Raw genomic sequence first — 60,948 nt, forward strand, 5'->3', positions numbered from 1 at the left:
TCTTAAATGCATTTTATCTCTATATTGCCATATGTTCTGTGATGCAGGTTCAGCCCCCAATGTCCTTATTTCATTTGATAGTCATGAGGTTGAAAACCCACAACTTCTATCCAAGACTGTAAAGACAAACATAGAAATAAAACCAACCAAAACTCTCTTACCCCTAAATGAAGTATGAATGAGCGTGAGGGAGATAGTGCCTTAGTGCACCACATAAGGAAGGTTCTCAACCCACAACTCTGTCTCCTACAAAGATGAGTAGTATTTAAACCGAGACAACTACTAGCCCCCATACATCTTCTCAAAAAGATGTAATGGCTGAAAAGGCATAAAAACAGTTACTAGATTCATCCTCTCAACAGGGTCCGTCTATTGAAATTCGCCTGTCGGTCAGGGTATCCGATGTAGTGTCACCACCTCAAACATAAACAATTCTTGATGCACAAGGAAAGGTTACACACACCAAGGAAGAGTTGACGGAAACAAGAGTTTCGACCATTTTATGGTCAGATTCGATTGTTCAAGGTTCTTTAATGGACCAATTGCCTTTATAGGTGTTAGGAGAAGATACTGATCCAATAGCCATATGTCAGTGGTTAGTGTCTACCTCCCCGGGACTAATAAACCTGGATGCATCTGCGGATAGTGGATCTGACATAGGTGCAGATCGGCAACTTGTTGACAATGATTCAGATATTACCTGATGAGTCACAAGGAAATGTCTTCACAAACATTAGAAGGGAACTTTGATCTTTATGCTAAATTCTTTGGATCATTGTTTACCTTCCTAGAGTTCAAATCTGGAACCCTAAAAGGGAAACTAGCAACTTGTAGATTATGACTCAGATTCATCTGACGAGTCTAACAAGGATGGGGATTTGCGAACTCCCATTGCACCACCTGTGACCTCCTTAAGGATGGCTAAGGTGATTTTCCTTGCAGGTACAACTGGATTTTAGAGCTATGAGAGGAGTGATACACTTGTGAGAATGAGTATAAACACGAGTGGAGAGAAGAGTGAAACACTTGTGAGGCACACGAGACAGAATCACACACTCACAGTGAGGAAGAAAGATAAAAATCATATCCCATTCCCTATCCCTAAACATGGTTCTTGATACTTCGGGTCTCGAATCTGTTTATGATTGGAACCTAACTCTTAGGGACCTAACATTTACAGATTGGATTAGAATACTTCGGGACCTTTGGGAGCTAACAATTGGTAACAATTGGTGATCTCACAGGTGGGAGGTATAAGGAGTTGGGAAGATTGGTGAACATGATGATCAACAGTGAAGTCGTATTTGCAGCATTTAAAGGGACATGGTTGATCAGACTCTGCCTAGTTATTTCTTTTCTAACCAAGTAAAATATGAGCACTCCTTCAGACAACAACATACATTACTTCTCTAAGGGGGAGATAAAAGCTTATATAATAGATTGGAGGATTCCTCAACTAAGGGGGAGAAATAGCAGGGAGGAGGAAAAAGGTAAAGCACATGTACACTACACCACACCATTGTTGTTTGTAACTACGGATCCTATTGTACGGGAGAGGTGGTAAACACAAGGTGATTTCCTAGTGATCAGAAGAAATGGTTTGGTTCATCACTATTCTTCATAAGGGGAGAAGTTGTTTTCCAAAAGGGGAGTACCATTACTTTTTATCTGCGGATCCTATTGTACGGGAGAGGTGGTAGACGAAGGTGATCTCCTTTAAGAAGTTGATTCTCATAGGGGAGAAGCAAGAGAGATATGTGCTTCTCAACAGGAAATGTGGTTGTACAAAAGAAGCTGCTGATGATTACTTCAAGATTGAGAAGTATTATCTGGCAGAGATACGAAGAACCAAGGAAATGAAGATGAAACTACTTGAAGATCAGTTCAGTGCTAGAGAAACAAGCATCTTTCATTTCAGTTACTCAAGAAATCTGGAAATGCAGTATTTGATCCAGAAAACCAGTAGCATTATTTACAAGTCCTGGTACATTACTTTTTCTAGTTGTTAGTTGAGTTATCCTCTCTATTTAATTTTTTTGTTAAGTTTAACAATCAAATGGGGGGAGATTGTTGGTGAGACTGCGTAGCTGTATGAACAGTTACGTGTTAACTCAACACGATAACAACACTAGAACATGACAGGTTAATAATACTACGTCTACACAAGAAATCAGGAAGAATGAAGACAAGGCAAATACAAAGAATCAGAAGATTAGAAGAAATCCTGAAGTCGGTTTACAGGTCACTGAAAGAAGTTCATTAATATGATCATGCCTCAGTGAAGAACAAAGGTTAAAGACTTTCAGGGTTTCAGAAATGTTGAAGATTCGGTATACAAGTGCTACCGGAAGATTTCAGTGTATTGGCATTGATTGAAGATAGACAGTGTATGAAGCTTAGGAATCTGAAGATTTGAAGACATGATATAGACATAGGTTAATGAAGACGTTGTCTAGAGTACCAGAAAGGATTCCAGTGAAAGTACAATTGTTTATTGACAGTTAGTGTCTAAAGCAATAACGTTGAGGCAAGCCTAACAATTTAATCAAGGCCATAATACGAAGACCTGAATCGGGGTTAGTCGTCTGTGAACCAGACCAGTTGCACTAGGCGTCAACAGCTCGTGAAAGAAATCTGGGTATTATTTTTAGAAGAATTGTTAAGTTGAGGAACGTACTTGGATTGAACGTTTATATGTTAAAGTACGAGAAGAGGTACGCGGAGTATACAGCTAAACAACTCAGGGGACTGGCGAAACTCAAAGTTTAATTGTTAAATTAAATAAATTATTTAATGGACTTTAATATAATTTATTTAATAAACTTAAAATAATTTATCTTATAAACTTTTAATAAGTTTATTTTATAAATCTAAATTAGTTTATTTATATAAGTTATATTTAAGTTTATTTTATAAATTAATTTAATTACAATTTAAACTTAAAAAGAAAAGAATCAAAAAAAGAGAAAAGAGAAAAAGAAAAGAAAACAATAAGAAAACAAAACAAAAAGAAAAAGGAAAACAAAAACAAAACAAAAACAAAAAAAAACAAAAAGAAAAGAAAAGAATAAAGGAATAAACAAAAATAAACGTGTACAAAACTCTTGTTGATTGAGTACATGTACTTGTTTTAAGTACTTGGTCGCCACACACCTGTGAGCCCTGGTTGTCACAGGATGTGTTCATTTTTGTTTTAGTAAGAATATCCTCCCCCTGTCGCCACAGAGATAAGCAAATAACCTTGTCGCCACAGAAGCTCCTCTCATCCTCAGCCACACAATTTTATTGTATAAAGTCTACACAATTGCAGTAGAAGATAGAGAGCCATTCATGTTAAATTATTTTCTGTTCATCTTCTCTCCCAAGAGAGTAGTGAAAATGACAGCATTGATTTACAGAGAAGCTCAAACTATTTGTATATCCGTTTAACTTCTCACCGGAGTAACGTTATAATGCCCGATTTAACTCTTGTATATTCTTAGGGGCATTATAATCGTTACCCGGTAATTAAATCCTAGTACAAACAAAAGCTAGATTATTGTATAGGATTTTATTTGTAAATCTTTGTAGAAACTAGAAATTTTATTGTTCTTGGATTGTAGCCGGTTAATTTATTTACCGGAGTGTAGCAACACCCTCGAGAATTTATATACGAATATATATTTCCCCGAATATCTTGTGTTCCTCATTTTTATCGTTTCAAACATTAATCCTCTCGAGAACACGAAATCACTAACTGAGCACTAAATATTTTATTCGCTAAAGATTCGAAAGAATTTTTAATTTAGTGATTATCGTATTCAACCCCCCTCTCTACGATAATTCGGGACCTAACAAGACCAAACCGTTTCACCAAAACTCTCTTACTCTAATTATATATAGGATATAATTTGTTAATTATCAATATTGTAAAAATTGGAGATCAGTTCGACTCGGTTTTATTTCAAAAAAATAAGTACTCGCAACTTAAAGAGTAATCGAAATGAGTACCCGGATTACTAATCATATATCATTATTTTATTAATTTTATCTCTCATATATTAAATTCATTAAATTATAATTTTTGTGTAAGTATTAAAACTTATCTATATTTTTTTTATCGGATTATATATAGTTATTCGTAGTACTAATAAAAAATGAAATTATATAAATATACTAATAAATTAATATCATACTATAAATAATAAAGTTTAAGTCTAATTTGCTTGTTTGATAATTTTTGATAAAATAATTAAAAATAAGTTTTAATAAGATTTCATGTATCATTTTAATAAATGTCAATATTTTACGAATAACAAAGATATATAATTTCATGTTCAATTTTATTTGGGAGAGTTTTAAATTTATTTTGAGAAAGTCAAATTTGAATTTGACTTAAGTACTTTGAGTCAAAATTGAGTTTTGATCGATTTTTAATAAAATCGGTTTTAAACCCGTTTACTCGAAAATTAAATCGAACGAGAAGTTAAAAACGAGTACTCATTTCAGATACTCGGTTGTCTCAACAATTTTTAGAATAATGATAATTATGCGCAAGTACAATGAATGTGATTGTTTCCTTTTCTTAATTTTTTTTCTCAACTCTCCATTTGTTAATACTTCGTTTTAAGTTTTGGTTTGGGTTACAAAGCAATCTTGCCAAATAATTATATTATTATAAAGAATGTCATTGCTGCTTGCTGGAGTAATTTTTATGATTTTAGAATAACTTGATCAATATTTTTTCTTTAGCTGAATTCCACCATAACATACGATCAATCCTTAACACCGACTTCTCTCATTACCACAAATACTAGCTTATGATCGGTGCGATATGTTTTATGGTAAATTGAGTAAAACATTGAGATTTTACTGAAAATAAATAATATAATATATAATATATTATTCCCGATATATTTTATGGTAAATTGAGATTTTACTGAAAATAAATAATGTAATATATAATATATTATTTAGAGGACTCGAACCTTAAACATGTGAAAATTGTTAGATAATAAAGAATATAAAAATTTAAATATAATACGCTATTGTCGAGATTCGAATCCTGAAACTATGAGAGCAGTTTAAATATTAATACAATATTATTTTATTATTACATCCAATGGTTCCCATCTATATATTTTTTAATCTAACGGTTGTTATTTACCGTATCAAACAACTGTACCGAACAACCACCAAATAGAGGGTGTTCTGCTTATAATAGTATATTATAAATATAAATAAATTTTAAAAGTTTAAAGTACTACCATTGGGACGTTAAAACGGGTCGGGTTCAGATTCGATATTATGAAATTTAAATTCAAATTTAAATATTTTCGAACTATTTAAATCTAATTTCAGCAAGTTTTAAATCGGATTTATTATATTTTGGGTATACAAAATTACGATTAATATGATTAGAATTAATATCATTAATATAGTACATGCAAACAACATTAATTATATTTATATAATAAATAAATTATAGATAAATTAATAACTAGTTAAACACATTATATAGCACGGGTTGAGATGAAGAGCGAAATCCAAGATATATTAATAACAAAATATTTAATATTTTATTACAAATGATTTCTTTTTGTAAATATATAGACTTACGTCTTAAATAATAGATCTACAGTCTTAAATAATAAAAAGATGAGATTGGAAAAAAGAGTTATAATTCACTAAATAAGTGTTAACAATTTTGATATTAATCTATTACTATTTAAATATTAAAAAATAAAAAATATATAATAATATGTCTTACATTTATAATATTTTATATTTATAATATATTATATAAACATTGTATATTATTTATGTATCATATTTTTATCGAGTTTCGAATTTAGACTAGGATTTAAATTTCAAATCGGGTATCACTCGAATTAAATTAGTCTGTCATCCCCACTATAATGTAAGAATACTTATAAGATGTTGCGAATAACAATGGCAAGTTTGTAAAAATCGGGAAGCTTGGTTTCTTTCTAAAACATTACCCGAGACTAAGAAAGTACTCAGAACAATTACTGGAATGACAAATTTAATACCGTAGATCAATTTTCAATTTTTCAACAAGGAGGAAAAAGTTCAAGTACATATTATATGTTTGGTAAATTTTAACAAAACAATCAAAAATAAATTTTAATAATTAAACTCGTCACATAAAATTTTGCATTTGTTTAAAATTGAGGAAATTAAACCCGATTTTGACTCCGAGTGGTCGAATACTCGGAGTTAAATTTAAATTTTGACCGATTTTTTAATACAATTATTTTTACATCTAGTTATTCACAACTTGAATTGAATAAGAAGTTAAAAATAATTATTCAAATCCAGTATTGGGTCGAGTTAGTGATCTTTAGAACACTGGTAAACGTATCGAGGGAATGAGTAACACGAGTCCTATCAAAATTTAAAACACCTACTACAATTGGAGTCCAAAGTTCAAAGTCGCCAAACTCTCGTTCAAGAATGTATGTGCATCCCCTATTTTTAAAGCAATTATTCATCTTAATTTAATACAAGGTAATGGACCTAGTCACATAACATGTATCATGCACATATTCAATTGTACTATAAACGTATATCGTCCAACATAAATCATGTATCTAACTTGAAAATTGCATGGATAATGGTGACTGAAGTAACAAGAATGACGATAGCCATGAGGAAAATAGGGAAGAAGACAACATTGAGGGTGACATGGATCTTTAAGGAGATCAAATTATTTAGGAATTGTTTCGTTGGCATGCATTTGGAAATAAGGAATCGGTTAGGCGGGTATGGATTAAGAAATCATTCCTCATATAATGTGTTTTGTTAGATGCTGGAATAAAATCTCTTTAATTTAAATATTTTTTATTAAATGATTGAATCAAACTTTAATATATTGCATATGTCGAATTTAAATTAGTTATACAACTTACAAACAAAAAAATTAAATATAAGTGATTTAAAAATTAAAATTTTAAAGTTTCAATGTTAATTTATAACTTTAAAACAAATAAAATAAAATATTACTAATTTATATTAAATAAAAATAAGTACAACTTATTTAAGATTAAACAACATAATATTTAAAATATATGTTTTAAGATTGTATTTGACTTTTTAAATTAAAATAAAATAATAAAATAATAAAATCTCATTTGATAGCTCATATATATGTTTTAAGTTGTATTTAACTTTTTAAATAAAAATAAAATAATAAAACTTAATTTGATAGCTCATACCTCTCTCTCAAACTCATCTCTCCATTAAGGTATCAAATATCATTCCAAATAGATATAAGGAATGTGTATCAGATTTCAAAAATAATAAACCAAACACCAGATATGAATTTAGAATGAAAGAAATTCATACCCGGATATGAGAATGAGGCCTACCAAATGACCCTTAAATGTTTGGCACTCCACCGAGGGAAACAAAATGTTTCGAACGTATAGACTATTGTATTTTAGATAAATAAACTATTAATATGATGCAATCGTTCTTTATTTTTAAAACTTTCATTAATTAATAAATGATAAATTAATTATATACTATAAAATTAATATTTTCAATATAAATTTTTGATCCTCATATAATAGTGGCAGAGTAGATGTAATCTCGTTAATTTAATCATCTCGATAGATTAATAAAGGGGTTTTTTCATAAATTTTAAAGTCTTACAATTTTTTTTGCAAAAATAGTATCACTTTTAAAAATATTTGTAAAAATACATTCTACAACTTTGGAATAATATTGCAACCACATTTGTAACTTGAATTTTAAAAAATATTTGTGAAAATACGTTCTACAAATTTATAATCATATTTACAATATCAGTCGCAACCTAAAATACAAAATAGAATGCAACTTGAAATACAACATAAAATAGTTGCACAATTTAAACTAAAATGTAACCTATTATGTAAAATCTTATTTTTGCAAATATTTTTAAAACAAAATAGTATTTATACAATTTTTTTGAGGTGTTAATAAAATCACAAATAATTATATAAAAAATTATATTTTTGATAAATTCCCAACTAAAATAATCAACCAAATCATATTGTTATTAATTTATAGAGGTTTTATGATGCTATTTGTTTCACCATTTAAGTTATTTATAAGTTTATAAAAATTGCACGTAAAGTGAGCTTAAAGATATTACTACCATGTGAAAGACGAAGAAATTAAACTTTTTTATGTTAGTTTACGTCCAGATTATGTAGACCGAGTTTTTACCTACTCTTTAATGGCCGACAAATATATTTTTTTGGACATTTGGCAAGTAATTTTTTTTTTTTTTTTTTTTTTTTTTTTTTTTTGCCAAGATTTGGCAAGTAAATTAATTGCAAATTTATACCATGTGTTGTGAGATTAAATTGGTACAATATTCTTTTGGAGAAAATCGTTAAAATAACGGGAAAAATGCAGAGATATAGACCCGATAATAGGTGTTAGATAATGAATCACACACGGGGTGAATGTGTGTTTATGTTTTTATGCTTTATTTGAAGTATTTTTGATGGTGAACAAAGTAAATTAAAATCTAGTAGTTATTTGTGTTAGTACTGAATTTAGACAGATTAAACAGTGAACACAAATCTTTCAAAAACTCACTTAATTTTATATTAAATTTAAAAATGTTTTGCTACAAAATTATAGTCTCTTTGTTGATAAAGAGTTTAGCTTCTTCATTGACAGAATACAAGATTTTTCTGATCTCAATTGTTACTTCTAACAAAGCATCCAGTGTTTATTTTATAGAACAATAAACACTGGTTTTTACACAGCATGCAACAATATGTACTAAACCCTATTTTTAGATAATCAAATCTTTCTATTTATGGCTTAATGTATCTTTGCTAATCTTGCACGTCTGTGACTTTTACTTTGCCGGTTAATCTTGGCTTTTGATCTTGTACTCTTCAAGCTGCTTTTGTAGACTTGCCAATCCAACTTGATTAGATTGTTTGTTGATTGATAATCTTGAATATTGAACTGGTCTGCATTTTGTACTTTGAGTTTTACCTCGAGATCTCCAGTTTGTCATATAGAGAACTTGACATCTCGATAAGTATATTGGCTTATCGAGATCTCTAATCACTCTATAGTTGTTTTGACTTATCGAAATCTCTGAGTTCTCTATAAGAGAATTTGGCTTGTTGAGATCTCTCATCTTCATGTCTTCACTTTGACTTATCGATAACTCTGAGTTCTCTAGTGATATTTTTGACTTATCGATATCTCAGAGTTCTCTAGTGATATTTTGACTTGTCAATATCTCAGAGTTCTCTAGTGATATTTTGACTTGTCGATAACTCGGAGTTCTCTAGTGATATTTTGACTTGTCGATATCTCAGAGTTCTCTAGTGAAGAAATGACTTGTCGATATCTCCATTCTTCATGTCTTCAAATTGGCTTGTCGATATCTCTGAGTTCTCTAGTAGCTTTTCCTGACTTCTCGATAAGTCATTCTGGAGTTCTCGAATGACTTTTCTATAACACACAATCTGTGACTTGTAGAGATGTTGACTTAGGATATTTTTTCCAAAACAGATTTATTCAACTCCAAGTTTCTTCATAATTCTTCTGAAACATGATCTTCTTGATCTTCTTCCAGATGGAATTCTTAGGCTTGATACTATTTACAGAAAAAGACTTCAGTCTGCTCTTGATCATTTTTGTTGGATTCTTGCTTCGGGATGGGACCTGGTTTAAGGGGGTTTGTGTCTGTGGTCTCGAAAGGGTAGGGGTTCTTTTTGGGTGTGTTATTGTTTCTGGGTTGTTAGTTGTTAGCAGGGGAGGGGAATGATGTTTGGTTTTTCTCTCTTTCTGCTGCAACTCTTTTGTGCAAGATATGGTTTCAGGTGGAGCTGTGCTTTTGCTGGGGTTTTTTTCTCGGTTCGAGCTGGATTGCGTTGCGACTCCAGCAAGTTCGAGGAAGTGAGGTTAAAGTGGTCGTCTCCTGGGTTTTCCTTTAGCTGCGAGTTCTGTTCTCCGAGACTGGAATTTATTTTTGATTTATTTCTCAAGTGCAGCAGGGTATGGGGAGAAGATTACTTTTGTCTAGTCCTTTTTGTTTCTGATTTGAGCAGATTTTTCCTTGGGTTTTGGAAGTCAGGGTGGCTGGTTCTTGTTGAGACTTATCAGGGACTTCTTTTTGCTGCGTTTGTTGGGTTCGAGTACAAGTTGCAGGTGTCGTGGTGGTTGTTTGAGAAAGTATAGTATGGTCATCTTTGATGGAAACCTCCTTTTCATTAAGGGAGTTTTCTGTTGCTTTTTGGATGGGGCTTTGTGTGATTGGGCTTGGTCTTTTTTGGTTTGGGCCTTTGCTTGGTTTTTTATTTGTATAATTTTTTGTTTTGTTTGGACATTAGGTTGGTTTATTTCTTATTTTCCTTAGTTGGTTTTCTCTTGAAGTCTTGTTTCAAGAGTTAACTTCTAAGGTTTTCCTTTGTATATTCTCTCCTTTTTTATAAATTTTACGAGGTTTTGACCTCATTTACCCAAAAAAAATATAGATTATCATACAACTTACTTAGGGTTGTCAATTTTACTTAGTCTTGTTATTGTAGAGACATGTCTTGCATAACAATCTCCCCCAATTTGTGAGAAGATTGCTTATCATAAATTCATGCCTGTTAACAAGACTAACCCCAAGTTATAATGAAAAACAAGACTAATACACAAAATTTGACACAATTACAACATTTATACATTAGGTGATTTGCAGAGTTTAAATAGTTACATGCATTAGACAAAGACTGTTTTTATTTATGCTTCTTCTCTAATGAGGTCCTTTAGATATACAAGAATTTCAAGTTCCTCTATGGCTGGTGTCCCTGTTAGAGCTTCCACAAGTTTGAATCTGTCTTGCTTTGGTTAACCATTTAACAAATCAATCCTAAATCTTGTGAATTTGCCAGCTTTGATATTCAGAAATTTTCCATCCTTAGAAATTCTGCTCATTCCTTTGGCCTTAAGTTCTTCTGATCTTTTTAATGTACATTTCAATTTCCTCATTGTTAGTCTGTAAGCACGCGCTAATAATTCACGCAAGTATACGCGATCGCAAGTAATATAAAATTATTTCTAGTTCGTTCCCACAGAGACTGTTTTAGTTTAACTTTTTGATTTATCCACTTATGCAACAGTGATATGGCTATTATTCAATGCTAAGACGAATAACAAATTTGGTTTTGATTATACTACGATTAACTATTGAAAATTATACTAGAGAACATTAACTAAGAGATTAAAGAGAATTGAATAATATATGACACAAACATGAAATTCTAACTTCATTAAGTACTTCATTCAATAGCCTTTTCGTTCTTAACCTTAGCATGTAATGGTGATGACGCTAATCAGATAACACGAAACTGATAAACACCAACTTTCGTTGTATGAATACCATACTACCAGACATCCATAAAAGAGATAGAAGCTGAATAGACACCAATTATATTGAGACCCTATATGTCTATAGAATTTGACAACATAATGGTTTAATGCACAAGTTATCTATTGTGATTACATAGGGTAAGTAAGATGGTTAAAATTACCTACGAATCATGCATAACAATAACACATGAACCTATGCTAGCATGACAAGTTCTAAACCCTTAAATTCACTTTTGCTTCATTAAGAATTAACACGCTATCTTATAAGTTCGCGACGCTCATAAGACAAATAAGCACAACCAAAACTAGGTTATCATACAATCACCACACACTAAGGCATCGAAACAAATCAACTAAAGAAATCCATAAATAAATCCGCTAGAACCCCACGATAACGATTAGCCCATAATCGGACACATCATCAACGTGGGTTCCGATGAAAGCATGGTATAATATACGTAGTCTTTATAAACAAGTATAGGTTCACGAATAAGAAAACTAGCATCCAAAGTTACAACTTAGAATAAAGAATCACAAGTATAAACTAGATCTTCTTCGCCTTCGTTGAATTGTACTAAAACGGTCTTCTTACGCCTTCTCCTTGTTCTCTGGTACGTCTCCTTATGAAAACAACGTTTATTTAGGTATATATAGCAACCCATGCATAGTAGAAGTCCTCCAATCAGAAGCCCAATAGAATCAGGATTCAAATTTCCCGACCCAGCGCGGGCGCGCGCTTGATCAGCGCGGGCGCGCTGTGTCTCTGTACTTCGGGCGCGCGCGCTATGACAGCGCGGGCGCGCTGGCCTTTTGGAGAAAACTCCATTTTCTTCTTTTTTTGCTGCAATGAGTTGGTCTTCACGAGCCTTTATTCCTTGGACACCATCCTATCACCATATTAGCATAAAATCAATGCTAATTCACCTGAATTCCGGATTAATGCCTGAAATGCAAAAATACTAGAGAACACATTGAAACACCAATAACTTGAGTACAAAAACACCAATTCAAAGCTTAATGGAGCGTTATAAAGTGTCATAAATGCCACTCAACATACCCCCAAACTTGAATCGATGCTTGCCCTCAAGCATAAACAAACTCAAAGAACAAGAAATAAAAATGAATGAATGCAACGATCCCCATAGAATAACTAAACCAATCAACAAGAAACATCTCAACAAATGCAGTTATTCGCATAAAGATCAATCAAACCTTATAAATCAACTTACAAACCAGAGACGTGTGTGTGTGCAAATGCTTACAGATATATTATCGCAACTAGATCAATAATCAGGACTCACTACTCATCAAAGCAATCACAAGGTTATAAATAAAATAAAAGCTAGCTCAAAATAACTTATAACACTTCAATTATTATATTGGAGTTTTATATGGATTCATGCTTTTATTCACAACATATAAACAACACAAATATGCTTATTTCACCGTGCAATGAGTGAGGTCCATAAAAGACTTATATAATAGTACCCATGTAGCGAACGTTAGGTTAGCAGATCCCAGACTATAAAAGCCTTAGGTCACTAGGCACAAAGTCCCCTAAGAACATAATAACTCGAGTACTAAAGAGCCCACTCGTGATAAATTATACATAACACTTATATTTTTTTTCTTTTTCTTTTTCTTTTTCTCTTTTTTTCTAATTTCTAAACGAGTGTGTTTCGCTCCATCTCGCTCAACCCTAGACTACTCATATAAAATGAGCTGGCTACTAGCCATTTGACACCTAGCCACAACAACTAGCAATGAAATCCAATTTTCTCCAATTTTTTAAAAATCCATGCTATTTTATCATTAAGAGAATATCCTAAATTTTAAATATAAACAAGCGATTAAACTTTGACAAACAAGCATATCATGATCATGATCTAGCACTCAAGCAACCTATAAGACTTAGTGAAATACAATTGTCTCTAGCATGCAAATCAATTCTACAAGACTTAATATCACTAAATACAACATCACTACACTAGCATCAATATCACAAATCAATCGGAAAAATCATATAAGGGATCATGTTAATATGCAAATGCATGAACTATATGAACAAACTGTCATAAAACTACAAAAATAAAAAAAACTACATGGCAAAATATGCAACTATATGCACTAAACTATCATGAACATGTAAATATATGCGACTCACACAAAACATATTCCTTCAACTACTACCCCCAAACTTAAAATTTCCACTATCCTCATTGAAGGTAATAGTAAGGAATCAGGCATACCTACTCGGAATCAGGATCCTCACCCCCAACGGGTGGTGTGTCAGACGTGTCTAGAGGTGGATACACGAAGTCCTCACCAAATACTGGAAACTAGATGTCAACACATGTGGCTCTGAATGCAGTCCCTAGTGCCTGGGTGAGATCACGTGCACTTGACTTCATTTCACTTATGCAGAATTACAAGACATCTTATTATTACAATTAATCAACCTATTCTGCATATCTAATTAAAGTCAACATGACTTATATGCTACTACAGAATCTATACAAAGATGTTTGCATAAATGTGCTACATGACTTATTGTTACATAAGCTACTCACCCGATGGATATCAATTAGTCATCTGTCGGGACTATACTGAATCATCCATATGGACTATAATTGATCATCCGTCGGGTGCTACATTTTTCACTAAGTTAAATCTACTAAGTTGTTTTGTTAATGTAATCATCAAGTTCACAACATATTCCCAACAATCTCCCCTAATTACAATGAAGTTATTGTATATGCATCCAGACAACCGAAACCTTATGAGCAGAAGTATCCTACTCATAATGTGGGACTAGCGGTAATAATATTCGCTTTGAAAGATTGGGAAACATGATATGTATGGAGAAAGGTATTGTAACACCCCCAAATCCGGGGTCGGGGATCCGGGTTATCGCGAGTTCCATTTCCCTTAATAACATCCAATCTTAATAATTACTCAACTACTCTGCACTGTGACCCCACAATAAACACACACATCACACGTTATAGTCTCAGAGATGAACATCCAAAAAAAAAATAATCACAAGTCCTTATATTCCATAATTATCTGCCAATACACCTTAAAAGGTTTTCTGACTAAATTTACATTTCTTTGCCATTATTACAATTCATAAATATACATAAATCTGGTACATCAGAAGTTGAAAGCCTAGCCTATTGGTAGTTCCTACCTCAGCTACGGCGACATCAGTGCTTCTAGAAAACTACGGAACGTCTCATAACCTCTTGCGAATCGGGAGCTTGGTCTGGTTCATCTTATCTATCAGATGTTGTGTGATGAAAGAAGAAAGCAAGGGTGAGCAGCAAGCCCACCAAAATAATTTGTATAATGATTAACAATATATGAGCCTTCTCATAGTACTCATGAAAGTCTTGGTCAAAAGAAATGAACCAAGTTGATATCTTAATGCGATGAAGTCGCAAAATATTCAGTATATATATACATATATACTTTTCAAAATATTGGAAGTCCTCTTCCATGCATAATATACACAAAGTCCCAGTGTATAACTGTATAAAAAAAATATCGTTGCAAGGTGATCTCATATATCTAACCTTGTCTCAACGTTTTTCTGAAATTCTTTGTCATTCATAAGACAATTATTAATTAGATATAAGTTTCAAAGATGAAGTTACAAGATACCCCAATATACTTATATCTTTCCCAAATACTACTTGAACTACCACCGTTCAAGTTATAATTAGTTTCAAAAGTTCATCACATAGATGAGACTACAAGACAAGATTTGAATAGATTCAATCTTTGAAATATCATTATAAATAATGAAGTTACGAGATACTTCATTAAGTCCTGATATATATATCCATATATATATATATATATATATATATCATACATTTCCTGAAAATCTCTGTCATGTAAAGTATGAACAGAGTTATAATATCCAATGAATTTTGGAAAGGAAAAGAATTTTTGGCATAAACCCGATATCTTGCTGATCAGGCAAAGATACCAATAAGTAACCTTTTTTACTAGTAGATGGATGAATCCCCCACCGGTCATCACCCTGGCCCTTGTGCTGGACCGCCACCCGGCCTCTTACGCGTTGATGGACTGCCACCCAGCCACTTACACTTTGATAGACCGTATCCTGGCCTGTCGCTTATGCCGACTCAATTAGATGGGCTTACTTCCCGAACGTTGGGTAAGTAATCAATTCATTTGTTTTAACAAAACAGCAACCACGTTGCGAATGTAAAATGCACCACAGAGCTGGATCCCCCAGGTTTTGAGCGAGTATTTAAATCCCCTTTGAAAGGAAGATCTTAAATATAAAAATGAGTCTTGGGGTCCACTCTAACTTTAAAAATCATTTTGAAGACTCGAAAACATTTTTAAGAATGTTTGGAGTACTGCTGATTTATGAAAATAAATCAGTCCCGATATATTAGAAAATATCTGAATATTATTATTTAAATAATATTCCCGTAAGGATAATCTTTATAAAAATAATTGAAGTAGAAGTTTTAAAACTCATACTTGAAATGAATATTAAATAACCAAAGATATACTTATACGAAAGTACTATCTTTATTTGAATAATCGAAAATAAGTTTGATTATCGAAACATTATTCTTTAATAAAATAAAGAATATTATTAAATAATAAGCGGAGTCATAATACCTCGAATGAATATTATAAATAATATTCATTAAATATAATAAACGGAGTCATACATCCTCAAATGAATATTCAAATAATAATCATTAAATAGAATAAACAGAGTCATAAGTCCTCGAATGAATATTCAAATAATATTCATTAAATAAAATAAAGTTATCGAATAAACCTTATTCGATCAATAGTTTTGAAAACTATAACCATATATATATAAATATATATATTTATATATATCCATATCCATATATAGAAAATCTACTCGGGATCCTCGACTCCCGGTTTTAGAAAATATTTTCACCTTTGAGTCCCTATACTAAGGGTATATGCAAGTTACCGCTATCCTCTAGCATAGGTATTATGCAACTATAAGCATTTGAACCAACAGATATATAAATCAAGAATATGAAACAGGCATGCATATATACCATATCACATGCTACAATATAACGCAAGAATTTGCTAATAACCAATATGCATTTATCGCAAGATCATGCATATACACATATACATCACAACAACAGTTATACGGGTAGAAAACTTGCCTGAGCGACTTGGGGTGATAAAAGGCTCGGGACGAGTCTGATAACCTATAAACAACAAGTAAGTTGGAATTAAACCAAAGTCACTTGTAAATCTATACTTTAACTAACTTAGACTCTAACGCTTGTTTTGCGCTTACTGATTTGCATAAGTCACCCGGGTACCCTCGGCTCCACTATTTTTAATAATTTAATCCTTTACGAGTTTTAAGGCGATTCCTTCGCGAGTGTCTTACCAACTGCCTAACACACTTACCATAAATGTTTCATGCATTAATTAACCCTTTTTGGTCTTTAACCTATGTTTCAAAGTAAGGCGAGGGGAAAAGTTTCGTTCACGAAATGCCGTTACTTGAAACGGTCGTTTTTCCTAAACCGTGCATCGGAATCGAACGAACTATATATCAAAACGAAGCTCGTAACATGAGCTATCTAAACATGGCAGTGGTCATAATCTAGCAGGGGGTTCTCGGGTCCTAATGCTATGCACAAAAACAGTCCAAAGAAAATCGGACGTTATGACGGCTATGTTTACGCGATTTCCAATATTTTAAACCATTCAAAACCCTCCCAATTCAACCTCAAATCCAACATACAACCAACATCCATCCTTATCACATCATAACAACCTCAACCAATTCAATTTTAACATTCATACTTATGCCTAAGCTTAACTTTAACCATACTTAAGTTCTTTTAATCAAAACCACAACATTTACCATTCCATTTCACTACCATTTCAATTCCCAAACTCTAATCACAACAACAAGCTACAATATCATTCTACTAATCAAAATCATCTTATACTACATAGGAATCTAGGGTTTGGAGATGGTATACCTTCCTTGAAGTGGTGGGAGGAGCTAGGAAGCCTTAAGAAGCTTTGAGAAGTCTTAGGAATGCTTGGATCTTCAAGGAAAACAAGAAAAACTTCAAGTTAAAAACTTGAAAACACTATTCATAGTCTTCTTCTTTGATTAAATGGAGAAGATGGAGAAGGAATTGATGGCTTAAACTCATGATATAGCCCTAACTAAGCATGAAGATGATTAGGGAATTAACTCACCAATTTAGGAAGCTTGGATCTTTGATTTTGAATTTCTTGCTCTTTTGAATAGTAAAAAGCCGAGAGCTTCTTCAAGAACAAGCCTTGGTTCTTTTTGATTTTGATGAAAATGATTTTACTTGGCTTGGTTGCTTTGTTTTTGTGTTTGATTTAGTCAATTACCTTGTTGCCCTTGAATTTGTGTGGTTCTCATTCAACCACACCTCCTTCCTTCCCATGTCATGCTTGTGTCATCCTCATGATGTCATCCTCCCCTCCTTGTCCTCTTTCTATTGGTTGGATAACATCATCCCCACTAATCCCCTTGATTAACTTCCTAATCGATTGCCTAATGACCGCTGATCTGTTATACGGTTCGCTTAACTTTCGTTTTCGTTTATCGTTTGAGGGATCATGCCCGGGATCTTATTACTTAGGTTCCCTTAACCTTTCTCAATATATTGTATTCCTTTTATGATCCTCTCTTATAATCCTTTAATTTAAATCCTTTTTATCCTGTTACCTTATACTCAATTCTTTCCGTATCTATTGGATTTCCGGGAAAAATCAAAGTGTTCGGAATTGGATTCTGACGATCTTTACATACACTTATATACCACATATAGTACTAATAATATTCCATAAGATCAATAACAGAACCCCTACATAGCGTGGCATGCAAATTTTTCTCATTCAGCAAAAACACTATTCATAAGGGTTTCAAAAATTTCCAAAAATTGGGGTTATTACAGTCTCCCCTCCTTAAAAGGATTCCGTCCCGGAATCAAATAGAAAATGAATAGGGATACTCTCTTAGCATTGCACTTTCTAACTCTCGAGTAAATCTTCCCACATTGTGGTTCTACCATCAAACTCTGACTAGTTTGATAACCCTTTTCCTAAGCAATTGTTCCTTTTTCAATCTATAACCCTTCCTGGTTGCTCCATATAGGTTACGTCGGGTTGCATGTCTATGCGCTCATATGCCCTTATTTATCGGGCATCCGAATTACACTTTCTTAACATTGATACGTGGAACACGTTATGACTTGCTACATGTTCGGGGTTAGGGCTAGCTCATATGCTAACTTCCCAAACGTCTTAATATATCCAAGGGTCCAACAAATTGTAGACTTAGCTTTCCTTTCTTTCCGAACCTCATCAATCCTTTCCAAGGGATACCTATAACATTACTAGGTCCCCTATTTCATACTCTTTGTCCTTTCGTGTCATGTTCATCTTGGGCTACTACCAGCCGTCCTCTGATTAGATCTATCATATCCTTGGTCCTTTGGACCACTGCTGGTCCGAGCATCTTGCGCTCTACAACTTCATCCTAACATAAGGGAGATCGACGTTGTCTTCCCTCAAGGATCTCATAAGACGACATCTCGATACCTGACATACGATCTATTGTCGTAAGAAAACTCAATCCGTGTTAAGTGATCATTCTAATTTCTTTCAAGTCTATTGCACAGACTCTCATTATAGCTTTTAGCATTAGAGCTTCTACTTCTCAATACCCATTCTTTATCGAGTTCGTAATCGCTACTACCTTCCGTTCCTAATATTATACTGGTTATACTTTTGCTCGTTAGCGTTCTATGACCTTTTAATAACCATGCCAACCTTAGTATCACGAATGTGTTTCCATTCCGAATACTACCACAACTTTATTACTCCTTTTTCAGCTGTTTCTATTTTCGAAAGCTTAATCCTTCATATAGAAGTAAAAGAATTTATTGAGAGATCACTATGATCATGAACACTTGTTATATCGCATAGTTAGTACAGAAGGTGGCCAGCCTTTAGTACTTGACAAGCAATTAAACAATAGATGGTATCCTACTAGGCTTCTATCACACAGATAGATAGTCATTCGGCAATACCTCCCCTTTCTGGAAGGGTTGTTCTTCTCAGCTTACATGAAATGAAAAGAAGGGAAAAGAACGAATTGAAGAGAATTGTATATATGAAAAAAAATATACTGCCACAAAATATCTGGCTTGGAACCTACCTCTGAACTATAGAGGTTTGTCATAGGAGAACAAAACATATACATATTTATATCAGCATCAAGTATTATAGCATCGTATTTCCCATGCCTAAATATTTCTATTCCGTCCATCATTCTATGGACCCATGCTCTTCCTCGAGCTTATACACAATCACCTTTGAAACTCCCTCGATTTCGAAAATCGAACCTGGGATCTCATTTTAGACATCACCGTCACTAGAGTTCTATGCTTGCACCGCAACCTTCCTCATATAGTAATACGACTCTCTTTTCATAAGAGGGAATAAATATTCAATAGGTAGATACTCTACTTAATTAGTCTATCAATGATAACTTATACACTACCACGATCCGATTAGTGGTACTCAATCTCAACATCCATTCTAATACAACTCTCACGGTTATAATCAGCTCATTACTCGCAGAATCATTGCTGCATTACTATGGTCCACCACTGACCTACTGTAGTCATTCATTTTCCATGAAGTCTTAATAGCTAACCATACGGAGTCCATACATCTCGTATCTAATTCTTCTAAGGAGGTAACATGATCACCGTTCATGATTCATGAAGAACACTCCTGAACTTGACGTACTTTCATGACATGAAGTAGATAAAATTGCAGAAGAGTTTCAATCAAAGCAACAATAGCAGGTTAATACCATTCTTAATCATATGCCTTAAATAGAAGACTTAACTCAAAGGTTCGTCTAGTCCTTTTGGAAACATGGTCCTGGCTTATCCCAAGATAGGACCTCCTAAGATAGATAGCCCGTTTATGGCGATTACACGAATTAAACTTTTACCAACTACTATTACGGTTGGGTATTGCACAGTCATCAGAAGGAATGTCAATCTTCCAAACCATAATACAACCTTCACAGTTTTAACCATCATCACTGTATTCCTCTGGCACAAGCGCCTATAATTATCCTCTTACCTTTAAAGTGTCGGCCACCTCTTTGGCCTTTCCTGATATTAAAATTTCCTTATAGTCAATGTCATTTTAACCACCTCCAAATAAATTTTCTACCTTATTTCAATCACTGCTTTTGTGAAGATGTAATCCTTAAAATCTGATGAGTAAAAAAAAATATCACCATTTTTCCATAAGTTATTGCCTCAGTCTTTAGAGGTTAATCACTGTCACGACTAACTCTCAATCATACTTAGAACATCTTTTATCTTAAGTCCTAATTGCCCTGAATAATTTCGACCTTTACTGGTTCGATCCATACTTTCTCGTGGTTTAACACGTGCCCCACTTGGCATCATTATAATTATGTCATATTTCCTTTATCAACATTTTTATTCTTGAGAATTTCGAATATTTCCTTTCTCCTTGTAAAACCTCTAAGGTTATCCTTCAATCGTTCCTCCTGTATTCCCTATATACAGGGCATATCAAAATACCATTTACTAATACTAGAACCATTGTCTATATACTTCTGAAAAATTTCTCCACTGATCCTTAAAGGTTATTATTACCTTAATCCTTTCCAATTCATACTAGTCAAAACTCATACTATCCCTATTAAGGGTGAAATGCCAACCTTTATGCATTCCCCTAGGATTCGTTTTAAGTTACCGATGTTCTATCCTTAATTCCACCTTTAAAAAGGTACAAGCATCCTTCCATGGATAAATAAAGTCATATATCCCTGATAAGGGTATCTTATTCAATCATTTCCACCTCGATAGTCTATACCGAATTTCACAATAGCATCCTTATTCAAGTTAAGGTCAATCCGCATGGCCTCCAAAAGATAAAAATGGTTATCCGCTTTTCTTTCCTGATTTGGTAATGATCACATGGATGATCTGGAAGATATTGGTCGTGTTCAACGTGAACTTCTTCTTAATAAATCCTTATTTACTTTTGTTGTTTATCTCAACAGTCATCTCAATGTTGGGATATCTTTCATACCTGGCATCTCCCTTCCTGGGTATCAAGCCACCGGTCTTACACTTCACATTCTTGAAGGTCACTTCCTTCATCCAATTTTCTTAATTTCTTACTTTCTTGTCTCCTCAGTCTATCCGCGTCTCATTATTTATCCTTCGAACTATCTCAAGGTTTCTTCGAATCCTCCCAACTTACAGGGGATAATATATATGTATCTCTTATGCCCTCAACCATCAATTTTAACTCATGGTGAATCACCCTCATCCTGACGATTACATACTTTTCTATTTCTATTACTACGAGTCTTTAGGGTTTCCTCATACCCAACTTCCTTATCATTCCTCAAACTCTATTGCCTTTATATTCCTTTCTCTTATCATTATTTCATGAACTAACACAACATAAGCATTGATTTCAAATATCCCGTCATTCTGGATTCGTGTCCTCAGAACGAATCTTGATAACTTTTACAACTTAGATTCATAATTCATCATACTCATCTGCCTCTTGTTCTAGCTCCAAAGCTTTGACACTACCTCCTATACCTTGGGAAGTACTTTCCCTGAAAATAATTGTCTGAACTTAAATCAGTTTATTATAATCTCTTGCTTCGTGCCTTCCTTGGTCTTTCACCAGCGGGTGGCCTCTCTCTTAGGAGGGTAAGTGACAAAAACAGTCTTTTGTGGTTCGTCCATCATTTAGAATCTCAAATGATTCCTATATTTCCTTTAGCCAGGCTCTTGCCTCGACTGGGCCAGCTTGTTCCTTGGAACTCTGAGAGCTTAGCGACTTAGAGGTCCTGAAAGAATTTCACACCACATTGTTTCCTCAAGGTGGTGGTTGGGAATAAAATATAAGTTCTGTTTAGACAGGTTCATGAATTTCCGTATAGGAGTACCGTCTCGGGTCTCCTTATCTCGCTCGACTTTTGCTTTCTTAGTCTAAATATTTCTTCCTACTCCCCATAATTGGAGTCATCTTTTAATTTAAAATCTTCATTTTCCACTTTATTATATTCCGGTTTCTTTATATCTTAATTGCAACCTCCCTGATTATCACGTTCCAGGTTTGCGCTTAATCTTTTTCCTTGTGGGGGCATATTACTTGGAAAATTTTAAGAATCTCCGGATATTTGTCTTACTTACTTTGCTTAAGTCTTCCCCTCGTTTAGTCCTTGCACGATTGCAAATTATGAATTCTTAAGTTCGATAAACTTCATGACACTCTCTTAAGTGTTAATAGAGCAATTAACAATGTGATTTATCACAAACAAACTGACCTGAACTGAAATTAACGAATATATACATAACCATTTGTTCGAGGGTACAACAACTGAACATATTAAAGAGGATTACATCATTTGAACTTATCGCTCCTATTCCAAAAGTACTACCGTAGATAGTCATCTCATCATTAAAACTAATCATTCATAACTTAAGCTAATCCTCCAAAAGCGGTGCTACATGAAACCCTTGTTTGATTGCTCTGGCTCTACACACTACCATGGATTAAGAGATGCGAGCATGCACGACATCCCTAACCTGCTCCATCACAGAGGTGATGAGGTCTAAGATAGTCGCAAGTAGAGCCGGATCAACCTGACCCTCAAGATGGCCTCTAGCTGTAACACGGGTGGTAGCCTCAATCCTTTCCATGCTATACGCTAATCCTGCCGGAAGTATCCCGCCCTCAATCCTTGGTGCAGTAAGTCGATCCAACAGATCACTCCTAACATTACGGGCCTCAGACAGGCCACCCAAAGTCATATAATAATCGGCGATAAGAGAAGCCTGAGTGGTAGCATCTAGCAGTCCATGGGGTGCAGGTGGTGCAGACCCAGGAGATCCAAATGGATAACCAAGCACGGTATCAGGTGACAATGGTTCAGGGGATAAAGGTGGCATTTCCTCAGTATGTGCTGGGCTCTGTACAGGGGAGGGAACAGGAATTGGGGGAACCTCATGGGTGTCTACAGGAGCCTCTGGAAGAGGGTCTGATACTGGTATAATTGGTGTTGTGAAAGGCCCCACTCCTTCTGCCCTCATTAACCTTTGTGCCCTTGTTAACTCTTCATCCTCTAGTGCCACCCTCGCGGCCATTCTTGCTCTGGTAGTCGCCCTGACTACGGTCATCAGTTCCTCAGCGGTCCTCTCTTCATTCTCATCAGGATCCTCCATGAGATCCTCTTCAGCCACAATCCTTTCCGGAATAACATCCTCAACCGCAACATTCTCTAACTGAACCTCATCCGGTCCCTCATTAGGGTACTCCATCGGATTCACAATTTGATCTCCAACTTGTAATAAAACATCCTCATGTTGATGCTCCTGAACCTCAAGGTTCGGTGCTCCGCTGCCCTATACGAGAACGAACTATGTTACTATCACGATACTTATAAGGGTTCCCGTAAGGGTTTTATCTGTCAGTGCTACGTTAGGTAGCCCGACTATTATCTTAGTGAACTTATTATCTTAACGTCACATCATCTCTGAGGTTTATAACGCTTAGCTCTGATACCATTTCTGTAACACCCCCAGATCCGGGGTCGGGGATCCGGGTCGTCATGAGTTCCATTTCCCTTAATAACATCCAATCTTAATAATTACTCAACTACTCTGCACTGTGACCCCACAATAAACACACACACCACACGTTATAGTCTCAGAGATGAACATCCAAAAAAATAATCACAAGTCCTTATATTCCACAATTATCTGCCAATACACCTTAAAAGGTTTTCTGGCTAAATTTACATTTTTTTTCCATTATTACAATTCATAAATATACATAAATCTGGTACATCAGAAGTTGAAAGCCTAGCCTATTGGTAGTTCCTACCTCAGCTACGGCGGCATCAGTGCTTCTAGAAAACTGCGGAACGTCTCCTAACCTCTTGCGAATCGGGAGCTTGGTCCGGTTCATCTTATCTATCTGATGTTGTGTGATGAAAGAAGAAAGCAAGGGTGAGCAGCAAGCCCACCAAAATAATATGTATAATGATTAACAATATATGAGCCTTCTCATAGTACTCATGAAAGTCTTGGTCAAAAGAAATGAACCAAGTTGATATCTTAATGCGATGAAGTCACAAAATATTCAGTATATATATATATACATATATACTTTTCAAAATATTGGAAGTCCTCTTCCATGCATAATATACACAAAGTCCCAGTGTATAACTGTATAAAAAAATATCGTTGCAAGGTGATCTCATATATCTAACCTTGTCTCAACGTTTTTCTGAAATTCTTTGTCATTCATAAGACAATTATTAATTAGATATAAGTTTCAAAGATGAAGTTACAAGATACCCCAATATACTTATATCTTTCCCAAATACTACTTGAACTACCACCGTTCAAGTTATAATTAGTTTCAAAAGTTCATCACATAGATGAGACTACAAGACAAGATTTGAATAGATTCAATCTTTGAAATATCATTGTAAATAATGAAGTTACGAGATACTTCATTAAGTCCTGATATATATATCCATATATATATATATCTCATATATTTTCTGAAAATCTCTGTCATGTAAAGTATGAACAGAGTTATAATATCCAATGAATTTTGGAAAGGAAAAGAATTTTGGCATAAACCAGATATCTTGCTGATCAGGCAAAGATACCAATAAGTAACCTTTTCTACTGTAGATGGATGAATTCCTCACCGGTCATCATCCTGGCCGCATTAGGACCTCGCGCTAGACCGTTACCCGGCCACTCACGCGTTGATGGACTGCCACCCAGCCACTTACACTTTGATAGACCGTACCCCGGCCTGTCGCTTATGCCGACTCAATTAGATGGGCTTACTTCCCGAACGTTGGGTAAGTAATCAATTCATTTGTTTTCTCAAAACAGCAACCACGTTGCGAATGTAAAATGCACCACAGAGCTGGATCCCCCAGGTTTTGATCGAGTATTTAAATCCCCTTTGAAAGGAAGATCTTAAATATAAAAATGAGTCTTGGGGTCCACTCTAACTTTAAAAATCATTTTGAAGACTCGAAAACATTTTTAAGAATGTTTGGAGTACTGCTGATTTATGAAAATAAATCAGTCCCGATATATTAGAAAATATCTGAATATTATTATTTAAATAATATTCCCGTAAAGAATAATCTTTATAAAAATAATTGAAGTAGAAGTTTTAAAACTCATACTTGAAATGAATATTAAATAACCAAAGATATACTTATACGAAAGTACTATCTTTATTTGAATAATCGAAAATAAGTTTGATTATCGAAACATTATTCTTTAATAAAATAAAGAATATTATTAAATAATAAGCGGAGTCATAATACCTCGAATGAATATTATAAATAATATTCATTAAATAAAATAAACGGAGTCATACATCCTCAAATGAATATTCAAATAATATTCATTAAATAATATAAACTGAGTCATAAGCCCTCGAATGAATATTCAAATAATATTCAATAAATAAATAAAAGTTATCGAATAAACCTTATTCGATCAATAGTTTGGAAAACTATAACCATATATATATAAATATATATATATATATATATCCATATCCATATATACAAAATCTACTCGGGATCCTCGACTCCCGGTTTTAGAAAATATTTTCACCTTTGGGTCCCTATACTAAGGGTATATGCAAGTTACCGCTATCCTCTAGCATAGGTATTATGCAACTATAAGCATTGAAATCAACAGATAGATAACCAGATTACGAAACAATCATGCATATATACCATATCAGCATGCTCCAATATATCGCAAAATTTGCTAATAACAATCATGCACTTATCACAAGATAATGTATATACATATATTTACATCACAACAACAGTATAACGGGTAGAAAACTTGCCTGAGTGACTTGGGATGATAAAAGACTCGGGACGAGTCTGGTAACCTATAAACAACAAGTAAGTTGGAATTAAACCAAAGTCACTTGTAAATCTATACTTTAACTAACTTAGACTCTAACGCTTGTTTTGCGCTTACTGATTTGCTTAAGTCACCCGGGTACCCTCGGCTCCACCATTTTTAATAATTTAACCTTTATGAGTTTTAAGGCGATTCCTTCGCGAGTGTCTTACCAACTGCCTAACACACTTACCATAAATGTTTCATGCATTAATTAACCCTTTTTGGTCTTTAACCTATGTTTCAAAGTAAGGCGAGGGGAAAAGTTTCGTTCGCGAAACGCCGTTACTTGAAACGGTCGTTTCTCCTAAACCGTGCATCGGAACCGAACGAACTATATATCAAAACGAAGCTCGTAACATGAGCTATCTAAAAATGGCAATGGTCATAATCTAGCAGGGGGTTCTCGGGTCCTAATGCTATGCACAAAAACAGTCCAAAGAAAATCGGACGTTACGACGGCTATGTTTACGCGATTTCCAATATTTTAAACCATTCAAAACCCTCCCAATTCAACCTCAAATCCAACATACAACCAACATCCATACTTATCACATCATAACAACCTCAACCAATTCAATTTTAACATTCATACTTATGCCTAAGCTTAACTTTAACCATACTTAAGTTCTTTTAATCAAAACCACAACATTTACCATTCCATTTCACTACCATTTCAATTCCCAAACTCTAATCACAACAACAAGCTACAATATCATTCTACTAATCAAAATCATCTTATACTACATAGGAATATAGGGTTTGGAGATGGTATACCTTCCTTGAAGTGGTGGGAGGAGCTAGGAAGCCTTAAGAAGCTTTGAGAAGTCTTAGGAATGCTTGGATCTTCAAGGAAAACAAGAAAAACTTCAAGTTAAAAACTTGAAAACACTATTCATAGTCTTCTTCTTTGATTAAATGGAGAAGATGGAGAAGAAATTGATGGCTTAAACTCATGATATAGCCCTAACTAAGCATGAAGATGATTAGGGAATTAACTCACCAATTTAGGAAGCTTGGATCTTTGATTTTGAATTTCTTGCTCTTTTGAATAGTAAAAAGCCGAGAGCTTCTTCAAGAACAAGCCTTGGTTCTTTTTGATTTTGATGAAAATGATTTTACTTGGCTTGGTTGCTTTGTTTTTGTGTTTGATTTAGTCAATTACCTTGTTGCCCTTGAATTTGTGTGGTTCTCATTCAACCACACCTCCTTCCTTCCCATGTCATGCTTGTGTCATCCTCATGATGTCATCCTCCCCTCCTTGTCCTATTTCTATTGGTTGGATGACATCATCCCCACTAATCCCCTTGATTAACTTCCTAATCGTTTGCCTAATGACCGCTGATCTGTTATACGGTTCGCTTAACTTTCGTTTTCGATTATCGTTTGAGGGATCATACCCGGGATCTTATTACTTAGGTTCCCTTAACCTTTCTCAATATATTGTATTCCTTTTATGATCCTCTCTTATAATCCTTTAATTTAAATCCTTTTTATCCTGTTACCTTATATTCATTATTTCCGCATCTATTGGATTTCCGGGAAAATCAAAGTGTTCGGAATTGGATTCTGACGATCTTTACATACACTTATATACCACATAGAGTACTAATAATATTCCATAAGATCAATAACAGAACCCCTACATAGCGTGGCATGAAAATTTTTCTCATTCAGCAAAAACACTATTCATAATGGTTTCAAAAATTTCCAAAAATTGGGGTTATTACATTAATGATCTTAGATATGCTATCTTCCAAACTGGTGAAGATACTGCAAAACTCAAAGATGCTAAAAGGAGGATGATTGATGGACTCAGATAAGCTGAGAGATGTTTGTTAACGAACTATCTCAGAACAACTCCTGACATCAAAGAGATCAGAAAGTGAAGCCAAGTCAAGATCTAAAACTGCTCAAATTCTGATGTGTATACAGACTGAAGTTGTTATCAGAAGTTAAAGTTGGTAAAGCTTTAAGGACTGTAAGTTATAGTTATCTAGTCAAATTCTCATGCATTTGTACTTAATATTTTTGACATCATCAAATATCTGTTAAACTTGTATATTATGCTAATTTACAAGTTGGGGGAGATTGTTAGATATATATGTCATGTCTAATATGATTTGTATTTAGTTTTCAGATCTTACTTGAACAAAACAAATCAGTACTTAACTGAAATCAGCACTTATACTGAAGTCAGAACTTAATTTATCAGTACTTAAGGTTCAGGAGATATTTATCAGAAGATAATATCAGGACTTAAAGGAAACTTTCAGATAAGGAAGGCGGCTGATTGAAAGGAAAGAAGATCAAGACAAACGTAAGAAGAAATATGCATGAAGAAGGAATTTTGTGAAGAATGGAATACCTGGAAGAAAAGATATATGATTGATATATTTTAGGAAGTAGAATTATATTCCATATGAATTAGCGATTATCTTATAACTGTGTAGTATATAAACACAGATATAGGGTTTACACTATATGTGTTATCATTATCGAGAATATTATTCATTGTAACCCTAGCAGCTCTCGTGATATTTGTTCATCACTGAGAGAGGACAGTTCTACATTGTAACAGAGTTTAATAAAGTTTGTTTTCTGTTACTTGTGTTCTTTGAATTCGATTTAATTGTGCTATACAATGTATTCAACCCCTTTTTACAGTGTGTGTAACCTAACAATCATATTAATAAAAATATTTTAAATTGATATGTAAATCGAGTAATTTTGAAAATCACTAAAACTAATATTCAAATATATTGAAACAGAATTGAGACAATTATTTAAATATTTTGAAATAAAATTAATATAAATACTTTAATATTTTGGAACAGAACTTTGAGAGGTATTTAAATAATTTTTAAAAGATATTTAAAATGCAATTTTTTTAAATAGCATTTGTTTAAATATTTTACAATATTATGAAGCAATGTTCTGCAGTTGGATGAGTAAAAACAAATATTACGCGGTGAACGAACATAATTGAGGATAAAAGGAATGTACTTAGTTTTAATATGAATAATATTGAATAAAAATAAAAAAGAATCTATATTTGGAATATATCAATCTCAACCACTCACAAGATCCTGAAACAAATAGTTATACTCCCGGTTCTTAATCTAATCATAAATTGTAACTTATTATTATCATTATATTTACTTCATATTCTTATTAAATCATATACAACTAATAAATTTAGTGTTCTTGAAAATATCTTTCATAACTACAATGATCTGTTTAATTTTTTTAATACAAACTAGAGCACACAAGAACAAATCGTAGATTTATTATCCATATATAATTTAACAAAGAATTGAATAATTACCGACTTTGATGACATGCATGTCACTGATACCTAGTGCAATGGTCTGTTTCAAAGATGACTAATTCCGCTTTCAGGTCTTCGTACTTATAATCTTGTCAAATCATTGTCAAGTCTTCTATTAGATACAATCAATTTCACATAGAATCCTTGAGGTCTTCACACTAATCTTAAAAATTATTTCGAATGACTTCAACCTTATTCCTCCGTTGCCTGAACATATTAATGAATTTCATACGGACCTCTGTTAACATCTTCTTCACTGTAGCTACCAAGATCATCACGTATATGCCCAATAAACAATTTGTACTGATTCTAGTGGAACATAGATTATTTTCAAGTCCTTTGTTTTATGTTGAGTTATACAAATCAGCATTGTCGAGTTATATATACAGCTTCAATCTTGCTCAATAATGTTTAAATAGAATATAACTCTAACCGTATTTAACAACTCTACTTCCAGTAATTTTCTTAAAATTTAAATTACAAAGAAATTATTATTTAAAATAAATTAAAGAAAAAAATTCATTAATGACGCTTAGATCATGTATCATTCAAATTTTATATGAGTAGAACATCAAATTATTTGTGATAAATTATTATTAGCCCATAACCCGCTCGATTTTTCTAAATAATTATTATTTTAATATTTTATTATTAATTTGATTTAGCGGGTCATATATTTTTTAAAAAAAATCAACGGTTAGTAATTGATTAATCAAGTTGCAAGCACCCGGGCTACTAACAATTTTTTTTAAATTTTCGTCTTAGTAAATATGTTATGCGGTCATGCGTTTCAATTAGATATTTTAATTTAAAATTATGTAGATTGTTGGTGAAACTCAAGCTTAAACTAATATGTTAGCATTATAATTATACCTAATGGTTAATATTAATTTAATTTATAAAATCTAACAATTAGGAATTGAGTGACCAAATTACAGCTGATCATACAATTATTACTAACAAAAGTTTTATTGTTTCATATTTAACATAAAAAGATAGAATTATATCCAAAAATCATTTAACTCTTTCTTATTTTTAATTTTATAAAAATAAATTTGTATGAATTATTTTTGTTTTATAATTAATATGATAACATATTAAAAATCTATAAAAATACATAATTCTGATTTTTGTTAGAAAAACAATAATATTAATATATAAAATAATAATAAACTAGGTAACCCATGCATCGCACGGGTTATAAACTAGTTTGTGTATATTACCATAAAGTTGTTAAAGTTGTTGGGTTTCAACCCAATACGTAGTAGGCTTGGTAATAGAAAACATAATTAAATTAGATAATAATTGTATGGATAGAAAATTATTATCATAATTGGACAGAGTAATAATTGTATGGGTAGACAATTATTATTATAATGAGATTAGGTAATTAGTTCTAGTGGTTAAGTTTGTGATGACTATATATACATAGTCATGTTTAGCAGTGTGCACGGGTCGATTCAGATCGGTTTTATAAGAAACCGTTACCGAACCATACGTGTCGGTTCAGTTCGGTTTCCACCTATTAACCGTAATCGAACCGTCCATAACGGTTTTTTCGGTTAGGTTAATCGTTTATCGATTTTATTTTAACTAAAAACTATTTTACAAATTTAATAATTAAAATTTTGAAAATACCACAAATTAAAAAAATAAAATAAAAAATTATACAATTTCTATTATCACAAAATTACATGGAGTTTATATATAGAAGTAAATAGAGAGGGCATCGGGAGTTGCTAGACTAAAAAACTTAAACACGCGGTAAAGGTATTGAACATCCTCCCCTAACACGCGGTAAAGGTATTGAACATCCTCCCCTAGGATTTAGCTAACTATATTAGGTCTTATATATTAAATTATATATTATATATGATTATATTATTTATTATTTAATTATATAAATTATATAAGTAGTTCGATTTTTTGGTTCGATTACAGGATAAAACTGTAACCGTTATCAAACCGTTCCATCGATTCGATTTAGTTCGGTTACGGTTTTTTTGGTTTTTGTCGGTTTCAATTTTTTAGGTGCGGTTCTTTTGTCCGGTTTTTGTTTGTTTACACCTAGTCATGTTTTTTTGATATATGATTGAGTATTGTTTGGCTTAAGTATCGTGTTAGTGAATATCGTTTGGTAAGATTGATTGTATTATTAATAATTATTTAGATTGATAATATAAGTTGAAACGTGGGTTTTTTACGTCATATATTTTGTGTGTGTTTTACAATATTTGGTTTTATATTTGTGTGTATTTATCCTAACAAAATTTGTCAGGTAGCTTTGTACATGGTGCTTATTTTACCCAAAAATTGTTAGTTTGGCTTGGAGTTGTATTATCGTTGAGTCAAAGACTAGAAATTGAAAGAATTTTTCTTCCTCCAATAAAACATGTGAGAAAATATAAAATACCATCTAAAATAAATAATGACCATATCACATATTATGACAAAAATGTTCCTCCAATGAAACATGTGAGAAAACATAAGATACCATCTAAAATAAATAATGACCATTATGACAAATATGTATATATGATATGTAAAAAAATTTATATGATTCAGTTGTCTTAAAAAATGAAATTGATAGAGTATATCTATGGATAAGTTATTTGAAAATTAGCTTCCTCAACCTTGAGATTACACATGTCAAACAGTGTTCTAAAAATCCCTGATTTTTTTGAAAATTCTTGATTAATTTCTGATTAATTTTTAAAAAATATTTGACCGATTTAATTTTTTACATCTGATTTATATTTATAAATTATTTTTAAATTATATATTTCATAACAAATAAGGTAAATATATTAATATTATTTAATTAATTAAATATATCTGATTTTTTACCGATTAATTCCTCCAATTAATTTCCAATTTACTGATTAATCCCTAATCAGTACATAAATCGAATAGTACCAATTAGAGAATTTTACAACTATGATGTCAAATTGTAATCACGGGTTTACCAAACCTCTGGATAAATACCAACAGTTTATAACACTTGATAGGAGGCGAAAAGAGAGAGTACTGGCGCGTGTGACAACATTGATGACAAACACCTCAAGCCTGTAACTAGCACAAAAAGAGAATTCAGGTAACCTACGGACCTGCCATTTTCCCACATTGAGATTTGAATATTGTATATAATAATATATAACTTTCTTATTTTGTAAAAATTTAAGACTAATTTAACTTAGAATATAGGTACATACAATCTCCTAATATTCAAGAATCGACATCGTTCGGTGGAGTTACCTTTTAATGATTAATCGAATTGATTAATCGGAAAATTAATAGGAAGGAATTTAATGAATTAAATAATAATAATATATAATTCTACTTAAATTTTATTAAATTCTCATAAGAATTACAAAAATAATACCACGTATAATTAGTTCATATTTATTATTTAAGTGGTTTATGCATATTCTTTTTGTAGTTAGTTCATGCATAATAATAAACCTCACTACTTATTGGTTAGAAAGTTAGTAACTACTATATATAAATTAGGAATAAAGTTCTATGTAGACCACTATTTTACCGGAGACCTCGGAGACCACCTATATTTTGTAATCAAAATACTATAAAATATATTATTTTGTGAAGTATGTTCTACAAATATCACTAATTCATTAAAATTTTCGAAGATCCTTTAAGTTTAATAAGTAAAATGTGTACGTTCTGCAAACTGAACAAATACTCTGCAAACTAAATGTTTCGTAGAATAAAATATTTTGTAATGCTATACATGCAGTACATATATGATATTCAAGATTTTGAATGAAATAATGATCTTTGTAGAGCATAATTCTCAAAATAATACGTTTTGTAATGTTTTTATGCAAGATTTTATTTGCATAACATAAGTGGTCCCCAACAAAAAGGTGGTCTCCATCGAACGTTACTCTATAAATTAGATATAAATTCGTGATATGCTAAAATTAATTACATGGCGAATCAATTACAAGAGATTGTGAAATGAATGAATCGATCGAGTAAATTTTCGGAAGAAATAATAATTTAATTGAATAAACTTATTCAATTATTGGACATTATGATTTAGGGGTATATGATAGTCAATATAAATAAATGTATTATTATTAAATTTTAACTTTTCTTTAAAAAAATATTTATTTCATTAATTTTCACCCTTTTACCGAACTGACCGATTTTTGACCGAATCGACCGACTTTTGACCGATTTAAAAATAACGCTCTTTGACCCGATATTTTATTAATCCAGAAGGGATCTGGCCGAACTCCGATTAATCGGCCGATTAATCTGTTAACCAGCCGATTTTTAGAACACTGCGTATATATGGTTATATTGATTTACTGGTGTACATATTGTTTAATACTATTTTAAGATTTTATTCTCAATTAAATATATACTGATTAATAATATAATTATAAAAATTAAATTGATATTCAGCTTAGGGTTAATTAATAAATAAATCACTTATTCCTAAATGTTGGTCAAAGGTTCGAATCAATTATGAATATTCATTTATTTAACTAAAAAATAGTACTCAATATATTTATATAATTCATTATTAGCGTTAGATATAGTAAATTTAATTATATATATTATCCAACATTTTGATTATAAACATTAAATTTAATTATTTGATGTATATAAATCTTGTTTTATTGTTATAAAATTATTTAGGATATGAATATGTCATCAATTTTTTTTTCGAGTTTCAGGTTCGGATCAAGTTTCAAACGAATTTTGGATTTCGGGTAGAGTATCGGTTTAGTACATCTGAGATCCAAATCCAGATCTAAACTCTTTCGGATCTAAAAATAAGATTCAAATCTAAATCCAAATTTAAAAAATTTGAATTCGGATAAATTTAAACAGATTAAAACATATTGGATATCCGTTGGATCAAATAAAATTGTCATCCATAATTGACATGGGTATCACTGCAAGAACTCCAAATTATTAACTGACGTTTCATTTCACTTTTGGAAAGAAATGAACGCATGTACCACATTATTAAATTAAATGTAAAAATATGCTAGAAAAGTGATGGAGCCATGTTATGTGCTTAACATACTCCCATCGTCCCATCCGTCCCATTTTTATGTGATTTTTTTTACATATTTCAATGTTCTGAAAAAAGATATTTCTACATATTATATATTCAATTTTATGTTTTTATATAATAAAATAGTTTTCTACTTTTATATAAATAAAATAAAATAAAAATATATCATACAAAAATATCTCCGCTTAAAATGGCACAGAAGGAGCAGAGGCGGATTAGGGGGTATCTAAGAGCAGTTGCAATGCAGGCCGCTTGCTGTCTCGGGACACTCAAAATGGTCATGGGCTTCAACTTTCACCTCATTGGAGCATTTGGAAAAAAAGAGGGCGTGACCTCTATACTGGCCATGACCATTTGCTTACTTTTTATTATTTTATTAATATGTTTTTGTCAAAACTGAAAAAAACTAACATGTACATAAAAGTAGTCTAACGTTATAAATTATAACGTTACTATTTTGTAACATATATGTTAGTCACTGTAATATTTGTAGCTCTATATATACATAATTTTCACACTCTTATTATTCATACTCCCTATTTCTCCAAAAAATTAGATTAAAAGATAAATCCAAATAACACTCCCCCTACAAATTCTCAAAATTCAAAGCCTCAATTCCATATCCAAATCCTTTTTTTCCAAATGCACAAAATTTTGATTTAAATCCTCAAATCCCGAATTCTTAATATCAATTTCCACATTCTCAAAATTCTCAATTTCCTTTTCCATATCCTCAAAATTATCCTTATCAATTTCCATTTCCTCCATTTTCAAATCCACAATTTAAAACCCAACAATCACCTACTCAAAATTCTCCACATTCAAAAGTGCCTGCATTTAATAATGCAAAATTTATTGATCTTAATGATGATTACGAGGAAATCGAAGATATAATAGAAAATATTGGGCAGTGGAAGTGGGTTGAAGATAAACTCTTAATAAGTGCATGTTTAAATGTATCAATTGACCCACTGGTTGGTACAGATCAAAAAGCTGATGGGTTTTGGGAACAAATTCAGCAATATTGTGTAGAAGAAAATCCTGGTGTCATCAAAAGAGGAGTTGTGGCTATAATAAAAAAGTGGCAACGAATAAATGAAGGTGCTCATAAATATGAAAAGTGTTTTAAAAAGGCCCAGAAACAAGTCGGAAGTGGTTCAAACTTGAGCAACATAATTGGTGCAGCTCATTCACTCCATACAACTACGTACAAGAAGAAGTCCAACTTTGAACCACATTATTTTCAGCTTCAAGGACAACCCAAGTGGAGGACTCCTTCAACTACTGAAAGCTCGAAAAGAACTAAATTAAGCTCTTCTGGAGCCTACTCATCATCAGTAAATAATGATACACCAACAAGTGAGAATGTTGTTGAATATTCGGTTCATCCTATGGAAGTGAAAACAGCTAAAATGAAGGGGAAAGGGAATCACTACTAGAAAAGTGCCCTTAGACATCGGTTATAAACCGATGTCTTCTTTTTTTCAAACCGATGTCTTCGCATGTGTAGAGAAAGGTAGGGGTCTTTAATATCGGTTTTTAGCCGATGTTAAAGATGTACATAGACATCGGTTTTTCTTATCAAACTGATGTATAATTAGCCCTTTTTTTAATAACATGTTAAAACTAGAATGTGAAAAATGGTAAATAGGAGGTTAAGAAGCACTATAAACATATAACAAGGAAGAACATTAAACTGATAGACATCAGATTCTTAAAAGAAATGATGTCTTACTTTGAATAATACATCGGTTGCTACATAGAACCGATGTTAAATATGGCATATCATATCGATTTCAATTATGTTAGCGATGTTAAATATGGCATATTACATCAGTTTCACTTAGGTTAGCGATGTGAAAGTTCATACTTACATCATTTTTCCTGTCATAATTGTTGTGTTTTGCTTATTTTTAACATCATTTAATTATAATTAAATGATGTTATATCTATCCAAGATATATCGTACTCTTTAATTAAAATAAAAGCTATATTAATAAAAAAAACAATCTTAAATGAGAACAAATATATGCCAAAAAACTTATATATCAGCATTCAACCAACATATTTCTATATCTACATCTACATCAACATCAAAAACTATCTACTTACAATCACATTCCTAACCTATCTAGCTCACTAAAGTCGCATTCCCCAAGAAATTCTCCCCGGATGGATATGTTGTTGAACCATAAATAGTATCAGCTGAAGCAAAGTTGGTAGCATCACGTACAGCTCCCTCTTGAGCTTGTCTTTATAATTAACAAAGTACAGACATGAAGTGAATGCTGATAGGATACAAGTATAAGAAAATGTTACAAATTATTTACTTCACAAATGTTGAACGTATATTTAAAAGCTAAGTCTAGTATTAATCACTGACCACATACGAATACATGATTAGTTGCTTTAGCTAGTTTCTTGTTTATAGATAATTTCCTAAATGTTAAATCTTAAACACTACTGAACTGTCAGCTTAACTGTTTATAGGATACATTAAAAATGATTAGTAGCATCATTCTTGCAGATGGATGATGACAAGCTAATTTCCCAAATATAGTTGTTTGGTGTTCATAATAAAAATAAACAAACTTACAACTATCAATTTTTCTGCACTTTCTGGCCTGAATGAATCCCCTAAAAGGGGCTAATCCAGTGCCAGGACCAATCATAATAATAGGCACTTTAGAACCAGATGGAAGCTTAAAATTAGACTGTCTAACGAAGATGGGTGCCCAGCTGCAATCATAGTTTTCCTCCAATGGCACAACATTCTATAAATGGAAAGAATCATAAGTGTTAACATTTAATAGAAAGACTTATAAGGTTATGGTGAAAGGTGAGAAGACATATCCACTTAAAGTGTTAGCCAGGGTTCAGCGTAAGAGTCACCGGCATGTTGAGCTTCTTTTTCCAATCCCTCCACCAGCGGAAGAACACAAAAAACCCCGAGGAGAAAGACATTCCTAAACTGCCAGAGAAAAAAGAGGTTACGAGTTGCAAATTATTAATCATTGCATTTTGTTACCATTGTTAACTCTCTGTTTTTTTCCTAGTTTGTTGGTTCTCACTTCTCAATGTGGGGGCATATTTGATCGTAGTACTTGGGATTCCTTATGGGATCTACACTTTTTTAAGTAATTGTTTTGTAATAGTGACTGCATCCTTAGATAATTACAGTGGTTTTAAAAGTACACATGCATTGTGAAGCTTGTACTCAAGAGATCAAGAAACGTATTGAACGAATGAAAGGTGATTCATGATTTCTTATCAGTCTAATTTCTAATTTTCTACTTTTCGTTCCCTTTTCTATTGTTAATCCCTTTTCTCTTCCATCTTAGCTAAAAAGAGCACTGTGGTATAAAATTTGTTAAAAAGGCTTATATGATTGCATATTAAATTAAAAGTGCATCGCAATCTGTATATTCTTCAACTAGAATAAAATAACCACTTCTTGATGTTCCATTGATTTTTTTTGTTTTGTTTTTCTATTATAAAATCGATCATCCATCTTGTTATTTTCAATCAGAAATTCATCTTATTTTTTAATTTTGTTAGGTGTTATTAACTAAATTTTACATTATTAGCAATTTTTACGCAAGGTCTGCCATTTTAAGTTACCGACTCTATGGATACTGCTACTAAATTACCAAGTCCACTGATCGGAGATTGTTAGTAGGTTATATCATATCAGTTAAGTTGTTTTTATTGATTCACGGGGATTGAGATTGCGGACACAGATCTGAAGGGCTCACAAGTGATAGTCAAAGAGTATTTGATCCCGCAAAGCTAGTTGAGTACGTGCACAAAAAAGCAGGGAAGCATGCAATTGTTATAAAGCAAGAACCAGAGAAAAAGAAAGAAGAATTCAAGGGATTGGATAATCAAATGAACTTTATTTATTCTGAAATAATTAAGCATTTAATAGAAAAAATCTCTGTTTGCTACATTGGAACACCGAGATCTAGATAAAAGAAAGCTAGCTTTTTTTATTGCAAAGAATAGAGTTAAATTTATTATGTTATTTAAACCTCCACATTAACAAAACCCCTCTTAAGTAATTACCAACTTCATCAGTACATGGGTTAAAAAATTACCTTCATCCAAGTTGAACAGACGCCTTTGTGGATTCGTCCTGCAGGAGTTCTCTCATTAACCAATGCATAAGTAACATTAATTCTTGATGGAGCAATCCTGTATAATGTAAAAAACATAGTCATATGCATCTGTGAAAGGATGATAAGGTGCGTGAAGTACAATATTGCTACATAAATACTGTCATGTGAATATAATAATAAACAAACTTTAGAAGAATTATTATTAATCAATAATATATGTAAACTTATGACTAATCGTTTATTAATATAACTAGCCAAGGTTTGTTGAAGTAGACTAGATATTTTAAAACACTATGATTATATTAACATCCATTGATGAGTGTAACATATGCCTTCTTGGTAGGAAATCAGTAAAACAGTAAGCGAAAGAGCGAATGAGTGTAACATATGCCTTAAAAGATCTGCATATTTGATCAGTGCGTGCCTCAAAATGCAAGGTGGAAAAAGAGGTAGCAGGGAGCCTCCGCTAAGTAGTGTTCTATCCTCTGCCTCAGTGTGCAGGGAGCCTCCAACATGATCACATGTCTCATATTTGAGTATGTAAATACATAACTGTTAATCTTTCTGTAAAATCATGCTTTTTGACCGTTCTTCTTTGCATTTAAGTAGGAAAATGACTCAGTTTCCAACCTAAATAAAAGGCAAGTAAAAATATGTATTTCTGTTAACGACAAACTGTAATATGACTAGATAAGGAAATATATTTACGTGAGACCGGTGTGGGAAATGTCAAATTCCAGATGAGTGCAAGATCGATCAGATTTAAGGGTATGCAGCTCTCTTTTCACAGATACATTAGCTCTACACCCATAAAATATCATATAATCATAAATTAGGATAATGGGACTCTAAAAATATCAAATATTAAAAAGCAAGATAAAAATCCGAATCAATATTAAGATACCTGCAAGGATGTTGAACATCATAACTAGCATGTCCATTTGACATACTAAAAATTCTATCCAACAAAGATGAATCGGTTTGATCATGAAAGACCACCCGATATTCTAATACAACAGCAGTGTAAGGAGTGGCAGCAACTCCATCCTCTTCATCCCGAAGCAACTGGTCTAGCTCAGGCCACACCAACGCTCGCCTAAATTGACATTACTTTGTTAAGGTAATCAAGCTTACATTCAATAGTATAACAAAACTCAATCTATTTAACCTATTGTGATATCATATTGCTAAAGTTGTAATACATGTTGTAAAGTCATTCTCAATGCATTGATCATCATCTCCCATGCCCACTGGAACAAGCCGCTTGGCACCTGCAAATGGTGAAAAGAAGATAACGAGTGTTAGATCAAAATATACAAAAAAATTAACAATGGAAGTTAACAAGATACGACACACAAGCAGTCCTAGGCATCTCTAATGAACCCAACATTATCAATATATTTAACCTAAAACCAAAAGAAAGAGAAAGTCTTTAGATTTACGTACCCTGCTCTGCAAGGTCGTCATCCACATCCTTTACAATCTATAATTCAGAAATTAAAAACCATTAAGTGGAATCATACAAGTGATATGAAATAGAATCTTTTTTTTAATCTATAGGCATTTACTTCACACCTTGTTAAAATGCTCATACTGTCTGTTGCTAAGACCAGATACCTTATACTGGAGATTGTTAAGCCATTGCCCCTTCTCTTTTCCCTGTTTGGAAATAATCTAAAATCAACTACAAATCCAATGTAACATGGACAAGTAGAAAAATCATATAATAGGCTACGGGAAATTACCTCTGAAAACCACTTGTAGAATCTACACCGACGGTAAAATAATGAATTTAGAAGGAGTTACTATACTCAAGCAAAACTGCAGAAATAATTAACACAGAGTGCAATATATAATGATCTAAATAAACTAGTCGATCATATATACAACTCACGTAGCTAAGAAAAAAAAAGCAATGGTTTATTTTTTGAATTTAGTCTCGTACTCGTCATCTTCATCCGCATAATCATCCTGTAAAATCAACCACTCATTTAGTCAATCATCATATATAGTAGTAACAATAACAAGGCCACCAGTACAGCTTATATAGATCTGTAAACCCAACTTCTTTCAAGATTAACAATACATACACCAACTTTTAATCGAGTAGATTAGAAGTTAATCTTACATAAACAAGCAAACCCAACTTCTTTCAACACTAACAAAGCTCCAGAGACCTGTAAACAAAACTCTATTAAAATAAAAACATAAAATTTGAAAATAATATAAACTTAATTTTCTCACACAAATCGAGTAGACCCAACTTCTTTCAATATTATTTAGCACCAATCGAGCTCGATTTAGGAATTAATCGAGTGTAAATAAAGGTTTCTACAAATAGGGGTATAGTTAGGTTTAGAGAGAGTGATTGAGAAGAGAGACAATGAGAGATGAGAGAGAAGAGAGACTGAGAGAAGAGAGAATGAGAGACGAGATAGTGAGAGAGAAGAGAGAATAGAGAATGAGAGAGAGAGAGAGAGAAGAGAGAATGAGTAAGAGAGGGGGGAAACGGTTTTGGTTAAGGGGGAAAACTGAAAATAAAATTTTTGGTTAGGGGGAATTTTTAGGTGTATTAGCGGGGGAAAGAAAGAACCAGTCCTTTTTTATTTCTTTTAAAAATGATTATAGACATCGGTTGGTTAAGATACTGATGTCTTACAACATCTTTAACATCGGTTTTGAAGCGACCGATGTTAAAACTGCTTTTAACATCGGTGACATTTCTAACTGATTTTAAAGGGGTGATGTCGTAGGCACTATTTCTAGTAGTGAATGCAAGAACAACAAAAGCAGTTGAGGAGTTGGAAGCATTAAATGCAAGTGCATATAGAAAGTTGAACGTAATGGAAGCATTAAATAACACTAAGCAAAAAGAAATTGAGACTCGGGAAAAAAAAATTGAAGCAAAACAAATTGAGATGGATTTGCAAGTCATTTTGGCAAATACTAGTAAAATGAATGAGGCTCGGCAGAAAGCTCATTCAAAAATGCTTGAGAAAATAATGGCAAGAAGCTAGTGTTTGTTTTTATTTATTTGTAATCTAGCTGTTGGAAGCTAGTGTTTGTTTTTATTTATTTGTAATCTAGCTGTAATATCAGGGATATCGCGTGTAATTATTTTATCAATAAATCATTATTATATGATTATTAGGCGATTTTTGGTGAATTATCTGTTGATTGATATTGAAAAATAGATGTATATATGTGACTAAATGTGATTATGTTAATTTTAATATGTCTAGAATAAAATATAAATAATTGTGATATTTTTCTGGTAATTTTTGGATGGATATATGATTTTATAATGATTTACAGATTTAATAATTATTTTCTGCATAATTACCGGAAATCGTCCAACCTCAACTGTTTTTATGTTTTTACAACCCGAAACTCTTCCGAAAACTCCTTCCTAACCTTATCTGGTAATTCCGGACATTTTCCGTCTTTTAACTTTTTCAATCCAGATTACGGTTTGACCCGTACGCGTCCCGGCGTACAATTTTCGATACGATAGTTATTTCGATATATCCACAAAACCCGTATTCTCGAAAGACGGGATACTATTACATTATTTTCGTATAAATTATTTTATAAAAAGCCCGGTTGGGATAATTACCCAATACAGGTATTAAATCGGATCGTTTTTGCAGTTACTTACCGGCTAAGTAACTAATTTATCGATCCAAAACGATCTAACACAAACCAATATTCCATAAATATATATAGCCCTTTTATTATTTCATTTTATTCGTAAAATCATAATCAATCAGTAAACATATAAGAAATACAGAGAAATACCCTAAAAACGTTACGTTATTGAGAATCAATCGTACAAACGAAGGCGTTATCGAACTTCGATTCGGGCGTGCAACATACCAAAACGAAGCTCTCGAAAACCTCTTTCTGAATCAATCATATGTTTTTGTGCAATAATCAAGGTATTCTCCTGATTTAATTATTTTATTTCGAATTTATTAAAGATTAAATTATGAAAATTTGTTCTTGATGTTGTTGATATGATTTGATGATTCCATCGTGTAGATAATATTTTTCTGGTCAATTTGATACATCATATGTCAAAAATAGAGTTCAATAACATAGAGAAAATGATGTTTGATTCTGTAAAACTGAAATTAGGGTTTAAAACGATGAATGTTCTTAATCAAAATTGGGAACTTTTGATTCGTTGATGCTGGGTAGATTTGAAGGTTACAGATGTGTAGATCGTGAACTTTTTTGAGTCGATTAATGTATTCGATTGCTGTGCTAGCTGTCTGTATTGAACTCGCCTGAAAAATGCTCGTGGCGGCGTCGGAAAACTTCAGTGAAGTTTTCTGGCCAAACCACGAGTTATTGGTACGTTTTATTCGCAGACTTGGACTCCTAGAAAGAAGAGGTACGAGTCTGCAGTTTTTCAGCATTTTCTGGGCAAGAGGGACGACGATCGGCGGTGTCGCCGCCACCGGCGCCGCCAGGTCATCGGAGAAGACGACGAATTTGCAAGTCGGCCCCCAAAATTTTCCATAGTTTGCGTTTTTAGTATTTTAGTTATAAAAACCAGATTACTGTTGTAATTATTTTCAAAAACAATATTCTGTTAATTTTAAAAATCAGAAAATGTATATTTATATATTATAAATTCAGAAAATGTTTATTTAATTATTTTAAATTCAGAAAATTATTTTAATTATTTATTTATTCAAAAATAAATCGAAATTATTTTATTAATTTTAGTTAGTTTTTAATTATTTTAATTAATCGATTAATTAATTATTAATTGAATGATTAATTTAATTAGTTATTCATTAATCTTAATTAATTTAATAATTAGATTTAATTATTTTTTTTTATTTAAAAATTCCGAAAAATAGTTTCGAGCTTTAAAATATTATTTTAAATTATTTTCAAGACTCGATAATTATTATAAAATTATTTTAAAGTCAGATTTGGGTGTTCGAACCCTATTATTTAATTATAAAATGATTCAGAGAACCGTTTTAATTCCGAAAAATGTTCAAAAATTTGTAATAAATGTTTGGAAAATCATTTTAACCCCGAATCTTCTTCGAATAATTATTTTAACTAAATATCTTACGTGTTACGTGTTGTATGTGATCTGATTGATGCGTAATATAAGTGTACGTGCATTGTTTGACTGTTTTTTTCATAACTTTCAATCCGTACGTCGGATTTAGGTAAAACGAAGGGTAGTTAGAAGCTTGTAACGAATAGAATGTGATGAGAAGTAGTATTGATAAGTACATGTGATGTTTAACAGAGGAAGCGAGATGTAGAAAAGGAAAGCAGGTAGTTAGTGAGTGGGAACCACTTGACAAGTGCGAGTAAAGTGAAAGCGAATTGATAAGGCAAGTGTTTCTATTCTTCTTGATTATATTGCAAGTGTTTTGAACCCCCTTCATTATTTGCAATTATTCCAAACAGTTCTTATTCTATATTGCAAGTACTTTGAAGTACTTAACCCAAACCCCGATTCTTATTGATCTTGAACCATAAGCCTGATTCTTCATGAAACCATTAATTGTTGAATTCTCAAATATAAACCACACATATACGATACTACTTCACAAATACATATCTACCACATACTGATTCTCGATACAAGATTGTTTAACATATCAACCCTTATCTCTTATGTAACAGAAGACTAATTCTTGTAACTCTTGAACCCTTGGGTCTTCTGCTTTCTGATTCTTTCCTTGATTAAAACCCAACCTTTATGATTTCCTTGTTATATCATGGAATTACATATCATCCTACACTTCAAGATAAATGTGGTTTATGATTAAACTATTGATTTATATTGCTTATCATATTATGATTCTGGAATTGGATTGTTTCTTTAAAACATGGACCAGATTCGTGGTCGGACCAGATTCGTGGTCATAATAGGCCAATGTGTGCCTTGGATCCAATATATTGAGCAAAGCTGGGAGCCTTGCTCGGGGTTAGTGTGTGACTGATCAGCAGCCTAACCTTGGTTTTTAAATTGAAAATGAATATCCAATTCTAATCATTACTTATCAGTAAAATTGATTTCTTATATCATTTCAATTGATCATGGTTAATCTCAGTTACTGTCATCGTGACTTGCTGAGCTAGTTAGCTCACTCTTGCAAATCTGTTTATATTCTTTTCCAGTAAAAAAGAAAACCGGTGGTAGCGAGGATCTTCAAACAAGTGTGCGAGCTATGTATCCAGGTTGAGGTGGAGTAAGCTAGCAGATGATGTTTGGCTTAGTTTGTGTTGATAGTTTGTAATAAAGTTTAAACTTCTGTTGTAAGATAAATAAACTGGGATTTGGTACATTTGTGTAATAAATAAGATTATGGCTTGTGGACATACTTTAAACTGCATCAATCCATGGATTATGGTAAGTAGGGTCATTTCATATATATTATTATATGCATAAACAGGTTTAAATATGTGTGTGTGTGTATTGTGGGCCCTAAACTTCTGACCCGGGTTTGGAGGGTGTTACAGTTTGGCATCTGAGCTACGGTTTAAAATCACTGCCACAAGCCTAGATTGTCGGGATGGGGTAGAGGGATAAGATTAGTATTAGAAAATAAATAAATAGAACGTCGAGAAGTTGAATATGACTAAATAGTAGATTTTAGTATGATTCGTGCCGAGATTCGAGATTCTTATCTAGCAACGTGATTTTTAGATAGCAGCGATGGCAGATTCTTTTATTTCGATATCATCTGATTACTCGGAGCCTTTAGTTGGAGGACCGTCATCTGATCCACGTCCTGCTCTTCCGCCGGTGTCGGCCATAATATATGTTACGACGGATGCACCAATGTGAACTATTCTACCTTCAAGTGTGAGACCACCTATTCAAGGACCTCCACCTGCTGATTCTGACTCTTTCAGACATTCGGCTACGGGTACGTCTTAGGATTATGTTAATCCCATTATAAATCAGATTCTCTCCTTCCCTATTTGTGAATTTTTCTCTCTAAGCATTGTTTCTTTTCTCGGTGATTCTATCGGATGATTGGGGCAAACAATGCATATACATTGACTATTTGTCTGTGTGACAAAAGGGTCTGGTGGGACGCCACCGAATTATGTGTTGTGAACTATGTGGTACTAAGAATGGCCATCTTATGTACTTGTGTGGTTGCTCTCAGTCATACCAACATCTTCTTCACTATTCCTTCTCATTCGATTTCCTTGATTTTGAAATTTAATTTGGTATTCTATGACAATGAATTTCTTCAGTAATCTCTAGTATGAGGTTCTTCTTTTGGAGAGAGAAGCCCTGTAGGGCACAGATCCGGGAACTGCAACACATTATCAAGACTATAGATGTCGGAAGAAATATGAAGGACTTTCGGAATGAGATACAGGTGACCCGGAGAGTACTTGAAACTAGACGATGGAGATGATGTGACAGCTGATATATGTATAATATTAAGGGATATGTAAGATCAGACTTTTGGTGGGAATATAAATAAACAAGACTTGCTGACTAATGGATAAACCTGTTGTACCTTTGCCTTCAATAAAATGTTTCGCGCTTGTACCGCCAAACTTTGATATACACCAATACCTTTCCTTTCCAGTATGGTCATCTACTTTACTATACCTGTTTTATTTTATTGCACCAGTTATAAAACTCTTGTGATAACCTGTATTTTTTCCCTAACTGTTTATATTCTGTAAAGAAGCATGTAATTTACTTAGTTCGACTATTGAAAATGTTTTCAAAAGGAGAAATTTCTATTTTATAAATATCTTTTCAGAAAAAGGGATTTGATTTAAAGGTTAAATAAGTTGTTTGATTCTTTACAGAAAATGTCTCCTAGAAGAAACACCCGTGCTACCAACCAAAATGAAGAAACCAACAACAACAACAATACCCAAGACAACAATAACTAGAATGTGAATCCAGGTCCCATAGACCCAACTGTAGCCCAGATTCTTCAGATCTTGGCCCAACAGACAGTTCACCTGACTCCAACAGTAGAGGCAGACTAACCCTCAGGTAACCTTTAAGACCTTTCAGGCAGTGAACCCACCAGAGTTTAAAGGTTCTGTAGATCCGATTGAGGCAAGGGTCTGGTTGAAGGAGATTGAGAAGGCATTTGCCTTAGTTAAGGTGAAAGAGGAGCAAAAGACTGAATTTGCAAGTTACTATCTGAAGAATGAAGCCACCTACTGGTGGAAAGCTGTTAAAGTATTGGAAGGTACTGATGATGTTGCGTGGGAGAGATTCAAGGAGTTATTTCTCGAGAAGTATTTTCCTTAGTTTGTCCATGACCAAATGGAAATGAAATTTCTGGAATTAAAGCAGGGGAGTATGTCAGTGACAGATTACGAAAGCAAGTTTGAGGAGTTGTCCAGGTTTGTGCCATCCTATGTGGACACTGATAGGAAGAAGGCTAAGAGGTTTCAACAAAGACTTAAGTAATGGATCCGTGGGAAGGTGGCCATATTTGAATTGGACACATATGCGAGAGTTGTGTAGAAAGCTATGATTGCGGAGACAGAAAGTGAAATATCTCAGAAAGAGAAGGAAGGTAAGAAGAGGAAGTTTGAAGGGAGTGAAGGACAGTCAAGCAGGGAGGTTTCCAAATTTCAATCAGAGGAAAGGCAAGTTCCAGCCCGGAAGAAATTTCAACAGACAGAATGCCGGCAACGGAGGCCAGGGTAACCATCCAGCCACTGGGAACCAGCCAACCCAGCAGAGGCCAGCTCTACCAGACTGCCAAGTCTGTGGAAAGAAACATGGTGGAGTTTGCAATAAGTTGAATGTGGTCTGCTACAGATGCAACCAGAGGGGGAACTATTCAAGGGAGTGCTGTAATCAGCTAGCCAGGGAGCCAACCAACAAGGATCAGCCTACCAAGAATCAGGCAGGAAAAGTTCCAGAAATTGGGTATACATGTTTCAAGTGCGGAAAGCCTGGACATATAGCAAGGGATTGCAAGGCACCAGTCCCAGTCAATAATGCACTGCAAATCATGTGAGCCCCTCTAGTAGTGAATGAACCCCCCAGAGCTAGAGTTTATGACATGTTTGTGAAAGATGCTATCATGGATACTGATGTTGTGGCAGGTATGCTTAATGTGAACTCCTTATGTGCTAAAGTGCTAGTAGATTCGGGAGCAACTCGATCATTTATTTCTCAAGAATTTGTTGATAAGTTGAATCGCCCAATTGAATTGCTAAGTGAAAATATGACGATAAAATTAGAAAATCAGGAGCGTATACCTGTTAACCAAGTGTTATGAGCTGCGAGATTGAGATTTCTGGCAATAAGTTCAATGCTGATTAAATACCATTTAAGTTAGGAGAGTTTGACATTATTCTAGGAATGGACTAGCTATCTAAGAATGATGCTCAGATAGACTATTGTAACAAGAAGGTAATCTTGAAGACACTAGAGTGGTGACGTTTAGAGGTCAGAGACAAGCGAAGAAGTTCTTGATGATGATTCAAACCAAGAAGTTACTACAACAAGGATGCGAGCACTTTATTGCGTATGTGATAGATAGAAATCAGGAGCCAGCAAAACTGGAAGAGTTCCAGTGGTAAATGAATTCCCAGACGTGTTTCTGGACGAATTACCAGGACTTCCTCCCGATAGAGAAATTGAGTTTACAATCGACTTAGCACCCGGAACGGAACCAGTATCTAAGGCCCCATACATAATGGCGCCTGTTGAAATGAAGTAATTGGCAAAGCAATTGTAAGAACTATTAGAAAAAGGAGTGATTCGACCCAGTGTATCCCCATGGGGTGCACCAGTATTATTTGTTAAGAAGAAATATGGAAGCATGAGGTTATGCATCGACTATCGAGAACTCAATAAGCTTACGATCAAGAACAAGTATCCATTGCCTCGAATCGACAATTTGTTTGACCAGCTGAAAGGAGCCAAGTATTTCTCTAAGATTGATTTGAGATCCGGATATCACTAATTGAAGATCAAACCTGAAGATATACCAAAGATAGCTTTCAGAACAAGATATGGTCATTACGAATTCTTAGTGATGTCTTTTGGATTGACCAATGCCCCAGCAGCATATATGAACTTGATGAACATAATTTTCAAGGAATATCTGGACAAGTTTGTAATTGTTTTTATTGATGATATTTTGATCTACTCCAAGTCAACGGAGGATCATGCGGAGCATTTAAGGATATCTTTAGAAATTTTAAGAAAGAAGAAGCTGTATGCAAAGTTTTCAAAGTGTGAGTTTTGGTTACAAGAAGTTCAATTCTTAGGACACGTGGTAAGTCATGAAGGAATTAAAGTGGATCCAGCAAAGATTGAAGCTGTTATGAATTGAGAAAGTCCAAGGACACCAACAGAAGTAAGAAGTTTCTTAGGACTGGCAGGATATTATCAAAGATTTGTTTAAGATTTCTCCAAGATTGTGACGCCTGTAACGAAGCTTACTAGGAAAAGTGAGAAGTTCATTTGGAACGAGAAGTGTGAAGAAAGTTTCCAGGAATTAAAGAAGAGATTGATCACGACACCTGTTTTGTCACTTCCAGATGATCAAGGAAATTTCGTAATCTATAGTGATGTTTCTCATAAGGGATTAGGTTGTGTTTTGATGCAACATGATAAAGTTATTGCATATGCGTTGAGACAACTGAAACCTCATGAGCAGAAGTATCCTACTCATGATTTGGAGCTAGCAGCAATAGTATTCGCCTTGAAGATTTGGAGACATTACCTATATGGAGAAAAATGTGATATTTATACGGATCACAAAAGTTTGAAGTAAATATTCACGCAAAAGAAGCTCAACATGAGAGGAAGAAGATGGTTGGAGCTGATCAAGGACTATGATTGCACGATTAACTACCATCCAGGAAAAGCGAATATGGTGGCAGATGCGTTAAGCAGAAAGGAAAGACTGAACATGCTGACGATACCTAAAGAATTATATAGGGAATTTCAGAAATTTGAATTGTAGGTCAGAATTTACAAGCCTAGTGAAGTAAAGATGTATAGTGTGACATTTGAGCCAGAATTACTAGAGAAAATAAGAAAATGCCAAGAGGAAATAATGGATCAGGATATCAATCGTTTGGTTGGAGAAGAGTTATGCACTCAGAAGGACGATCAGGGTATTCTTAGATTTTCATCCAGAATTTGGATACCACCAGTGGAAGAATTGAAGAATGAAATTCTACACGAAGCTCACGATTCAAGGTATTCCATTCATCCGGGAAGTACCAAGATGTACAGAGATTTAAAAGAAAATTATTGGTGGCCAGACATGAAGAGAGAAATTGCGGAATGGGTCAACAAATGTTATATGTGTCAAAGAGTTAAGGCAGAGCACCAGAGACCAAGCGAATTATTACAATCATTGGAGATTCCAGAATGGAAGTGGGAGCACATTACTATGGATTTTATAGTTGGATTACCAAGGACAAAAGTGAACCATGATGCTATTTGGGTCATAGTGGACAGACTAACCAAATCAGCTCATTTCCTGCCTATTAATGAAAGATTTTCACTGGATAAGTTGGTTCACATGTATTTGAAGGAAATAGTAGTTCGTCATGGAGTCCCTATGTCTATTGTATCGGATCGAGATTCATGATTCAATTCAAGATTTTGGAAAGTTTTCAAGAATGCTTGGGAATAAGGTTGAATATGAGTACGGCTTATTATCCGCAGACGGACGGCCAAAGCGAGAGAACGATCCAAATAATTGAAGATATGTTACGTGTTTGTGCCATATTTTAAAGGAAATTGGGACGAGCATTTACCCTTAGTGGAATTTGCTTACAATAACAGTTATCATGCCAGCATCGGGATGCCTCCTTATGAAGCTCTTTATGGACACAAATGTCGATCACCATCATATTGGGACGAAGTCGGAGAGCATAAAATACTTGGACCTGAATTGGTGCAGCAGACAAAAGAGGTTGTGGAAGTTATCCAGAAAAGGCTAATTGCAGCACAGGATCGTCAAAGAAAATATGCGGATCAATCAAGAAAGGATATGAAATTCAAAGAAGGAGATCTAGTGTTACTGAAGGTGTCACCATGGAAAGGATTATCGAGATTCGGAAGAAAAGGAAAGCTGAGTCCTAGATACGTCAGACCTTTTGAAATTTTGAAACGTGTCGGCAAGGTAGCATATGAATTAGCGTTACCCCCGCACATAGAGCACATTCATGATGTTTTTCACGTATCAATGCTTAAGAAGTATAATCCAGATTCTAGGCATGTAATCGAGTATGAGCCGATAGAACTCCAGGAAGGTTTATCGTATGTAGAGAATCCAATAGAGATTCTAGAAAAGAGAGAAAAGATATTGAGAAATAAAGTTGTAAATTTAGTAAGAGTTGTTAGATATATTTAAGATGTCATGTCTAATATGATTCATGTTTAGTTTTCAGATCTTAACAAACAGGATATATCAGGACTTACTGAAGTCAGGATTTACTGGAAGTCAGAAATTAATATCAGAACTTAAGGTCATATTAGAACTTAAGTGCGGGAAGATTTACAGTTAAGGAAGGAAGCTGATTTACAGTAGAAGATCGAGACTAAAACAAAAGAAGATATGCATGGAAAGAGTTAGAAGACTGGAAGACTTGTAGAAGATATCTGATTGATATATTTTAGGAGATAAAATTATATTCCATATCAATTAGAAGTTATCTTGTAAATATGTACTATATAAACACAGACTTAGGGTTTACACTATATGTGTTATCATTATCGAGAAGATTATACATTGTAACCTAGCAGCTCTTAGTGATATTTGTTCATCACTGAGAGAGAACAACAGTTCATATTGTAACAGAATTTATTTAATATACTTGATCTTTGTTACAAACTTGTGTTAAATCAATTTGATTGTATAAACATTGTATTCAACCACCTTCTACAGTGTTGTGTGACCTAACAATTGGTATCAGAGCTTATCTGTTAACACACATATAGTAAAGATCCAAACAATCATGTCTGAAGAAGCACAAACTCCAACCAAGCCCACCAAAACTCAAGAAACTCAAAACACTCAAACCCACAGTCGATGTGAGACTATTAGGGTTCCCATACTGAGACCTTCTGAGTATCCCATATGAAAAAGTGAAGATGGCTATGTTTTTGGAAGCTATAGATCCAGAATACCTTGACAGAATTAATGAAGGACCACATAAGCCTACTAAGCTCTCTGTTGTAGTTGCTGATCAACCAGCAAAGACCATACCAAAGGAGAAAGGTGAGTACACAGCTGAAGACATCTCATCTATTGCCAAGGATGCAAGGGTAAGACATTTGCTGCATAGTGCCATTGATAATATCATGTCAAACAGGGTAATTTATTGCAAGACTGCAAAGGAGATATGGGATGCTTTGGAGACAAGATGCCAGGGAACTGATGCAATCAAGAAGAACAGGAAGACTATACTCACTCAAGAGTATGAGCACTTTGACTCAAAAGCTGATGAATCATTAACTGATTTATATGACAGGTTTGCCAAACTCTTGAATGATATGTCACTGGTAGACAAGGAATATGATCTTGAAGATTCAAATCTAAAATTCCTTTTAACTCTTCCTGAAAGTTGGGATTTGAAGTCTACTACCATAAGAGACAACTATGACCTTACTGAAACTACTCTTGATGAAATTTATGGTATGCTTAAGACTCATGAACTTGAGATGGATCAAATGAGCAAGAGGCATGGAAGAAAGTCAAGGACAGTTGCTCTTAAAGCTGAGGAGGAATCTCCTAAAGTTGTTGCCTCAAAGAGGGGCAAAGGAAAGGCTCTCATCATAAAGTCTGATTCAGAGTCATCATATTATGATGATGATGATTCAGAAACTGAAAGTTTACCTGAAATGGATGCTGATGAAGAGATGATGAAATTGTGTGCTCTTATGATGAAGGGTATCACAAAGATAGCCTACAAGAAATTCAGGAAAAGCAAGAAGTTTTCCAGGAAAAGTGGAAGTTCTGATAAGAAAGGATTCAGAAAGTCCGAAGGTAAAGGAAAGTCTGATAGAGGAGACAACTCAAATGTTAAATGTGACAATTATGGTGAAAGAGGCCACATATCTTTTGACTGCAAGAAAGGAAAAAGTGACAAAGGCAAGGCACTTGTCATAAAGAAGAAAAGCTGGACAGACACTTCAGATTCTGAACATGAGGTGAACTATGCCTTGATGGCAAATGCTGATGGTAGTCCTGAAACTGCTGAATTAAAGGTACCTCAAACAACTTATGCTTTTCATACTAATGATATTACTGAGTTGAGATTATATCTTAAAACCATATTCATTAGTTATAGAGATTCGACTTTAACATGTGAAAGATTAACATCTGAAAATCTTACTTTTAGAAATAGGAATGACTATTTAGAAAAGGAGTTAGTTTTTCTTCATCAAACTAAGAAAGAAAGAGATGAGGCTTTGTATGTTAGAGATGAAGTGTTAAAGTTGAATGAATCTCTAAAAGCTGACTTAGAAAAGGAAAGAGAGATTATCAGAACTTGGACTAACTCTAGCAGAACAACTCAGAATTTACTAAGTAGTGGAAACTGGAAAGAAGGCTTAGGTTATGGAGATGATAAAAGTGAGAAAGGAACTGAACAAATTGAGCCAATTATTGTTAAACAGACTGCTAAGCCAAAGGTAAATCCTGTTAAGTTTGTAGCAAAAACTGTAAAGTCTGATTCTGAAAAGATGAAAGGGTCTAGGATAAGTCAACTTCTGACAAATTAAAACAGGATAAACCAGCTAAAGTAAACATAGGCTTAATGACAAAGAAGCAGCTTAAGCATAAGCTGAAAGAGATTAGGAATGTCAACAAGGTAAAGGAAGCTAGGAAAAATAGGAATGGAAAGGAATGTGTGAATAAAAGCAATAATTATATGCCTATTCCTAATGCTCCTAGAAAGAAATGTTATAACTGTGGAAACTCTAACCATCTTGCTTCTTTTTGCACGAAAAATAAAGATATAAACTCTTTATCTCCTAAATTAGGAGTTAAGAGTCAGTATGTTAGGTTTAAGCCACAAAATCCTTATTTTCATTGTGGTAGTGTATGGTATTCTATTTATACTTGTAAGGAAAATCAGAGTTTGTACTATGATTATTATCAAATAAAACCTTCTTTGAAGAAAGTTAGAATTGTTCCTTCTAGTGTAAAGTCTGATGCAAAGTCTGATATAAATTCTGATAAACAGCATGTTAGCATAAACTCTAAAACTAAATCCGCTACAAATGCTAACAAACTTAAAAAGGCCAAAGGATCCAAGCAAGTCAGGGTCCTTAAAACTAACCAATAGTGGTCTTTGTGATTGCAGGGCAATAGGAAAAATATCCTAGTGCTGGACAGTGGATGTTCAGGACATATGACTGGAAATAAAGCCCTGCTATCAGACTTTATGGAGAAAGCTGGCCCAGGAGTTTCTTATGGAGATAGCAACATGGGAAAAACTCTGGGATATGGCAATATCAATCTAGGGAATGTCATCATTGAAACTGTAGCTCTAGTCTCAGAACTTAAACACAATCTGCTAAGTGTGAGTCAAATCTGTAACAGAGGTTATCATGTCAATTTCTTTGAAGAACACTGTGAAGTTGTAAGCAATTATACAGGAAAAATGGTTCTGAAAGGTTACATGCATGGTAACATTTATGAAGCCAGACTTTCAACAAGTTTTGATGGTTCTGCAATCTGTCTGTTGAGTAGAGCATCAATTGAAGAAAGCTGGAATTGGCACAAAAGACTCTCTCATTTAAATTTTAACAATATAAATGAGCTAGTAAAGAAAGATCTTGTGAGAGGACTGCCAAAATCAGTATTTGCTCCTGATGGCCTTTGTGATTCATGTCAAAAGGTAAAACAAAGAAAATCTTCATTCAAGAGCAAAACTGAATCTTCAATTCTTGAGCCTTATCATCTACTGCATGTTGATCTATTGGGTCCAGTCAATGTCATGTCTATTGCAAAGAAGAAATATTCTATGGTTATAGTGGATGAGTTCACAAGATACACTTGGGTGTATTTCTTGCACAAGAAGAATGAAACTGCATCTACTCTAACTGATCATGTCAAACAGCTGGATAAATTAGTCAAAGATTCTATTAAAATAATAAGAAGTGATAATGGCACTGAGTTCAAGAATTCAATCATGGAAGAGTTCTGCAAAGAGCATGGAATCAAATAAGAATTCTCTGCACCTGGAACTCCACAGCAAAATGGAGTTGTAGAAAGAAAGAACAAGACTCTCATTGAAGCTACACGAACTATGCTTGATGAAGCAAAGCTACCAACCTACTTTTGGGCTGAAGCTGTGCAGACTGCTTGTTTTACATAAAATGCTACACTCATAAAAAAGCATGGAAAAATACCATATGAGATGGTGAAGAAAAAAAAGCCAAATCTGAAATACTTTAATGTATTTGGTTGTAAGTGTTTTGTTCTTAAGACTCATCCTGAACAGCTGTCAAAATTTGATCTAAAAGCTGATGAAGGAATTTTTGTTGGATATCCACTTTCCACAAAAGCCTTCAGAGTCTACAATTTAAGAACATGGGTTGTCATGGAATCTATCAATGTATCTTTTGATGATAAGAAGATTACCGGACTTGAAGATTTCAATGATCATGATCAGCTGAGATTTGAAAATGAAGAATTAAGTTCTGATTCTGCAAATTTTGATGGCTTAAATCTTGATCCTGTAAGTTCTGACGGGTTAAATTCTGATGTCATTGAAACTGTGGTAATTAATCCAAGGGAAAATGCACCTATCCAGGGGGAGCAAGCTGAAGATCCTACCACAACTCAAGACTCTCAAGAAGCATCAGAATCTATCACTGGCTCTTCAAGTTCTGATTCATCAAGTTCTGATGAGCCAAGTTCTGATAATTCTGAAAACTCTGATTCTTCAAATTCTGAAGGATCCAACTCAAATTCTGAAGTCTCAGAGAGCATAACTTTAGGGGGAGCATCATAAAATGTTGATGGAGACAGCATGGATCATGGGAAAGGATCCGGTTCTAGAAATCAACTTCCATCTGCAAGGAAGTGGACCAAATCTAATACACCTGACTTAATTATTGGAGATCCTGAAGCAGGTGTCAGAACTAGAACTGCAACATCAAATGAATGTCTCTATCATTCTTTTCTATCTCAGACTAAACCAAAGAAAGTGGAAGAAGCTCTTCAAGATGCTGATTGGGTGCAAGCGATGCAGAAAGAGTTAAATGAATTTGAAAGAAATAAAGTTTGGACCCTAGTGCCAAGACCAAAGAACAGATCAATTGTTGGGACAAAATGGGTGTTCAGGAAACAAAACTGACAGTGATGGTATAATTACAAGGAACAAAGCAAGGCTGGTTGCTAAAGGCTACTCTCAATAGGAGGGTATTAATTATGATGAAATATTTGCACCAGTTGCTAGATTGGAAGCCATAAGACTCTTTTTGGCTTATGCTGCTCACAAAAAGTTTAAAGTCTTTCAAATGGATGTGAAAAGTGCTTTTATCAATGGAGAATTGGAAGAAGAGCTATATATTGAACAACCTCTAGGATTTGAAGATTCAAAATTTCCAAATGATGTCTACATATTAGACAAAGCACTTTATGGCCTTAAGTAAACTCCAAGAGCATGGTATGAGACTTTAACTCAATTCCTTCTGGAAAGTGGATTTCATAGAGGTACAATTGATAAAACACTGTTCTACCTCAACCATAGAAAGGACTTACTTTTGGTACAGATATATGTTGATGATATCATATTTGGTTCTACAAATGCCAAACTCTGTGAAAGGTTTACAAAGCTAATGCAGATATTAAATGAGTATGATGGGAGAACTTAGTTATTTTCTGAGACTTCAAGTCAAGCAAAATGAAGAAGGTACTTTTATCAATCAATCCAAGTACACCAGAAATTTACTGAAGAAATTTGGAATGCAAGACTGTTCAACTGCATCCACTCCCATGGCCACTGGAACCAAGTTAGATAAAGATACTGGTTCATCAGAAGATATTACTAACTATAGAGGTATGATTGGCTTTTTACTCTATTTAACTGCAAGTAGACCCGATATCATATATGTTACCTGTCTTTATGCAAGATTTCAGGCTGATCCAAGAGAACCTCATCTAATAGCTGTGAAAAGAATTTTCAAGTACCTCAAGGGTACAGCTGATCTAGGATTGTGGTATCCTAGAGAATCAGATTTTAAGCTAATAGGTTACTCATATGCAGATTTTGCAGGATGCAAAATAGACAGGAAAAGCACTAGTGGAAGCCGCCAATTTCTTGGAGGAAGGTTGGTTTCTTTGTTTAGCAAGAAACAGAAATCAATTTCCACATCAACTGCAGAAGCAGAATATATTGATGCAGGAAGTTGTTGTGCACATATTCTTTGGATGAAGAATTAGTTACTGGACTATGGATTAGAATTTTCTAAAATACCTATTTACTGTGATAATCAAAGTGCTATTGCTATGATAGGTAATTCAGTTCAACACTCAATGGCAAAGCACATCAGCATTAGGTACCATTTCATAAGGGAACATTTGATGAAAGGTACAGTGGAATTGTATTTTGTTCCAACAGATCAACAACTAGCAGATATCTTCACAAAACCACTATGTGAAGTTACTTTTACAAGACTAGTAAATGAACTTGGAATGTTTTAGGTTCTTTTTCTAAATCTGCTTAGTTTTTATTCTCATGCATCAGACTTATGATCAGTGTTTACAGATTGTCTTATCTTCATGTAATCTATGCTTAAATTGTAATACATTAAATGCTGATTGTTATCTGATGTGGATCTATATACTCTGATAGTGTTTTGAATGATTTGTGACTATTCAATCCAATGAGGATAATTGTGCTAGATGATGACCTAGTAGTCTTTAACATACTAGAAATCCCATGTTTGAATTAGTTATTTATATGGAAATTCTTTAACTCAAGCAAATTCTGATTTTTAGCTTAGTCAAATTTACTTTGTGTATCTTATTACTAAGTCACAAACTAGATTCTTGCTTCTTATCTGTCAAGTTCTGATGTCAGTAAATCTTAAAGATGAACCACATGCTTGATAAGCCTCACTTATCAAAAGAAAAGAAAAGAAAATTGAAGTCAGGTACTCCTTTGAGATCTAGAGTAAAAATGTGAAAGGAAAGACCCAAATGCATTGCTGGTATTAAGTAATATGTATTAGAAAAGAAAATAAATTTTTCTTGGTGACTTTTCATATTCTTTAATTACTGGAGAAATACTCTGATAATAACATAAATACTAATAGCAGTTGTGACTCACTTATACTGAGAAGCCACTGTGAAAAAAATGTTAAAAGATGCATAAAATGAGCACAAACAGTTGAGGTGGATTCTTGCATAAATTTATGTTAGGTCACACAACACTGTAGAAGGGGGTTGAATACAGTATTTTCACAATCAAATCGATTTAACACAAGTATGTAACAAAGATCAAGAATATTGAATAAACTCTGTTACAATATGAACTGTTGTTCTCTCTCAGTGATGAACAAATATTACTAAGAGCTTCTAGGTTACAATGTATAATCTTCTCAATAATGATAACACATATAGTGTAAACCCCAAGTCTGTGTTTATATAGTACACAGTTACAAGATAACTTCTAATTGATATGGAATACAATTCTGTCTCCTAAAATATATCAATCAGATATCCTCTACAAGTCTTCCAGTCTTCTAACTTTTTCCATGCATATCTTCTTTTGTTTCAGTCTCGATCTTCTACTGTAAATCAGCTTCCTTCCATATATGAAAGTCTTCCCGCACTTAAGTTCTGATATGACCTTAAGTTCTGATATTAAGTTCTAACTTCCAGTAAGTCCTGATTTCAGTAAGTCCTGATATGTCATGTTATTAAGTTATGAAAACTAAACACAAATCATATTAGACATGACATCTCAAATATATCTAATAATCTCCCCCAACTTGTAAATTATGCAAAATATACAAGTTAATAGATTTGATGATATACAAATAAGAGTTTAACTAGATAACTAACTACAACTACAGTCCTTGTAGCTTTTACCAATCTCACTAAGTCAATCTGAATCCATAATGATTCTTGACAAAGTTTGATATCAGCTTTTCTTCTTTAATCCTCAGTACTTGAGAGAGTGTAGTCTTGACTTGCTTCATCTCTTCATTTTGACTTCCAATCTGATAGATTGCAGTCCTTAAAGCAGAGATATGGTTTTTTTCTAAACCATCATTTAGTCTTATTACCCTAGGACGAGAAGAATCTTTATTGTAGCATAAACATTTCTCATTCAGTAACACTTCAAGCTTAGCAGAATTCTTCTTCATTAGAATTTCACTTCCATCATCTTCAACAATACTAGGAATGAATTTTGTAACTCTTGAACCATAAATTCTTGCTTTATCTCTGATGGTCTTCAATATGAACTTTGACCATCTTCTGTTAATATCAGACTTTACCTCTAAAAGGTAATGAAAGAATTGAAGTTCTTTCAGTGATTTGTTCAGCACATCTGATTCTAACATCTGATATGTCCTTCCATCTTCAAGAAATAGAATCAGATTTTCCTTAACATTGTGCTTGTCATGAGCATCCAGTACCACTTGAACAGAGATAACCTTATCAAGGTGTTTATGTGTAACATCTTCAAGTGGTTTGTTAGTCAATAGAAATGGATCTCTAGTAGCAACTTCAACTCATGTCTTAATCTTAGCTTCATCAGAACCTAGTCCAGCCCTGTCTCTTGGTTCTCTAGCATTTAACCCAATAGTCATGAAAGTAGACATCAATTGGATTTTCTTTGGATCTGATGGTTTGACATTTTTTCACAGAAGTTTCTTTTTATCAGCTACTTTCATTTTGTCTAAATCAACTTGAGCACTGTCAGAGTTTGATATCTTGATGACTTTATCAGAACTTATTGTTTCTGTTATCGCTTGATGTTCTTGACTCTGAACAACTTGAGCCTTGTCAGAGGTTGTCTTTGATTCTTCAGAAATCTTCCTTTTCTTCAGAGTTTGAACATCTTCATCTTCAGCAAGAGTGTCATCAGTAACTTGAACCATTTTGCACACAGGTTTTTATCAAGATTTGAGAAATTTTCATCTCATGTGGCTTGATTGGTTCATCAAATTTTCCTTTCCCTTTGTCTTTGGGATCAATCTCATATTGTGATCTTGTTTTGGGCTTTGATGCCCCAGTATTTGACTTCTCCTTGATCATAATGCCTTTTTTCTTAGGCCTTGGAGGTTTCTTTGTAACAGAAGCTTTTGGCTTTAGATTTTTCTTTTCAACTTTAAATCTAGCTTCTTTCTCCTTGAGATTTTCTAAATCCATTCCTGGATTATGTTTCAGAAATAATCTTCTAGCAATTTCCTCATCAAGTGTCTGAATCTTGGGATTTTTATAGTAGACAGTAGTCTGCTTTTCCTTGAGCTTCAGAGTTTGCATGAACTTTTGAGAATCTTGACTTCCACCTTGTATCAGAACATCAGGCTTTGTCATCAGATTTTGCTCATCAGAACTTGATATCAGATTTTGAGTATCAGTACTTGCTATCAGATTTTGAGTTTGAGCAGCTTCAGAACTTGTCTTCTTTTGATGAGAAGATCTTCTTTCATCTGTAATTAGTTTCCTAGAAGAAACCTTGATGTTGTACTCTTTACTTTGAACTTGACCTCTACCCTTGCTAGGGTTTCCCTGGTCATCAGCTTCATCATCTTTCTTCTTCAGTATTTGATCATTAGAGCATTTGGACTTAACTATCTTCTCCCCCTTTTTGGAATCATCTGATAATAGGAGTGAGAGAAGAAGTTCCACTGAAGATTGAATATCATTCAATTGAGCCTGTTGAGAAGCTTGATTTGCCAGAACCTCAAAGATTTGGGCATGTTGCTTCTCTTGAGCTTTCTCAATTGCTTTTACTTTCTCAGAAATAGGTCTGATAAACCTCATTTTATCAAGCTTGGTC

The 60,948-nt window shown here is 33.6% G+C and overlaps 2 protein-coding genes and 1 long non-coding RNA gene across 4 annotated transcripts; 1 reads left to right on the forward strand and 2 right to left on the reverse strand.

Annotated features, from left to right (window-relative positions):
* The first annotated feature begins 35,036 nt into the window (after window positions 1–35,036).
* Window positions 35,037–36,285, forward strand: LOC141703185 (glutathione S-transferase T3-like). Its single transcript, XM_074506775.1, has 2 exons — window positions 35,037–35,103; window positions 35,675–36,285. The coding sequence occupies exons 1-2, from the start codon at window positions 35,037–35,039 to the stop codon at window positions 36,283–36,285; spliced, it is 678 nt and encodes a 225-aa protein (XP_074362876.1).
* Window positions 36,286–37,341: 1,056 nt separating this feature from the next.
* LOC141706376 (NADPH--cytochrome P450 reductase 1-like) lies at window positions 37,342–40,219 on the reverse strand. Of its 2 annotated transcripts, none has more exons than XM_074509147.1 (4): window positions 40,167–40,219; window positions 39,869–40,060; window positions 38,944–39,040; window positions 37,342–37,817 (listed from the first exon to the last, which is right to left on the reverse strand). In XM_074509147.1, coding segments are annotated over exons 1-4 (405 nt in total). In that variant the 5' UTR covers window positions 40,169–40,219; the 3' UTR covers window positions 37,342–37,703. The 2 variants fall into 2 exon arrangements, with proteins under 2 accessions (XP_074365248.1, XP_074365249.1); XM_074509148.1 differs by lacking the exons at window positions 37,342–37,817; window positions 38,944–39,040 and adding exons at window positions 39,300–39,594; window positions 39,673–39,765.
* Window positions 40,220–40,539: 320 nt separating this feature from the next.
* On the reverse strand, window positions 40,540–41,393 carry LOC141706377 (uncharacterized). The gene is made up of 3 exons (XR_012568801.1): window positions 41,093–41,393; window positions 40,710–40,935; window positions 40,540–40,623 (listed from the first exon to the last, which is right to left on the reverse strand). It is a non-coding gene; the product is annotated as an uncharacterized LOC141706377 (long non-coding RNA).
* Between the last annotated feature and the right edge of the window lie 19,555 nt (window positions 41,394–60,948).

The sequence above is a fragment of the Apium graveolens genome, chromosome 2 (genome assembly GCF_009905375.1).
Source record: "Apium graveolens cultivar Ventura chromosome 2, ASM990537v1, whole genome shotgun sequence".
In the NCBI taxonomy this organism is placed as follows: domain Eukaryota; kingdom Viridiplantae; phylum Streptophyta; class Magnoliopsida; order Apiales; family Apiaceae; genus Apium; species Apium graveolens.

Excerpts from the sequence above, each read along its gene's own strand:
- LOC141706376 (XM_074509147.1), bottom strand. Across the intron at positions 39,041-39,868 it reads GATGTTCAACATCCTTGCAG|GATTGCTCCATCAAGAATTA; the intron begins GTATCTTAATAT and ends TACATTATACAG. Across the intron at positions 37,818-38,943 it reads TCTGTTCAACTTGGATGAAG|TTTAGGAATGTCTTTCTCCT; the intron begins GTAATTTTTTAA and ends TTTCTCTGGCAG.
- LOC141703185 (XM_074506775.1), top strand. The coding sequence starts at position 35,037 with ATGGCACAGAAGGAGCAGAGGCGGATTAGGGGGTATCTAAGAGCAGTT. Across the intron at positions 35,104-35,674 it reads TGCAATGCAGGCCGCTTGCT|TGCCTGCATTTAATAATGCA; the intron begins GTCTCGGGACAC and ends CACATTCAAAAG.